At 38.7% G+C, this 72,089-nt stretch overlaps 2 protein-coding genes across 2 annotated transcripts in view; one reads left to right on the top strand and one right to left on the bottom strand.

Moving 5' to 3' along the window:
- LOC140233885 (annexin-B12-like) overlaps positions 1-3,528 on the top strand; it is a 24,861-nt gene extending 21,333 nt beyond the window's left edge. The window contains exons 11-13 of the mRNA XM_072313972.1: positions 767-845; positions 2,749-2,864; positions 3,406-3,528. Of these exons, the coding sequence (XP_072170073.1) occupies positions 767-845; positions 2,749-2,864; positions 3,406-3,528 (318 nt within the window). The remainder of the gene's footprint in view (positions 1-766; positions 846-2,748; positions 2,865-3,405) is intronic.
- Positions 3,529-28,082: 24,554 nt separating this feature from the next.
- LOC140233699 (regulator of MON1-CCZ1 complex-like) lies at positions 28,083-64,672 on the bottom strand. The gene is made up of 19 exons (XM_072313798.1): positions 64,551-64,672; positions 54,789-54,865; positions 53,570-53,654; positions 51,796-51,855; positions 49,982-50,140; positions 49,579-49,647; positions 47,833-47,936; positions 46,871-46,960; positions 46,611-46,680; positions 45,900-45,935; positions 43,697-43,862; positions 41,976-42,088; positions 41,144-41,213; positions 40,501-40,604; positions 39,137-39,256; positions 33,952-34,029; positions 31,903-32,076; positions 30,119-30,344; positions 28,083-29,272 (listed from the first exon to the last, which is right to left on the bottom strand). Exons 1-19 carry the CDS (start codon positions 64,656-64,658, stop codon positions 29,199-29,201), a joined length of 1,983 nt encoding a protein of 660 aa, XP_072169899.1. The 5' UTR covers positions 64,659-64,672; the 3' UTR covers positions 28,083-29,198.
- Positions 64,673-72,089: the final 7,417 nt, after the last annotated feature.

Raw genomic sequence — 72,089 nt, 5'->3', positions numbered from 1 at the left:
GTTTGAGGTACCACGAATGACTCTGAATGAAGTTAGAAAATGGCATTCAGAATAATATAGTTCAACAATGTATTTTGGGGGTCTGTGATTCCGTATGGATGTCCTCTTCCTCTTGTTTTGTTTTGTTTTGTATTTGCTTTCGTGGTTATCTTTTTCCATCTGTCTGTCTGTCTGTCTCTATATAATTTGCTTTATCCCTTTCTGTCCGTCCCTAACCTATACTACCGTTATTGTTGCATATAATCATCATGAGTCCTATGTACGTGTTTTGTTTTGTTTTGTTTTGTTTTTGTCGTCTTCTCTTTCTTCTTACTCATCTCTCCCGCATAGTCTCTTCGCTTTCTCTGCGATAATTGTAAGTTTTCGATTAGCCATGATTCCTATAGCCACGGCTCAGCATTAGCGGTGGTCCGGTGCAACTCAAAATAGATGTCGGGCCACCAAACTGCAAAAAAAAAAAAATAATAATAATGATAATAAAAAATAATAATAACAAAATAAAAATCTCTCGGTTGCTTGATCGGGCAACAAAGATTGAAAATGGATATTTATTCAATATTTTTCTTTGATTTTGGCCACTACATTTCTTTTTTTAACCACCAAAATTTCGATGGTTCGAACAGGCAACACTGACAGAAAAAAAAAAGAGGTTAGTGTGGGGCCTTGCTATAGGATGAAAAAAAAAAATAACAACACGATAGAACAACATCAAAACGACGAAATAACAAACCTAATTAGTGATGTCGTGCTGTTGCTTTGATTACAGGCCGGAGGATGCACCCTCCAGGAATACATCCAGCAGAGTGACCTTGACAATCACACGAAGGAGGGATTCAAGGTCATGGGTGAGTTGAAATAAGGGAATTATCCCTTTAACTTGTAGTTTTCTCTCATTTACCGTATTCGCTGGCGATAAGGCCGCACTGGCGGATAATTCGCATCCCGACATTGGTGATGAAAATCTGAGGAAAAAATCAGAGGGATTTTGTTCTTTTTTACGATATTTTTTTGTAAGAACATTTGTTATTTCTACGTGTTTCCACACGTTTCCTAACAATAACAATAACAATCGGCACATTGCACAGTCCCATACATGATTATGTGTGTCGGTTAGGCAGGTGATTTTCTTTAATTTGCTTGTGCTGGCGTAAATATGCCTCATCCCGACTTTACTGCTTTATTTTTGTTAACAACAGTGCCACCTTATCGTCGGCGAATACGGTATACCTACCAAAGAATCTTATTTCGTATAAAGTTGAATATTAACTGAATCTTCACGAAATGGCTTGTCTGCTTTCGAATATTCACATGTACTTTACTTTATTTCATTTTTCATTGAAAACGAAAATCGAGAAACAAACTGATCTTCTTTATCTTTCTCCCGCCCTGTGGCAAAACGAGTTCTTTGCATTTCACTCTCTGTTCTTTTGTTGTTGTTATTGTTCTTTGCTTTGTTGTCTTTTTTACGGGAAAGACAAAAGACGTAGGCCTATATTTCAAGTGAATGACTTAGTGTATTTCTTAGGATTAAAAAAAAAATCCTTGCATATAGGGACATGCAATGATACGAGTACTAAAAGAAGAGAAAGGCTCATGCAGATAAAGAGTATACACTTTTCTAATGTTGCCGCGTGTTTGTGATTTGAAAAGTGCGATGACTGGCTTTGTAGCATTACTTGTCGTATATTAAATGGTAGGCCTTAATATGCTCAGTATGTGTAAGGATTCACACATGGATGCGTGAACTCCATCCATTCGCAATGCGGCGACAGATGCACACGGATGAATAATTGAATGTTAGTATTTTCAATCTCACTGCAGTCATTTCAGCGCGAAATGACGCCATGATCTCTATAATCGATTGTTAATGATTTTTTTTACACTTTTCGCCCAAATCATTTCATGATGTCCGAAAGCAACTTACTTACGTTTGGTGCATGATATGACATCGTTGATGATTGTTGACAAGCTTTTTGCAAAGATGTCTTTCCGTTTTCCTGAGTTTCGTTTTGAAACACGAAAGTATGTCACTGCTTAATCGCCAGCTTGTAGACTTCAAACATTGCTCGTTTACCAGAAACATTTTGAGAAAGAGACAGAGAGAAAAGAGAAACGATTCATAAACGTCTTTTTCTTATCTTCCCTTACTTTTCTCTTTTTCCCCCTCATTTCTTCATTTTGGTCTAATTCTTATTTCTTTTTTCCTCTCTATACCAGTCTATATTTTCTCTCCCTCTCATTCTTCATACTTTGTCTTTCTTCCTTATCTTGTCTGATTTATCTTCTTTCTTTCTGTCCTGTCCTATCTTTCTCCCAATCTCCAACCTTTTCTCGTATCATTTTATTTTTCTCTGATGTGTGTTTCCTTCGCTGTCTTCTGCCTACTCTTTCTATTGTTCCCTTTTTTATGTCTTCTCCTTTTGTTCATCCTATCTTTCTCCCAATCCACCAATTTTTCCTCCTCATTAATATCTTAATGGTCTCTCGTCTGAAATCTCCATCTTCTTCATCTCCTTTCCTCCTCCTCGTAATCTCCTCCTCCTCCTTCTCCTCCTTCTCCTTCTCTTCCTCCTCCTCCTCCTCCTCCTCCTCTTCCCTCCTCCTCCCTCTGTTCTCCATTTTCTTTTGTTCTCAATGTCCCTTCTTCAACTTCTTCAGAATCTTCTTGCCGTCTCTTTGGTCCCTCTTTCATTCGGTATCGCCTTGTGATAATCATGATGTATTCGTCTTTCGCGTCTCTCCCCGCAGTGAAGAGCGTGTACAACAGGACGGGTTTCTATGCTGACCAGCTCCACATGGCAATAAAGGACATTGGATGCAAGGAGGATAGTAGACTCATGCGAATCGTCATCTCGAGGTCGGAGGTAAAAACGAATCATATGATTCAAAGTTCAAAGTTCAAATTTATTTTCATTTCCATCAATTAAACAGAGAAAATTATACAGCTGTAATTATAGAATGTATAAGCAGAAATATTTGTAATAATTGCAAACACGTAAATTTTTACAAATGTGTTCTGTAAATGTATTGTATATGATTTTCCTGTTTATTCAATGGAAATGGAAATAAAATTTAAATTTAAATTTAGATTTAAATCAACAAAATACATGTGATAATGAGTAATGCAATGAAGTTCAAGTTTATTTCACTCATTCATCACTCCGATGTTTCATTTTTTTTCAGCATTAGGAGTGCAATAAATTACTAATTCTTATACAGTAATCATTTAAGTGGAATGCATTAGAATCAACCCATCAATGCATCGTGTAGCGATTGATATTAATGATTACTTCCTTACGTCCTAATAGCTCAGCATGTGAACACTGCTATAGATCAATTTGGTATAAGTTTTGGAGTAATATAGTAAATGTTTTCGTGATTTTCCCTTCTTTACCTCCTTCATAGATCGATCTGGAGAACATCAAAGACTTTTTCCAGAGTGCGTACAGCCATACTGTCACAGACCTCGTGTACGACGACACGAGCGGAGACTACCGCGATCTTCTACTCCGATTGGTCGGCATGTGAGCGCACGTGACCAGATAACATCGTCCAATCCGAGAGCGTCGAGCGTCGAATCCCAGCCAATGAACAATCAGCAACTAGCCCTGCCACAGAGAAACATTTTCGTGCCAGTGTCGTCAGCGTGCTAAACCTATGCTAGCATAATTATTTCCATTGCCTTCTTACTGCGGACACTGTTATTCGCCATCTTCACGGGAATAAGCTCCATTTTTTTTTTATTGTTTTTTGTCTTTTCTTTTTACGGAACATTCACATTTCCATGGAAATTATCTTTTGGTGTCGAATGGCTCTATAACAGTATCTTTAACAATCACAGATCAAATCACATACTCGTTAAAGCAGCCACACATAAAGAGAGTTACATATTCCTCGCTCAATTTCGAATTTTAATGGTGTCTTACAGACGCCTGAAGAATCACGTCCACTTCGAGATGGAGCCGTGATATGAGGCACATTTTTCTTATCAACAAACAAGGATTCCGATATTGGCTGAGATTCTTCTTTCTCACTCCCAAATGCTCATTACGAGTAATTTATACATTTTTTTTTTATCTGTAGTATCTTGCACGACATTGCCACATGACGGCTACAGAGGGTGGGGTGCGACAATCGCTTTACGCTCTTTATTTTGTAGGTCCTATATCATTTCCTTTTATATCTCTATCTATCTTCCTACTTCTCCTCTTTCGTCTTCTTTTTTTTCATGTTTTCAGGGAGTGTATCTAAATGAAAATATATAAGCACACTTTGTGATATGAATACATCATGCAACGGTACAAAAGCGTATTTCGTTTACAACGTTGATTACATAGTGATTTGCTCGTTTGTGATTTTTTGTTTTTCATGCATGGACTAGAATGATGTAGATTGTTTATAGCTAGAAAGCGAGTATAAGAACAAGACATTATTACGATGATAAATCTGATTTTGGTCAGAAAATAAATGCTTCAAATCATATCTCTCTTAGGTAATTGCTTCCCTAAAGTCTCTTCGGCAGAATATTTCGTGCTTTGCGATATTGCGATATTTGCGGTAATACAATCGCCGGTAGCACACTCTTGTTTGCACAGTGAATACTACACATTTCGAATGAGTTTTTCTACCATCACTGAAAGATGTCATTCTTGCTGCAACCGAGCAAAACCCTTCTGGAAACAGGTGGCGCTCTATCATCCATCTTTTAATCCTATGACTACTTATGGAGCAAAAAATGTCAGCAGTGTCAATAACGACACTTCCTAAAAGTTCATACCTGCATGGCTGGGCGAGAAATACTAGTAATGTAATGCTGTGTGCGTTACCACTTTAGTGTAAACAGGACTATAATAATATAGAGGCACGTGGACAGACCAAATTAGTATTGATAACTCTTGGTTACTGCGAATAATAAATGTTATGAAACCAGTGCGGTCAAGTGAGAAATGTTTCATTATCTGTAACAACTTTCGCAATCAATCATTCATGACTTTGTTCCACAAATTTAAATCAAAAACTTTCACTACATGTAGAACTTCGAGCGATGATGACATACTCTACTCGTATTTTCATGATTTTGTACTTGTATCCGCTAACAGATATCATATGACAAAGCTGAATTTGGACTGTAAGTACAATCCAAAACAACGTTACATCAGACGTATGTGATTTATGAATCTGTCCGGAACCATTACCGTGTACACTCGCAGCTTCCACTTGATTTTGTTTTTCTCCATTCATTCTGACTTCTTCTGCATTAATCTTGTCTTTGTGTGGACACGTGATTACGTGTGTGCGTACGCACATTCACGCGTGCACATGTGCCACTTAATTTCACGACGCATTTTTTTTTCAATAATCACTCACATTGTAATGAGAAGATTCTTTAATAGTGCTAATTATTTGAGCAGTTGAAAGAGAAAAAAATAAATGTACAAACTTTGCATGTCGTAACCACATTTAAGAGGAAAAAAATCATGAGAAAAACATTAAACAGATAAAGATCCTAACTTACGACACAAAATAGAATAAGAGTCTTTCACTTTTGTGTTTATTTACATTTTCATGAATCACTGCAGGGGTAGAGTAGCAATGTGTATAATAACCTCTATACTATATCAAAATGTACCAATATTTACAATCATAATATTTATGTGTAATTTATGTAAGTATTGACAATCATTTTTGGTCATTGTATTTGACCAGAAGCAAGTCAGGATGAAAAAAGGGAATGTGTTTTAATTTGATCGATAGCGACTCCTTTGAACTTGTCAAAATCACCATTTTCGACCAGTGTCGACATTACATTACGCATGCAGCAAATCTATACAATAAACAGAGTAAGAAGGATTAAGAGAGGGACCTTTAAATGTCAAGTTGAGTTTGTTTGGCTTGCGTATGAAATGTTCAAAGAGTCCGTCGAGACAATCACCCCTCCTTTGACGTCAGTCTCTGCATCAGCATGAGGGTTATGTGTTTTATAAACCAGCATGTACACTGTTTAGCCTAAATATTGGCGATGTGTAATACCTGCCCATTGTGCTTTGCTGTAAGTGAAGGCTGTAATAATTGATGAACTTCCACGTGGAAATGCGGGGGGGGGGGGGGGGGGGGAGAGATACATGTTTTACAACCGAATGGCCCACTGAAAGACCAGATGGTGATGAATATACAACGTTCTTAATAGTGTAATGATGTGCAATCGTTTTAGAACCGGACAGACATTCAAGTTATTCATTAGGGCTTAAGCTCCTTTATCCAAGGGAAATGATTTATTCTGCTGGCAGGGAGAAATGTTTTACTGATAGAATTATAATTCTGCCAGCGTAGATGGCACTTTCATATTATCAAAACGACGTTCTTTTTTGCCGACAACGTTAATGGGTAACGCATCAATGCTTCGTTTGTAGTTCGTACGCGTGTAATTATTTTGTACATGTACTGAAATAGAATGATAGTTTGTTGGCTTTCCAGTTTACGTATTTATGTAGTTTTTGCGTGTTTACCAATACCGTTCAATCTTTCTCTCTTCATTTCTGTTCTTTTTGGTGCAATTGACATCTTGTGGGTTCTGAGGGAGCAATGTCAAGTAGACTAGGCCTACAGTAGACGGATAACTTTGATATATTATACCTGCACTTACATTATTAGAAGACGGAAAGACAAAGCAAGCAAAACAGCAAACAGTATACACAGGTGCGTTTGTCAGGTGTGTGCATAGCATACTGGAAATGTTGTGACTTTGACGATTGAACAAAAGTAATTAATAAAGCGCACACTGGAGAGACCTTTTTTTTTTCCTTTCCTTTTTTTTTCCACAATGTAACGATCTACATATAACATAAACACCGACTGGAAAGGATGGCGTTCCATGACAACTGTATCACAAATCGTAAGATTTCACATTGTATGTGAACTTAGCAACTGTAAATTTGTTGGCCGTGTGCAAAAGCAAATGCTTCACGGGAAAGTGCTATGGTATAGGTTGCCTTGATGGGCGGACAGACGACTCATTACATACCATGAAACACGCTGAAAAGATCAATTGTTAACTTTCGGAATGCAACAATGTGTCCCCTTGTCGTGAATGAGTCGAAATTGATTCTTCAACCCTGATATGATTGTTATGTATAACATATATATACTCCAGATAATAGGAGTAAATGTTAAAGGTAATTAAAAAAAAGAGAGAAAACGGAAAAATGATGTTTACACTATGATTACGTTAAAGCGAGTACTTCAGAATGACATTTATTCAAAACTGCATTTGCCTATCAGAATAACAAGATTCGCTATGGTCTGCGGGTATATGTTCACAACGGTCTGAGACATGATTTGATAATTATCATATCTAATCTTACACTTCAGTTTGTATTCTCATCGCAATGTTGAGCCTCCAAACTTATAACAGAGTTTTAACACTGTATTTGTTCATATTGCGGTGACGAATATCAATGTACAATGTAATAGGCGTTCTAACCACAGCGAGATTAAAACGCTTATAACGGTAGAAGTTGAATATGTGTAGAATTGACTTTGTGATCAAACGCGAAGGTATATTGTATAATGTCTCTTGCAGCAGAGATCAAACAAAAAGGGTCCAACATTTTTTTTTTTTTTTTTGTCGGAGACAAAAATTTTATAAAAATCAAGCGATTTCGGCACGCCTCTTTTTCAAACATTCCATATTGAATTTGACAACTTGCCTTCATACATATCCGACAGAACATGTCAACCGTTACAGAAACCCCACGTGACATTTCACATACATGTATGTCCGATCAATATCATACTGTGGCAACGCAAATGATGAAGGAAACCAATTTGAAATAGCATAGATTTATGTTAGAAGTTGTCGATAGAATGTGTAAGTCAGTTTTTATGACACAAGGATAAAACAATTGTATTGTCCTTCTTATGGTTTCTCTGATGGATAGACGGAATCAGTGTTAAAATTATGATTCCTTTGAGAAAAGAGGTAAATAATTATGTGATGGCAATAACATGTGCACTCTTGTTTGAAGCTGATGTGTAAACAGAAACTAAATGAACAAACACACGAACGAACAAACAAGAGGAAAATTATATACGTGGAAATTGATATGGGAATATAATTATCATATCACACTGTTCTCTCTCTCTCTCTTTGGATGAATAATAATCCCCACTTAGAAGGGAGCTATCAATATGTGCACTTACTGTTAACTCAATTTCACGTACATGTATATCTTGGCGTATGAATGACGTATAGATGCTAGGGATGTTGTGTTACCAGCTACTGTTGACTCTGATTGCAAAAAATAAGATCAAACTACATTCCTTGTCCAGTTCTGTGAATTCAGTTACCTTCCGTAGTATAGGTCACTGCTAGGAATACAACAGATGACACGGCGAGATTTTGAGCAATATCGTATTGATGTTTATTCCCTGCCAGTGTAGCTCTCATTTTTAACGTGTTTTTTTTTTTCAATATCTCTTAGATCAAGCATCCAGCTTACACATTTCTTTAATCTACTTCGGTGTAGTCAACATCAAGAGAGCGTGAAAACAGTCATATTTTGCTAGTTATTATTAAACAGAAAATGTCAGAAACAGCCAATGTTAGAGACGTTTTTCTGGAACGTAATTTTCTGTGATTGGAAACACAGTCAATATCAGAGACGTTTTTTTCTGGGACGTTATTTTCTTGGGATTGGAAGCCAACAAGTTCATCTCGGTCACGGCGTGTATAGTGGTATCACAACTAATTTCTCTCTCAGACTGGAAGCGAGGTCAGTGCATATTCATCATGTTAGTAGTATTCAGTGTTTTCACTGGGAGGTGGTATGAACGAGCCATAGCCATATCATTGCGTGAGTTATTGTATAGAAAAGAACGTTAATGGCGGGGGAAAAAAAAAAAAAAAACAAAACAAAACAATATCAGCTCTCCAGCTTCTCAGATTGTGTCTTTGGAATGTGTTGATGTGATGTAGATAATTATACCAACCTGTTGCCTCCCCCCCTCCCACACACACATCAGTTTTTGTGCTCGATATGAAATATTTCTGAATGTCTCCTGTATGATAGACCAATTTCTTGACTGTAGCGGACTGATTCTGTAAAGCATTTTCATCGTTTGTGGTAATAAAAAAGAAGAAGAAACATTTGATATTTCTTGACGAGAAACAACAGTGGTTCCAATCTGTGACTCATTCTGTGTCCTATACATAGCCATCGAGTAAATGCCTCGCAAGTGTCTTAAAGTTTAGATTCCACATTGGACATCTTATTCGAGACTAATGTATCAAACGGCTGGAGTCGGCGACAAATAGGAGTGAAAACGCTATATGGCTCATACCTGTAAATATTATGGAATATCCCTGACCGCATCACAAAATCGTACCAAAGATACTAAAATAAATGAAGAAAAAAATAATTAACCCGTTCCATACGGACCTGGTGGCTTGTGTATTATGTCTAAGGAGATTTCAGAATTCAGTATGGAACAGGTTAAAATCAAAAATGCAGTTTGGCAGAAACAAACAAAAAAAAAGTGAATAGCTGCAGATATCGAGTATGAATTCCTCTACAAACTGCATTTTGCTTGGAAGATGAAAGCTTTTCTCGTGGAATTTGAAGGGACTATAATATAGTCAAATATATTTTGACTATGTTGCATGTACAACATATGTGATATTTTAAGTTAAAAGAACTCGTAGTCTGGCTTTACGAACACTTGGACAGAATTTGAGTTGAAGCCTCCCCCCCCCCCCCCCGCCCCCCCCCCCCCCTTTTATGGATGAAAGGGTATCTCACTGTGTTGTTCAGGTTACCGTAGATGAAACACCTTATTTCTCCCGGCTATTTTACAGATTTTTTTTTTATTTTTTTTTTTTTTATATTTTGAATGTTAACACACGTCTCTATGGGGGAAATATTATTTACCCGTGGGAGCCCTATAGAATGTGTCGTGGCTGACGTCCCTCGGTTGTGCGTTCACCCTTCACCTCGTCATTTCACTCTCCAATGAAACGAGCTAGTCTTGAATAAGTCGCGACAGAAGTTGATGCCCTGCTACCAAAAGTACATTATTTTGTACATGTAACTCTGTCCATCACCCGTGCCTCATCTACGTCGTACTCTCAATATAAAATGTAGGCCTACATGTAATTCCACACAACGTTCAAGTTGTGCAGTCATAGAGGACAGATACCAAGGGCAAAAGAAGGTTCAGCAAAAAAAAAAAAAAAAAAAAAAAAAAAGATAAAATGAAAAAAGGACAAGAAATGGGAACGCTATGAAATTCCAATATCTTTTATTTTTATGAAACAGTGCCATTAGGAAAAACTACGCCCTCAATGCACACGGGATCAGGGGTTGACGTCAATTCAATTTCAATTTCAATTCAAAGTTTATTTCATTTTCTGACAAAACATAAGTTACACTTCTTTTGACAACAGAGAATAAGGTAAACAGAACATTATGTATTGAAAAGGATGTACAACATTGAGGACCTTATAGTAATTATACATTGTTGTAAAAAAAGAAACAGAAGTGATCGAAATGAAGTACATGTATAACTTTGCTTAAAGTGCGAAAAATGGAGAGACCCACTAAAAAGACAGAGCTTGTAGAATGTGGGCCCCTCTGAAAAAATAACATCAGTGGGAAGATTAATTGAAGCATCATAAATACAAAAGAAAAAAAAAGAAAAAAAAAAGAAGAAGAAGTTTGGAAGCCCACTGAGAATTAGATTCACAGATAAATACATTTACTTTCATAGACGCGAACAAACATAGAAAAAGACTAGACAACGAAACAACTACTGAAGAAAAGGTTGTACGGGACAAAACGGAATGGACAAGACTAACAAACAGAAGACAAAATAGCAAACGAAAATGCACAACAGAGACAGCGATCTCCGACAGAAGCATGTCAAGAGAAACAGATGATAGTTGTGGAGAAAAAAAGTGATATTGTAACGCCTGAAAGGAGAAAAGCAAGGAAATGAAGGGACGTATGAACTGGAGTAAGACAGAAATTCAAGTCTTTGACGGTTTGGGCGATAGCGTAGATGGCAGCAGACATCCACTAAAAAGAATACAATTTATTCTTCAAAGAGGAAAAAAGGTAATTAAGTCAGCATGTGAGAAAGAAGGCCAAATGGCTAGTTCAGTACTGTAGAGTCATACGATTGCAATAGAAAGGACTTCAGTCTCCTCTTGAAAGAATATATAGATGGGGCGTTTTTTATATCATGATTCAAAGAATTCCAATAATTTGGGCCTATATAAATAAGTGTATTTTTAGCAAGGATCGTGCGTAAAAGGGGTAAATGAAATTCATTGGAACGCCTAGTGGGATATTCATGAAATGATTGGTTTTTGAGGAACATAGAATCAAAAATAGATGGAAGCAAATTGTTGCAATAATTGTACATAAATTGGCCTAAATTATACAAAAACAGATCTTTAATTTTTAAGAGCTTGCTAGAGGCAAACAACGTGTTTGTATGAGAACGTACAGGGGAATGGCAGATAACGCGGAGGGCTTTCTTTTGCAAGAGGGACACTCTTTCAAGTAAATTCTGATGCGTGTTGCCCCAAACTAAAACTCCATAATTCAAATGAGGCAATATTAACGACGAATATAACATAAGTAATATTTTTTTGTGGAATATAAAATTTCAATCTATTTATAACACCTATATTACGCGATATTATGTTACAAATATTATCAGCATGTAATTTCCAGGAAAGTTTATCATCCACAATGACCCCCAAGAATTTAATATTTGATACTCTTTGTAGATGAGAATCATCTAAAACTATATTTGTGTTTAAATTATCAACAGTATTACTAAAAATCATATATTTTGTTTTTTGAGCATTGAGTGATAACTTGTTGGCTCTGACCCAGTTTGTCACTTTATTCAATTCAATATTGATTTTGTGAACGAGAAAATCAATATCGTTATGGGCGAAAAATACATTTGTATCATCTGCGAAATGAATAAAAGAGAGATCATCAGATACGCGACAAAAAATCATTTATATAGATAATAAACAATAACGGCCCTAAAAGACTTCCCTGTGGGACGCCACATTTAACTTCTCTGATAACTGAATCATTATTTTTAATTGTAACAAATTGTTTTCTATCGACTAAATAACTCTTGAACCACTCCAAGGCCTTCCCACGTACTCCATAATGCGATAATTTATAAAGTAAAATGTCATGATTGATGGTGTCGAAGGCCTTGGAGAAGTCCAAGAAAATACTAACTAAATGAGAATGATTATCAATGGCATGAACTACTCTATCAACGAAATATAAAAGAGCATGCGAAGTACTATGTTTTTCACGAAAACCAAACTGAGAGTTCGTAAAAACTTCATGTACCTTCAAAAAATTGATCATTCTCTTATAAATAAGTTTTTCTAAAACATTAGACAGTGAGGACAATAATGAAATTGGGCGATAATTGCTGACTACAAGTTTATCGCCTTTCTTAAATATTGGTATTACTTTAGCCAATTTCATTTTATTGGGAAACACACCGTTAAAAATTGACAAATTAAATATATGAACAAGTGGATCAGCAATCGAGGAAATAACACCCTTAAGTATAAAATTATCTATCTCATCATAACCAGAACTTCGTTTGTTCTCAAGAGAGGAAACTATATCAATAATTTCAAATCTATTAGTCGGTGTAAAAAATATGGAATCAGAGTTGCGCTGGCCTAAAAAATTCAGACGTCATCATCTCCCTAATGTTCCTTTTTCTAAAAAGGAAAAAAAAAGTTTCATCATATCATTGTAGTCTTGTAATAACTTAGTAACAGTGACATTTAGAGGGAAAGGGGTTGTAGTTACTGATTGTAGACCGAAAACAATGTTCATGATATTATTTCCGTACATACACCACCAATGGGAATGCTGCCACCATCGGCTCTTTTGATTTGCATGGGTGCTCACAATTACACAATTACTACCGATCCAATTCAAGTTGCGCGTGCAACATGGTGTGGATAACATAATTCCACACCAGTTAAGATTTAGTCTGAAAACAAAGACTATCTCTATCGACTCTTCATCAACTGTTTTATGAGAATTAGCGAAACTTCATATTCATATACATATATTTCCTGATTTTTATCTGATTTTTCATCAAATTTTACTTGTTGCGCTTACCAAATTTTTCTCTTTCTTCTCAAACTAATTTTCAGCTGGTCCGGAATAGCCTTATGAAGTGCTCACTGGAGCAATTTCGCTCTGGTGAGGTAGGACAGACACACAAACAAACAAACAAACACACACACATTCACTTTGCTTCCATCTCATGACTTCGGTTTCTTATGAACAATTACGGTAAAACCTCACTATAGGGAAAACCGATGAAACAACATTTTTGTTTCACACAATGTACTTTAATTGGTCCAACAATTCACAATTTCTTATACAATTTTCCTGTTTTCTGCCATTTTGATATAAAAACATCTCGATACTACAACAAAATTCGGATAATGGGCAAAATGCAGTTGAGGATATACATGTACAATCCTAAATACATGATCAGTGACCCACCAGATAAGCTAAAATTGTGCTACATTGGTGGCAACGGTGACAGACCCCGACAATATAAAGGCGATCAAGGAGTGGCCAACACACATCGATGTCTTAAGGATGTCAGAAGCTTTTTAAGCCTGGTCTCCTACTACAGGGATTCAGCGATTTGCCAATATAGCCCAGCCATTTGCATAAACTGACATCCAAAGCGAATTTACTGTTTCAGAGGTCAGATGCCTGTGAAAATACAACACCTCACAATCCACAGTACGTATAATTAGACACAGCTGTGACAGTAACACTGAAATACTGTCCCCAACTAGCAGATAAGGGACAATTATATTCAGCCAGCGAACGAAGACGAAGAACGATCGATTTTTCACCTGACTTCCGTACTCGACTTTCCCAATCCCACAAAGCAAGCGGCGCTGAAAATGGACGCCCTATGCTAGAAATGCTGAAAGAACCTGGGAGCAACATTTTACTGATTACTGAATACTGATATATATATATATATATATATATATATATATATATATATATGTATATATATATATATATATATATATATATATATATATAATGTGAGAAATAGTTCCCTGGTCCCGAACGTACGCGGTGCCGCATTGTTGGATGCATATAGTTGAAAGAAATTGGACTGAGGCGGGACGTTGCTCTCGATCTTAGTCTCCCTCTTATTTGTCATGCTTTCGGCCCGAACCCGAACCCCCTCACTCTCACTTCTGACTCACAGTAAAACACCCGTAGCAGAAAACTTGGCCATGACCAGACAGGACAAAATACAGCCCCATATACAGAATATGAGCACACGGTGCTGGGATGCACGATAACCACACGAGTCCCACGCAGGTCCTGACGAAGGCCCAATGACGGGCCGAAAGCTTGACAAATAAAAGGGAGACTAAGATCGAGAGCAACGTCCAGCCTCAGTCCAATTTCTTTCAACTATATATATATTTTTTTTTTCATTTTTTTTAAACAGTACCAGGCATCATTAGGTATCAAAGTTGAGCTGGAGATTTCATAACAGACTCCAAACAGCAACCCTGAATGAAAATCAACAATTCCGAGACCCATAATCACCTCTGTGTCGGAACCGCGGAGTACTTCCGATTTCTCCAAACTCCCGCTATACCAGAGGTCGCCCATCGGGCCGCCTGCCGCACTCGGTCGCCTAGCCCGCTCCTCTCCCGCACTTTCAGAAACAACGACTGGTGTTTCAGAGGAGGATAGAACTGTTGATTACCGATACAGTCTCTTGGCGGACTTGCAGTTCGATCAGTCAACGAGATCAGCGCTGCTGTGTTGCAGGACAAGGCGCTCAAACACCACATATTATGCTCTCAAAGTGGACTAAAACGTGGCTGGGTCTCTACAAATGCTCCCTAGTGAAGGTTAAGAACAGCTGTTTGCAGACAAAAAATTTTTCAGTCTACTCTTGAAGAGAACATGAGAGAACAAGTCAACGGCAGATAAGACGTTCTACAAGCTCTCTAGCGGCAATAGTCAAGATCACAACCATAGATCTAGACTGAACACCACCCACACCTCTAGGTCATTATACGCTCTACACCAACCAACATCAGAGCGCTCCCACATCAGAGCGCTCCCACAAAAGGGATGGCAAGGGAGCCCCCTGCCGGGGGGGGGGGGGGAGGACTTTTGACTATATTATGATACCACACAACCAGGTTCGGGGGAGGGGGACTAGCTCTCTTCTACAAGGAGGGGGCACACATTAAGACAGACAAACTGAACATCCAATTTGTAAGCTCAGGATACGAACCAAAACTTCTGATCCCTCGTTCTCAAATAAACATCTGTCGCCCCACTCCTCTACCCAAACAGAACAATCTCAGGCTTGCTCTCCAAAGCGAAATACAGTCCCTCCTCGACAAGAAAGCGATTACGCAAGTCGCCTTTTCAAACGACATACTAGTGTCACCAGTATTTCTGACACCCAAGAAATCACGCAGTTTCCGAATGGATTCTCAATGTGAAATAACTAAACAAATTCATTGCATGTAAACAATTTCAGAGGCAGCAGAGCTGTGAAAGAAAGGTAGCATATCTAAAAAAAAAAAAAAAAAAAAAAAAAGAGGAGGAACAAAATCCCATCAACAACTCTTTCCAGACTAACAATGGAAATCCTCGTCTGGACGTCTGGAGCCGATAAAACAACGTCGATATTACAGCTTGGCACATTCCAGGAAAGGAAAATTACATGGCCAACTTTCTGTCCAGGGGAAAATATCTCCCTTCCGAGTGGACACTACATCCCGAAGTCACCGAAGTCACCAATTTTAATAAAAAAAAAAAAAAAAAATCGGCCAACCACAATCAAATCTGGTTGCTTTAGCACTAAACAAACAGCTACCAGTGTACTGCACGAGACACGCAGAACTTCTAGCACTGACATCAGACTCCCTAACAATGTCATGGAAGAGACTTTTGGAATACGCCTTTACCCCGTTCGCATTATTACCACAAGTCATACAGAAAGTGAAAAGGGACCAAGCACTCGTATTCTTAATCGCTCCCTTCTGGTCCCAACGACCGTGGTTCCACGAACTTGTGACACTATTGACGCAGCCACCAAGGTCACTCCCGATCAAAGACCAGTCCTCTTGACGCAGCCAGGAAGACAGACTTACCATCCAGAAATCCAGAACCTCTCACTAACTCTTTGGATGGTCTCCGGAGATCGGCACTTGACGCAGGCCTATCAAACAGAGCGGCAGAAATGTCGGCTCAATACTTACGAGCATCTACAAGGACGACGTATGACTCACGCCTACATCGATTCACGAGATGGTGTGAAAAGGAGGCCATCGATCCGAGTTCTAGCTCTTTAGGCAAGATTGCCGATTACCTCGTGATGTTGTTTGATGAAGGTCTCTCCCTAGCCACAATTAGGGGCCATAGATCTGCCATTCAACTATCCATGAAAGTTTTGAGAATGGTGAATCAATTTCCAATCCATGTTGCTTATTTCGCTTGACTAGCTCATTTTTGTTACAAAGACCTCCTTCACGTAAACTGGGTCCTCGTTGAGACCTCCCCATGCCCCAGAGTCCTGAGAACACTAACACAGTATCCTTTCGAACCCATGCATAAATGTTCATTACTTAACCTCTCCATCAAAACTACCTTCTTACTTGCCATAGCATCAGGAACAAGACGTAGCCTCATTAAATCTCCGAGTATCATCGAAAGACACATCCGTTGGGGAAAAAGATAAAGTCCGACTTATCCAAAGTGCAGAGCTCCTTGCGAGAAATCAAGCAGAGAAATCAAAACCATGTGAAATTATTCTACCATCCTCGACTAAGCTATCCTCAATAACGGAAGATCGCATAAGGTGCGCAGTCAGGGCCTTGAAATGGTACATTGATACGACCAAAGATATCCGACCGTCCTCAATTATTTGTTACTTCTACTGCCCCTCACGGTCCAGTCTCAGCGGATGCTAAATCACACTGGGGAGTGCAGGCTATCAAATCGGGGGAACCGCGGGCCATTCTCTCAGGATCCATCCGAGCACACAAGAGCCATCGCTGCCTCTTGAGCACTTCTCCAAGGAGTGGACTTGGAGGAAATTCTTCACTCTGCCTATTGGGCCCAATCCAATACTTTCACATCTTTTTACCTTAAAGATGTCATTACTCGAGGCACATTTTCCCCGCTTGTCCACTTACTGCCCGTAACTAATCACTTGGCATCAGAAGCTGTTGTAACGTACATTGTATTATACAATGACTGTTTTCGAGGCATCGCTCGAGTTACTAGTATACTGTGCGCATGTTGAACTTAAATGATTAAGAAATCAGATGTTACGAGTCCTTGTAACATTCATGAGATTAATCAACCATGAACGAAAATGTCCTTGCACAGTATAATTATACTTTTCAAGTACTGAATTATGTGTTATTCGCCGCTCAGCACTCATGCTGTAATCTGTAGCAGTGTTACACACTGATACATGTAGGTGAGTATGCTTTGTTCATTAATATCTTGATCTATCCATTGGATTTTAAGACGTTGTACAAAGGGTTTGATGAATGGGTTGATCTTGACGATGACAATGAATCAGTGGAAATGAACACAAAGGTCCTGATCACATCATCAAAACGAGATAGCCTGACTTCGTCTGCTGTCTTATCGAAAGATAATTCCAATTCTTCACGAAGGGAAGTCTGGCTCGAAGTGTACTGAAGCTGAAGCTGATGTGTGCATACGGAAAAAAAAATCACAAGATTACGGTCTTTTTTTCTTTTTTTTTTCTTTTTTTTATAGATCTTGACACTAGTCCTTCCAGTTTTCAGTATGTGGCAGAAAATATAAAACTTCATTTTTTTTTTCTTCTGCTGCGTGGAAATGTTAAAGTAAGAGTTGGTGTTGTCTTGCAAATGGTCATAAATTGCTAGAGTGTAGAGGAGCACATTGAGCGAAAGGCCTGGGTAATCTCAATGTAAATAGATAGATGGCAGTGTAAATAGTAAGGGTGTCATGCTTCTTGCTCGAGTAAAAGACTGTGTGAGTGTAAGTTAGGCTGAAATGCAGCAAGTCCTTATAAGTTACGGACAGATATGTCAAAGATGTGTACATTCTGTGCTATACTTACTAGTATACTGATCCAAGTCTCGTCATGTGTGACATGTTTCAGACCTGGCCGGGTCAAGACTTGTTTATGTTTTGTAGTCGATGTTGCAGTTGTTTATCGTGTATGGCCTTTGTGTTTTACATTCATGGAGAAATTGTTTGACGTAGTATCTTAGACGAAGTGAGCCTGCCATAAAACCAAAACTTAAGTCCGGCTTTAGTATTTCAAAACAGTTCCGAAATGGGAGTTCGGAATAGAAACAACCAGCATAAAGTTAATTGGTGCAATCATTTGGATACAACTGACCTACACATGTGCATCAAATGTGGTAATCCTAACATATTTTGCTCCCTAAGGTAAACAGCACCTTTAAGATTGAATGTACTAGGCCTGCTATGTTGTACAGTTGGAACTCCAGCACAGGGGAGCCTCGGACAACATAGATTGAATTATGGGCAACTTAGCATAGAGAAACTCCGACAGTTATCCGGTCATCTTCGATGGACCCTCATGAACTGAGCGCTCTAACGCGACCAGCCAGCTAACCTGCTGTTAAGTGTTGCAACCGCATTATTTTTGTGTGCATTATTAAATTCGTGCGACTGATTATCCAAGCAAAATTATGTAAGAACCGGTACGTTCTTACATCTGTCCATTATTTGTATAACTATACCTTTTTATCCTTATTTTTTTTTTATGCAAGAAGAGCAAACTGGTTGAAATTCAATAAATCTCAACGCCACGGAGGTCACAATATACATATAATTCAATGTGTACTGCATTTCCCTTGTCCCACATGCCCACACACTCGGATTGATTGACGCTTTGGCAAATTATACCCATACCTTCTGACAGGGTTCTCGCCAGGAATTTCTTCACGCTTGTCGGCATTTATGCGCGCTGTTCTGGGGGGGGGGTGGGTACGGGAGGGGGGTTCCCCCTCCCGCGCGAAGCGCGGAAGCCTTCGCTAATGCTCAATACAACACAGATAAATCGCCGCTAAAATGCCACTAAATGCGACATTCTCACGGAGATGTAATGAACGTTGTGAGGGGCATATTCTCACAGAAACAATGCAGAAACTCCATACCTTATGTTAGCGGCAGTTCCTAAATAATACCGGTAAATGAAAGAGAAGTAGGTGCCGATGGTGGAGGTTCCGATTTCTTTTAGGCCTTTCCTGTTTCACTGTTGCAATAATTCTAGCCGCCTCTGCATCGCAACAACGCGCGCCGTGTTGCTTTCTCTACGTCTGCTCGACCACGTGGTAGGCCTATTGCATGCAGATGCGCGAGAAGCGATCGAGAACTTTCGGGACATCGTTGCACTTTCCTTTCTGGGTATACTGCGGTAGTTTGGCCGTGACATCAAAGAGACATCCTACAATTTTAAATGTAATGATGGTCATTATTCCGAAGGTTTGTTTAATCATAAAATGAAACGATTCATTACTGAGTACTTCGAAGGTTTGTAATCGAAAACAACAACACCAAAGGTCGGTACTACAGATGAATGTTCAAAATAAAACTGATTTCGTTCGAAGATTAACAAGCATTTTTTCTTTATTATTTTCCGATCAACGAACCTTCAGAAAGGAATCTATCATCTATCATCGTTATTGTTTCAGAATAAAAAACCTTCAGAATATATAAGAAAACACCGTTTTGGGGCCGTTGTTGTATTCCGAAATTATACTGGCAGAAGGTGTTCATTCGAAATAACAAAACTGATTTCGTTTGGATATAAACGAATATTTTCTCCTTTATAATTTTTCTATTAACGATCATTCAGAATTAAGAATGTATTATTTTGCCATTATTCTGTCGGAGTAACGAACCCTGAGGGTAAGAAAACTATAACCGTTTTCATTTCTTCTTTATAGTTTTCCGATTAAGAATCTAAAGTATTATCGTTATTCTTTCGCAGTAACGAACCTTCAGAGTAAAAGAAAACTAACAGTTTTGGGGCCGTCGTTTTATTCTGAAATTTCACTGACGGAAACGTTCGAAATAACAAAACTGATTTCGTTGTGAAATGAACGGACATTTTTTAAAATCATTTTTGGATTAACGAACCTTCAGAATAAGGAATATAGCATTGTTTTATCATTAATCTCTCGGAGTAACGAACCCTAAGAGTGAGAAAAGTGCAACTATTTTTTTGGGCAGTTGTTTTATTCCAAATTTCACTGGCAAAACGTTCGAAATGACGCACTGATTTCGTTTTGAAATTTACGGACATTTTTCTTTATTCAATTTTCGGTTAACGAAACTTCAGAATAAAGAATCTACAATTTATTATTTCATCATTACTACTTCTGTCGGAATAACAGACCCTTATAGAGTACGAAAACACGCTGTTTTGTGCCGTCGTTTTATTCCGAAATTTCACTGACAGAAACGTTCGAAATATCAAAACTGATTTCGTTGTGAAATGAACGGACATTTTTTCTTAATCATTTTTTTTTTTTTTTGATTAACGAACCTTCAGAAGAAGGAATCTAGCATTATTTTTTCATTAATCTGTCGGTGTAACGAACCCTCAGAGTAAGAAAACTGCAACCGTTTGGGGGCAGTCGTTTTATTCCAAAATTTCACTGGCAAAACGTTTGAAATGACGCACTGATTTCGTTTTGAAATTTACGGACATTTTTCTTTATTCAATTTTCGGTTAACGAACCTTCAGAATAAAGAATCTACAATTTATTATTTCATCATAACTACTTCTGTCGGAATAACAGACCCTTAGAGTACGAAAACACGCTGTTTTGTGCCGTCGTTTTATTCCGAAATTTCACTGGCAGAACGTTCGAAATAACAAAACTGATTTCGTCGTGAAATGAACGGACATTTTTTCTTAATCATTTTTGGATTAACGAACCTTCAGAATAAAGAATCTAGCATCATTTTATCATTAATCTGTCGGAGTAACGAAAAAAAAAATGAACCTTGGTGGCGATAACTGATGCTGGTGTAGAGAAAAACAAAGACAGCTCGCTCAAAAGATGCTTCTTTCTTTCAGTTTATTTTCTCCCCAGTCATTCTTATCGTTCTCCTCCCATGAACCCCTGCCATGCACGGACGATGAACAAAACAAAATGTTACCGACGCTGCAATGAAAAAAAAAGAAAGAAACACGTCCTCGAAGCAAATTATCTACACTTTTCAAGTTGAAAAAATTGATGTTCGTAATGAAGAATAAAAAAAAAAAAGCACGACCTCAAGCAGTGGGGAAACTTGATATCATGGCTTGTGGAAATTTCCACGAAATTTCCACGAAAGCCAGGTGTCAGATAAAGAATGTCGCGCGTACTGCCACCTTGCTTCAGTAGTCGTAAACAGCGTGTACATAGCATGTAAACCAACTGGGAATATTGATGAATGATCAGCCATTTATTTTCTGCCCATGAATGCCCCCTAACCCACCTTTTAACAAACCAACCCAGAAGCACGTGGAGCATTACGTACGTTGCACTTGAAAGACCATCATGACAGAATTACTATAAATTTCGGCCCGGAGAAGGAAAATGGAATATTCACGAATGACGTTTACAAATCCATGGAAATTGAAAAGGCTAAAATGGAACGCATGGCTTTTTAGATTAAAAAAAAAATAACCCACTGAAACTACCAAAACCTAAATAACAATTTGCATTTGCTTACTCCATCGCACGTTCTTTTTTCTTTTCTTTTTTTAAACGAAAAATGGAGTTAATTTTCTCTCTGCGGCAATGCTTTGAACGCATCTAATTTTGCATCATTGCCGATGGCCAGCTTCCTAAAGAATTGATACGAATCCTTTCAAATATACGAAACAAAGTCTAAAAATCCTGGATTCTGGCGGTGAATTTCGATGGTATTATAAATCCTGCTCACTATCAAAATTTAATCATCAATAGTTCCTTGCGCCATTTTACCAACCAACTGAAACTGTTCCTGAAAATTTCATCCTAATCTGTTCCCAAATTTTGACTTATTTTGCGAATAGAGAGACAGACAGGCAGACAAACTAACAAACAAACCAAAGCAGCAAAAAAAAAAAAAAAAAAAAATACAACCTTTGGCGGAGAGGGTCATGCATTTCATATCGTTTGTTTTTGCGTAACCCGACAACAAGCGTGACAACAAGCGAGCACGTGTCAGCCTTCCTCGACCCTCTCTTTCCGTCCTCTCTCTCCCTCTCACAATACACTGTACCGTTGTACACGCAGGCAGCTGTAAGTGGTGGCCGGCTGGGTGCTTGTGCATGTGTGTGTGGACCCCAAATCAGAGCGCATGTGAGTGAGCAAGTGTGTGATGTGGTGTGTATCAGCTAGTACGTCGCTCTGTTGTGTTGAGCCGCGTTGTTGTGATCGGTGCGGTGACTGCGTAGATAAATTTTTGCGCTATGTAAACTGCTGCTGCTTTCAACATCTAGCTTCTTTTCTAGCCAGATAATAAAGACTGAAAAAGGCGAGAAATTGGTCCGAACTTAGCTCGTCAAGCAAGTTACCCTTGTCGGCAAGTTCACGCGTGGTGTTACCCTTGTCGGCAAGTTTTACCCTTGTCGACAATTGCTTCTTCAAACCGCACGCTTGTCGGGGCCGACAAGGGTGATATACGCTGGCGAGATCCCTGTTCTGATAAAATTATGTATTTGGGGTGGGGATGAACCATCCTGACAAATGACACTTCATCCCATAAACCCCTTACATAAATTGGCGTCAGGAGTGGGATGTCAAGGTTGGTGTTGAGATTTGCACATTTCAAATAACATTTATTCACCTGCACTGTATGTTTGTACGTGTATTATGCCACAAACACTGTGAAGCAATGCATCAAGCAAGGTAAATGTTGGGAGTATTGGTCAATTCACATTTGTACATGGCCATATAAATTGAAACATTGTTCAGGTCAAATCAGTGACAGCCCATTACTGAAAGGCGACAATGTTTTAATGTGGGTATACGTGTTCCATGTAGATGCTTGCTGTGGCACATTTGTTCATTGTTGTTCTAATCATCATCATCCTATGTCCTCACCATAATTGATTATATAATTACATATAATTGGAGAGACAGACGGATTTGAACTATTTGGGACGCATTCAATATTAGGTCATCTGGTGTGTTGTGCTGGGTTATTTTGTGGTGTAAATCTAACAGTAGTTGATAAATTCTTGGAGCTCCTGGAGGGAGGTACCATGACTACATAAACTGATTAATATTGTTGATTGTGAATCGGATATATTTTGTCTTGTGTTAGAGTGGGAATTCAAAGTCAAAATATTTTTAGTATAGTACACATGTCCACGACGGACCAAACAGGCCAAGTAATAGTGCTGCTAACCAAGTCCCATTGCCTAGTCCCAATCAAGTGGGCAACATGTCCACAACGGACCAACCAGACCAAATAGTGCTGTGAACAGAAACGAGAAACAAGTCCCATCGCCAAGTCCTGTAATGCCAGTAAGTTATGCGCCACTTTATATATCGATCCCCAAATTTACTGGGCACAGGGCAAGAGGAGCGAATGTACAGGAGTTTATAGCGAGGGTAGAGGCTGCATTGCAGACATGGCACACACCCGAAGATCAGAAGGTTGGGGTTATCCTGCACCACGTTGCTGGGGACGCAAGAGAGATTTTGGTGCTTCCTCAGGAAGGATGCACGACAGGTGACAAAAGCCAGGGGAGTCAATAAGACAATACGCGCTGGCCTTGCAGGAAATCAGAAGGAGGATACGATCTGTGAAAGCCAGACCTTGTGAAAAATATTGAAGAACTGTTGTGTAGTTGCTTTACTGATGTGCTCTGTCCAGGGCATATAGGGTAGCCGTCTCCCGATATTGGAGGCAGCAGCAACCCATTCCTTTTGTAGACCTAAAGGAGATTCAGGGCGTACAAAAATTTCGGATCCTATAGTACAACTGGTTGACGAAATGAAGGCCCTTCGTGCGATGGTCACCTGACTGAACTGGCCGAGCAAGTGACCCAACATAAAGCTCAGGAAGGTGCGCCGAAAGGAAACCCAAACTGGGATGAATCCGGGCGACCAATATGTTTCACTTGCCGACAGTATGGACACCTGGCACGCAATTGCACTATAGCAGTACCCCGCCAACCATACGTATGGCTGGATCCCCCAACCAATCCATGTCCATCCGTGGCAAGCACCTGGCAACCCGGTACCACACATGCAACCTCCCTACCAGCCTGGTCCTCCTCCCAAGCGCCAAAATAAAATGACCCAGGGACCACATGCCCTTAACCTGGGAAACTACATTGCTCCTGCACCCAGGGTTAGGCGATGGAGACCAAGAAGGAAGACCCTACAGGAGATACCTTGGCATCAGCAGAGAGCACCCAACACGTCATTGGGGGACATCTGTTAGCCACTGCCAGGATTGAAGGTGTCGACATCTCCTGCATTCTCGACACTCGCTCTCAGGTTTCTACAATTGATAAACATTGTTTGGAATCTCTTCAAGTCAAGCAACAAACTGGAACCCTGCCTTGGCTGAAACATCGGGGTGCGAAGGGACTGGAAGTACCCTATATTGGATGTGTTGAAGTGAAGATGGAGGTGCTTGGCCAGGACTTGGGACAGTAAGCATGTTAGTAGTGGACAGAGCACCCTCATTTTCATTCCCCTGCCTACTGGGAATGAATGTCATAGACCAATGCCAAAAATCCCTCTTTAGCCAGCTTGGACAGAGGTTCCTCCAACCTACCCAGGTGCACGATGGCGAAGCATGGAAACGGGTTCTTTCAGTAGGGCAATACATGGATAGCCCAAGCTATGGATTTCGTATACACCCTGCAGCAAAGCGAGTACAGGTGAAGACATGGTTGTGAAGAAGTTGTCTTGGGGGTGTGCCATGCAGTTCAGAACAGAAGGGAATTGGTTTAGTGGAGCCTTGGAGGGATGGAAATCTGCCAAAGGGTATCCTTACCGGCCGTGCAGTGGTGACTGCAAAGAGGGGACTTGTCCCACTGAGAGTTGTAAACCACAGCCCAGGTGATATTTACCTGGACCGATGTACCCAGCTAGCCACACTGCACACCGTGGACCCAGGTGCCATAATTGGATGCGACAGAATTCATGTACGACTGGAGCAGATTAATGCCGACATGCTTCAAGTTTCACTTGGCAAACAGTCCCTCCGCGACGATATATTTGCAGATGTCGACCTTTGTACTGATGGGTTATCGGATACCCAAATCAAGAGGATAGGGCAACTCCTGACACTACATAAACAGGTATTTTCGCAGGGCGAAGGAGATTATGGTCGTACCACCATAAGCATCCATTCCATACCCACTGGGCATGGCCCGCCCCACAAGGAGCAATTCTGGCTCATCCCGCACAGGTCTTTAAAGATGTCAAAGAACACCTCAACAACCTGCTAGAGAGTGACATCAGGGAGAGCTCAAGCCCTTGGGCGTCGTCAATAGTCTATAGTTAAGAAATGTGACAGCAGTCTACGCTTGTGCATTGATTATCGTAAGCTTAATGCCAAGACCAGAAGGGATGCTTTTCCCTTCCCAAGGATTGAGGAGTCCCCGGACGCCCGGGGGGGGGGGGGGGGGGGGGGTGCCTGCTATTTCTCCACCTTGGAAATAGCCAGCGGCTATTGGCAGGTGGAGATGGAAGAAGAAGGTGACAAAGAGAAGACGGCATTCACAACCCCCATGGGTCTCTTCGAATTTAACAAAATGCCCTTTGGCCTCTCCATCGTGCCAGCAACCTTTCAACGAATAATGCAGCACTGTCTCGGGGATCAAAATTATGAAACACTCTTGATTAAACTCGGACGATGTAGTCATCTTCTCACCGGATTTTGGCTCAAACCTGCTGAACCTGGACAGAGTCTTCTATTCTTTTTTTTTTGTCTTTTATTTCAAAAGAAACCGGTATGAATGAGGATTTTTCATCATTTCATTTTATGTTTGGTGTTAATGAAGAAACAAAACATAAAACATGTATCAATTTTCTGTTTTTATGCTTGAAGTATTATATGTGTACAAATTTCAAGATCGCCCTCCAACTTTTGAGGCATTTCTGTTTCATGCAAAAATGAAACAAAATATTGAAAAAAGAATTGCAGAAAAGAAAGACAAATAACCGAACCATTTGAATAAAATGGTCAATCCAACTTAACCCTCCATAATGAAGCTCATACACTGTATCCCTGTTTCACGAGATGATATATTTTGATAGGTGATACGTTTATAGATGTAGCCCTAGTGGCTCCTAGCACATAAAACCAACAACAGCACAGTAATGTTTTCCTAGCTGCCCTGTGAAGCATAAGTACTCAGTTCTATACAGCCCCCTTGAGTATGAAATCCTTTATTTTGCTTCCTGTCAGACCACAACCATCATCACCAAAGCCCCACTCCCGATAAGACAGTGTGACAATGCATCATACACCCTGACTTCCATGAGCATGATGATCCTTTGAATAAGTCCTCCCCCCTTTGCGAGAATTCCCTCTTTTTTTTTTTTAGTATTGTGTCGGGGAGTTGGTCAGACAGGAGTTCCAGAGGTAAATTGAGAGACATGGTGACAATGTGAACACACCTACGGACAAAGACCCCAGGGCATTATGGAGAGTCGCTACATAAAGTTCACCCCGTAGGTATTTTAGTGATCTCTTATCTGGGAAAAGATAGTCCGGAAACAATCGAGTCTTGTGCACTGATTTCAGTGTATCAAAGAAGTAGTTAAAGGAATTAAATGACCGTTGGGGAGAAATGCAGACAATGGCACTTTGTCTCCTGCCCCTGGTCTAATATTTTCACAATGAAGCAGAAATTGAGATGAACCATTACAGCAGATTTTGCACAGAAAATAATGGGAGGAGGTGATGGGATATTTCACCAATGGGATTTAATTTTCCTGCAGACACCATTCCCCAAGATCAGATTTAACCAATGAAATATTTTTAGGAAAAGAAAATGTGAATAGTAAATTAGGTATAAAAGACCATGTTTGAGCTGAGAGGAGAGAGTGGCAAGCACAATGTGAGTGGCTTCACACTATGTAGAGAAGCAAAGGCTGCAGAGTATTTTAGAAGTTTGAGGCAAGCAGATTTTGGAGCTGGACAAAAGACAAGGAAAAAAAAAAAGGAAAGGGAAAGGGTTGCTGAGTATATTGTATTTTGGAAATTGGAGAGTTGTTTGGAGTTTGAGCAGTTGGAAGCAGACTGTTTGTTGGAGACCTCTAAGATAGAGTTTGGAAACCCCTCCCTTGACACATCATGTCCTTTCCAAATTAGTAATTAACCTGCACTGACACTGAGTACCTCATTGACATAGAGCTGTGAGCATGATGAGGATGGTTTTGATCGGACTGTCCACATCATTTAATCGATGAGTGGCGGCACGAGACGAGAAACTGGGCATCACCCCAAACTGGATTTTGGCTCGCCCAAAGTCAGAGTTTAATGAACTCGAGCGAGCAGCAACTAGTTGATTGGCGACATGGTTGGAGCGTCCCATCCGACTGGGCCAAAGTAAAGGGCAAAACCAGTTTCCTCCAACTGGCATCTCCAGTATGCTCTTCCAGCACTCCTTGTCACCCTTAAGAGGATAGGTGATAGGCAACCACTCAAGGAGCCTGAATGCTCAGCCATCTTAGAGGCTATTTGCAGTAGAGTAAAGATTCAAGATATACTTAGTTAAGATACTTTGGTGAAATCCTGTAGGCCTACCTCATCAATTGTAGTTGCCCTTAGTCTTAAATGATATATAATGTTCGCTCTAATGATCGGCATAATGCAGTTTAGGATACACAAGCCTAAACTTTAACAAGATCAGTGACCGAACAATACGCAAAAAATTTCTAATGTGGATTTATGATAAATGGATAAACAATGTATAGAAAAAGCATGTCTTTATTAAAGTGTTTTAATGCTCTTACACTATGTTGACATGTTGTATGGATAAAGGTTCTATTACATCGAAACAATGATTTGCAGCATAATTTCAATACACCATTATATGTTTATTCGTGCCTGAATGCTCTGATACGTTGTACACTCATACGACGTGTGGATACACAATAACTGCATTATGTCTGAAAGAGGCCTTAGTGAGCAGTCACTCAAGATTAAGAATTATGGTATGGCATCTGTGGGCACACAAGAAAATTCTACGTAAAATGTAAACCTTACATTATATTTCTGTGGTTTTGTGCTGTGCTTTCTTTCTCATCTTTACTGTTCACTGTTATTTCATATGGTAAAAAGAAACTTCTATTTCATTTGAGTCCTGTTTTGGACATGATTCATGTCACTGTCTATCTCTGTTGCAGAATTACCAAAAGCCTATAAAACTGCTTCATAATATAGGCCTAACCAATCTTTATATTGGCAACACACTTTAGCAAATCAAAGTTTCTGTCTGAAAAATTGGCAGATTTTGTATATTTCCTTCGATTTTGTGCACATTTTATGAATATCAGCCATCAAGACTCTAAAAAGAAGGTACGTGTATAGTCTGAACTGAACACTTATCTTTTCCAGCAACTCTGTGAATGATGTGTGACAGATTGTGGGAGCCTGGCGCCTTTGGATGTTTCTACAGTTAAATGGCGATATATAAATTCTGTTTCATCATCATCAAGGTATATATGATTTGATGTATCCCTCCATATAAAGTACAGTAATAGTTACATCTTATCTCTCTCGACAACAATTGCACAAATAAATTCTAGGTTTCCTCCACAAAGTGCACCGATACCAGCACTTCCAGCAGTTCCTTTTGCATACAAAATCTGACAAAAGGAAGGCTACAGTTACATGTTCACTGCTGTCAGCCCAAGACTTCACTCCTACAGTACCAACAGCATTCTACATCCCAAGCGAGGCGCCATTGCAGCGACCATCCAACAGCAATATCAGCCACCAAGTAGCATGATCATAATATTGTGAGATCAAAATGGTATCTTCAGGACACACAGTGGGCCCCCCTCTCACAGAGCGAGGGGTGCGCTGCAGGTGAGATTGACCCCTCTACCTTCCAAACTGGGGATCTTGTCATGACACGGGGATGAAGTTCTCCGAGCCAAACTTCTGCTGGAAGAGGTGGACATACTTTTCGCAGTGTTCCCCTGCATCAGTAATATAAGGGTGAAAACAAAGACAACGGCTTTAAAGGAGCGGTACGTGTCCTCTTAATACCTCTTTTTTGCGACTGTTCATAAGAGCATTCCTACAGCTATGTACTCTGCAAACCACTTGCAGACCAAAATAACATTTTACTTATACTGACACAAGTTTGACAATAATTTCAGCAACCTAACATCATACCGGTGGTGTCCGGCACAAATTTTGCATGATAAGGGGAATGTGAATGGTTATATTATACACTCTTTGTGTGGCACGATGTAAACCTTGTCTGTGCCACATTATTACCCCACCAAGGGAGGAGGTTACAATTGTACAGGTATGTCATTACTTACCATTTGTTTGCCGTAGTTGATGTGTGCAAAATAACTCAAGAAGTTATGCACAGATTTGGATGAAACTTGCAGGAAAGTTTGAGAATGACATAAGGAATAGATGATTAAAGTTTGGTAGCAATCCAGAAATTTTAAAGGATTTGATGAAGGATTTTTTATATTTTGACAGGGTAGGGTCAGTGAACTTGGGAATCCAAGCTGCACATTTTTTAGGTTTACATGCACATACTAAAGTGTGTGCTCTAGTTTCTGCCAGAGTATCTGGTGATACGTTGTACGTAAGTGGGGTCTAGGGCAATTACCCCGGAGTCCACACCCTTCCCCTAATCCTAATCCTGAACCTAACCCAAATTCTAACCCTAAAACTTATACTTTACTCTAACCACATCACTAACCATTATTTAGCCGAGGGACAATTGTCCTCAGGAAATAATTGCCCTCATACAGATATGTATGAACGGAGGAGGTTATGGTAGAAGAAAAAAGGAAACCCACCTGGGACAAACAAGGGATTCCCCCGGAGTCTCAGGTTCCTCTGCTCAAAGAACTTGAAGACGGTGAAGAAGAGCATGTCATCGCTGGCATTCATGGCCGCCTCCAGGAACTTCCGGGCGGAGGCGCTGTCCGCCCCACCCACACTGCGAAGGAATCGCAGCGCCGCCAGGATCTGGTTCTTGGAGAGGAGAACCTCAATGATCTCCTCATTGGCTGTGGTTAGCCTCTGGGAGTAGAACCAAAAAAAAAAAAAAATGATACAGACAAAAGCTGATCAGTTCCTTGAGAAGTATGTGTGCTTGTTGCAACAACACCTTGAGGGTTCTGCTGCAATTTGAGTGACAAGAATGCATTTAACAGCCTACAGTTTTGTGTGTTCTGTGTGGCATGGATGTGTGTCTGTATGTGTATGTGTATATATAGTTTTCATTCTCAGAGAAGTTTAACCTATTACATTAAAATTATATCCATTGTATATGTGTGTTTAATAGGGTTTGTCCTCATGTGTACTTGCCATGTTGCACACTTAATGCGTGAACTTGCATGGAATTTTGGTCTGTAGTCTGTGGTCTCAGCAACTGACCCAATTAACCTATTCTGTGGGGAACCTGGTGGCCTGTGTAAGTCTATGGGGATTTCAGAATGCAGTATGGAACGGGTTAATTAATAATCTATTTGATTATGACATATCATTTCCTTGTCACTTGACATCAATGACTATTGCCCATTGTGCCACTACGTCCAAACTTGTGATCTTTACACATGGTCCCACTCACAAGTCTTACTTCTTGAGGGGCCCTAAAATATGTTCGGTTTTGAATAAAGTTGAAGCTGAAGTTAAAGTTAAACTTGTATTGAATGAAAAATAATGAGGAGGAAGGGAAAACAGTCCCCATGACTTGCTAATGTTTGGGCCCCTAGGAAAGAATCACTGTCATGTATGCAAAAAAAAATTGTAATGGAGGGAAAAACACACTGTCTCTTTACAACCTACAAACAACGAAAGTCACAAATCATGGTTTTCAAATCCCCTTTGACATTAAAGTCTCCCCTCTCTGTAAAGTGAGTCAAACTCCTACTGTCAGTTGCTGCTCCACTGTCTGAGCGCAGCGGATTTACTACGGCACAAGCCTTAGATTGAGCATGTCCAGCACAAGGGGACTTGAATACTCTAGCAACACGTTTGAACTTCAGCATGTCCGGTGCAAGAAGACAATCTGACACAAGTCTTGAATACTTTGAGCATGTCCAGCACGAGGGGAGTTACTCTGGCAAAAGCCTTAAGTTACCTTGACCATGTCCACAATGTGGGGAATTACTCTGACAAGTGAGCACATCCAGCACAAGGGGGACTCACGATGTACCATGACGACAGCCTTACTTTGGGTATTTCCGGGGCAATGACAACTGACACAAGCCTTACCTGCACCTTGATGTCCAGTACAAATTTACTCACTGTGACACAAGCCTTACCTTATTCATATCCAAAACAAGACGACTTTACTTTGGCACAAATGTAAACTTGAGCCTTTCCACTGCAAGGAGACTGACGCAAGTCTTACTCTGAGCGTGAACAAGCCTTACGTTATTCATATCCAAAACAAGAGGACTTTACTTTGGCACAAATGTAAACTTGAGCCTTTCCACTGCAAGGAGACTGACGCAAGTCTTACTCTGAGCGTGAACAAGCCTTACCTTATTCATATCCAAAACAAGAGGACTTTACTTTGGCACAAACATAAACTTAAGCATTTCCAATGCAAGGAGACTGAGACAAGTCTGACCTTGAGCATGTCAAGAGCCAGCTGATAGGCAGGAGGGTAGCAGCTCTCCAGTGAAAGGAGCAGGCAAGCGATGGGCTTGGAGTCGCTCAGCACGTGGTACTGCAGGAACTGGTGCAGCTGGTAGAAGCAATTGTGGTGGACCAGTGTGTTGATCACCAGCTCGTAGAGGAAGTGCTGCATGGGTGAATCCAGGATTGGAAATACATTTCACATTATTATGAAGAACTTATGAGCAGTTGAATTTGTGACTGAGAACCACATTGATAGAATCAAACGACAAAGACATGTTTTTGTTCTTTTTGAAGAAAGAAGTTTGGGCTTGTCATCTCGGAACAAGGTTAATTTGTGCTATGAGAGACAATAACAATAACATAATTGTGAATTTTCATGTCTTCAATACTGTTGACTTGTAAAACATGGCAACAAATAAAAATACCAGAATGACACGAGATATCTACCCTCAAAAGATATTTTGATTTCATCATAACAAAGTAACAGCTCATACTCTCATTTAGAAAAAAAAAAAATGTGGAATATACAATGTTAACCTTAGACTACTCACAAATATGTTACCACTCTGCATGAAACATACAAATGAACAATATTAAATGGACAGCAAACCCATATATGTGTGACCCTGCACCACAAAACATACAAAAAGTCGACAGACAAGGATTTTTAGCATGAGGCAAATCTCTCGTTTGAAGGAGTTACACCCCTGTAGACAATGCCAGTGTATATCTTGGCAATCAAGGACTTAAAAACCAAAGATATAAAACACATGTTTCTTGACCCTGGCTTATCTAAGCATCAGTCACCGCCACAGCGGAGGGCCACCCGCGAGAGGAGGAGATTGTTTTGGTTTTGGCATGGGCTATGTAGCTCCATGGTGCGTGTGTGTGTGTACGTGTGTGTGTGTGAGTGTATACATTTTCGTTATTTATGGGTCAAATTTTTTCGTTCGAAATTTAAAACAGATGATCATAGAATTTCTCAATAAAATATAAAATTAAAAACTTTAGAAAGAATAGAGAAAATCAGTTCACTTTGAATGGTCTGCCACAGGCAGATATCCTTATCATGCTCTTACGTAATATGACAGCTGTTGTAGTCATTAAACCCTGGCTTGGCCTCCAGGTTTGCCACGCCCGAGTAGAAAGTTATTTTGCAATGGGTAAATACATATCCTCCCACTTCTCAAACGAGGACTCGTTAGGGGGTATAGCACCCCATCAGCTTCGTTTGCCAATGGGGTCTCGTCTCAAACGGGGGTTTGACAGCATGGGTAAGGTCCAATTCTGAAAGAGCAGACTCTAAAGCTCTAAAATGATATATAACTCAAATCAAATGGACTCTCCTAACCTATCTAAATATTGGAAAGAAAGCACACACTCTGGATAAGTAGGAACTGAGAAAAGAGACTCTGAAGAACAGGGTCTATTCAAGCATTTAGTCTTTACGAAGCCGTGCTAGCTGTGCGATAAATAGAACAAATGACAGGATGATAACCACAAGAGAAAAAACAATGAAGGGATTAATAGATTAAGCTGAAATTGTGCATACATAAACAAACTCTGTTGATGATCAATGCCAACTTTGACTCGCTCTTTCAGAAAATGTGAAAAAGTCAAGATTGGCTAGGTTGACCTATTTCACCTATTTTCAGCTCTCACACAAAATCAGTGCGTGTGACTTTTTGTTTGTTTTTTGATGCATGGTCACATATATAAACATCAATGCAATGGGGTTCAATACAAAAGCTAAAGGATCAATGAAATTTAATTCCATTGTGGTCATGGTGTGAATTACAGTATTTGTGATAACGACAAAGAATAATGGTGATGATGACAGTGATCATTACAAACAACGATAGCACTGCTTATAGTCGGGACATTGGCTTAGATTTGAAAAAGAAAAGAGAAAATGCAGTTAAAATGTTGAAGAATGGAATGCAGTTATATTCATTTCATTTCTCTGAAGTCGGTCCAGAACTGAATTGAAAAAATGGAATAAAAGATAAAAATCCTTGGAAATAAACAAATTGTCTACCTGAACAGGGATTTGATACTGGTTGAGCGAGCGAATGTATTCAACCAAAACTGCCACCAAGAACTTGTGATTCATGTCCTGTAAGGTAGTGACAAGAACAACATGGAAAATAGAAAACATACAATTAGTAATTAAAAGTTGTGTTTACAGCATACAGTAAACAGCTAGTAATCAAAAGTTGTGCTTCCTTCACTTTTGTCCTTTTGTAGTACACATGTACATTTATATCCCCAAGGTATAAAAGAAAAGTGCAAAAGTATGATTCTAAGAATGAAACAAAACGACAACGCTAACAATTATATCATGTCCCTCTGATTTGATTTAATATATTTCATGTCTGATTTACAAGTACAACTGTTGACTAACAGTAAAGAATCAAACAATTTTCTAATCAAGCAGCACAGCACGGTTCCACTGGGGAGGTAGAAAGAGAGGATTCCACCTCCTTGATTCAACTACATCAGAAAAATTTCTGAAGAACTTACTGTACACTACCCGTTGAAAAAAAAAAAAATGTCTACACCATTACTGTAAAAGTGGATATTTTCGTGCAAGTAATCTTTTTTTTTCCCCCTCGGCCAGGTAAGATGAATTTTGTGTGTTTTAATTCCACAGAATCAGGACATTCACTACTGTAACATATGGCTTGCAAAAATACTTGCGTGCTTTTATTTTCGTGCTAGCTTCTGGTTGCGCAAAATGCACAAAAATTTCCACTTTTACAGCATAATGTGTAACATGGCACATTCATCTTAACTCGCCTCAGATGGACAGAATGTTACATTTACGTGTACAAATGTGGTGCATCATCACGTTACCTACAACGTATATAAAGTCAGAGATCACAAACGAAAAATGCGTGTAAAGCCAACTTTGGAAGAATCACCTTTACACTTTCTAACTTTTATTTTTTTTTATACTTTCCTTGCAATGAAGTACAGCATATATATATATATATATATATATATATATATATATAAACATATATAATATATATCATAATATATATCCATTCAAAGCTTAGCATCTGACGAATTAATGTCTGCCAAAAACCAAATAATTTATTTCCCCGACATAATATGGCTTTTGTAATGACGCATCACAAATTATACGACAGCGTGTCGTTTTCTTACAGTCATTATACAATCGCCATCTCTACCCAAATCATTGATCTGTCAGTACTGTATTGCATACATTTGTACACGACTGACTCCATTGCTCACGCAATCTTCTAGCAACCCTGATTATTTTTATAATTTCTTTGTAATTTTTTTTTTTAGTCAACTACTCTTATTCATCTAAAAAAGTCCCCAGATACTTGTCGCACTAGTGGGTTAGCACCACGGCACATAAAGGGTTAAAGTTTAACTGTACAGTTAAGAGCACAGCAAAGCAAAAAAAAAAAATCAAATTTAGTTCCATAAAATGCGTTTTACCACAAGCATTCCCTTGGAAGCATTGAAGGTGGCTTGCACACACCATATCATATGTGAAAGCAGCTGATCAAATGAAAGCAAACACAGCTAAAGAAAAAGAAAAAATAATGTGAATTTCATTTGATTAATTTACACCAGAAGACCAGGAGCATATTGTTCGTTATATATATATTTTTAATTTGCTTGAATCTTTTTCCTCTTTTTTTTTTTTGGGGGGGGGGGGGGAGGGGGAGGGGTGGAGGGGGTAGTTATTAGATACTTTGGCTTGACTTGAACCACCATGATAACTTTGCCTCAATAAGCTTTCCCACAACAAATTAGTTGTTGGGTGAGTATTTTTTTTTCCACTCGATCGGGTACATGATTTTCACATGTTGTTAATTCTACAGAATCAAAACATAAATTTTACTACGAAAAGCCAAAAAACCAAAACAAAACAAAACAAAACAAATGAAAAATTGGTGCCTTTATTTTTGCACTAGTTTCTTGTCGAACAAAATGGGTGAAAATTTGCACTTTTACCAGTACAAGGAACACAGTATAGCTTAGGGAGGGGTTAGCTGGTGATTGGAGGGGGTTGGGAGAGGGTAAGTGAATAACATGGACATCTTCAGAAGAGGAAGGTCAAGTGAGGTGTACAAGCAAGCAGTGCACTTTAAGCCTGCTGCACACTATACGATCGGACCAGTCATACGACCTTAAGACCGAAAGTGTGACGTCACCAGTCTTGCCAGTTTTCAGTTGTACAAATGGGTTTTAGTGCCAGTCGTAGAGATTTGAATTTCCAAGACCGGTCGTGAGCTTTCAGCCAATCACGATACAGTACTATGCAAAGAGCCTAGAAGGACACGCAATGCGCACTGTGTGCACTTCTATACTCATTGGTAACCTACTAAAGCCAGAACGGTCGTAAGCCTAGTTGTAAGGTCAGGTTGTATAGTGTGCGTTGCCAGGTCGTACGACCTGGGCCCCATTTCATAAAGGATGTTATGATAGCAACTCTTGCTGGAATGGCAACTTCCAATAGCAACAGCCAATCAGGAAGCTGGATTCTTGTCGTTACTATGACAATTGCCATTCCAGCAAGAGTTGCTATCATATCAACTCTTTTAATATGAAATAGGGCCCTGGTCTTATGGTCTTAAACCTAAAAAGACTGGGCTTTTTTGGTAGCTCGAAAGAGTGGGGGGGGCCTAAAGGGCCCCCCCTTAGATCTCGGCCGTGGATCGCGCGATCGCCGCGGAAATTTGTACAATGGTAGTGTGCGATGTAATCTACAAGATCGTATATTTAATTTTTACAAAATACTCTTCTTTTATTTCATTTTGATTAATTATGCTAATTTATGCGAGAAATCAGACTCTTTGATCTAAATCAGTAAATAAAGCTCCAAAAGTGCTCATTTTTGGTCTAATTATTCTTTGTGGCATTCTTAGCACATGTACTTGAAAAAAAATTTGGTATCAAAACTAATTTCTTATATATTTTATTGTTTTATGAATTTCTTATGTATTTCCATGTTTTTTCGACCTTTTGTTTTTGTTGTTTTTTTAACAAAATTTGTGGCAGACACTTTTTGAAGCATAATACTCCTAAAACAAATTAATTTCAGCCATTGAGAGTAAAAATAAGCATATTTATATGAACCATGTGAAAAAACTCAATTTGCATTGACTTTGTACACAAAATCACATTTTTGAGCCATTTTCGGCCTCATGTGCATGTACAAAAAGTTATGTAACTTCAGAACCGTACCCCCGGGCGTCACAAATTTGGTGTCAAAATGTGCGGAAAACTCGAAAAAAAAAAGTCATAGAGCATTGTGGCGAGAGCATTGCGTGTTGCAGAGTAGTCGCGCGAAACGTCGAGGGGGGGGGGGGCCTTTTCGCCCCCCCAGTCTTTTTAGGGTTAAGGTCGTATAGTCGTGACTTGTATAGTGTGCGGCGGGCTTAAGGAGAATCAGCGGCAGGACAGATTTTTAATAGTAGGAAAGCAGAAGAAATCACTCACCTTCATCCTTATCTTTGGAAGCCGAACAAATGACAAAGTGTTGAATATGAATAGATACAACAAATATGGGTGATTACAGAGAGATGATGAATAGACCTGCTGTAATCATAGCTTTGCTATGCTGAGTGATTGTCATCATTATCATTTACTTTATTTTTCTTTTACAGTGCACTCCTGCCATATTGAACACGGTTATAACCAAATTCCGGTTACAATGAAGCAAAAATTCAGGCCGCAACATTATCCACTCTATGTATTTTCATTGTTTATTTGTTTGGTTATAACGACATTTCGAAATAATGAACCAAAACTGCCAGTCCCGAGGTCTTCTTTATGACAGGAGTCCACTGTACGTTCTAACTGTTCATACAAAAACAGGAGCTTGTCTACCTAACAATATGATCATAGCTATTTTTGAGGGGGTGGGGTGGGGTTGTGTGATCACATAAACAACCATACCTTTCTATACTCTCCATTTACATTGACACATTTCTTAATTGGTCAATTCCAACATGCAATATAAATATGATAATGTATTATCAGGTAATTCACAGCACAGGCTGGCTCCCCTTTTCAACATCGCTATCAATACAGAAAAACAAGAAAGAAAAGAGAGGAACAGTCTGAAGTAATCCATGTAATATCTTTATAATATTGAATCCTCTTTTAATGCCCCCCCCCCCTCCACTTTCCCTGTCACCCTTTTGGAGAAAGAATGGTGTCTAGCTCTCTTTCTGACTTACACCTGTGTATGGCAATTTGTTAGCGGTGTCCCTACATTTGTATATCAAGGTGGGGGGGGGGGGGAGGAGGATATAACTTTGCAGAATGTCAAAACCAGTAGTGATATGGAGAAGGAAATTGTGAATAATACTGTAGGGAAAACTGAACCTTTATGAGCTCATGACATAAAGTGTAGCATTGGTTGAGAATTTTAAAATGTGCTAATGGTGTCAAAAGCATTAGTACATGGATAGGATATCGAATACAGTACAGGTGGCATGGGGTAGGTGTGATGATGGTAAGAGATTGTGGCATAAAATAACATATCTGTGCTTTGAGTATCTTATGACATGGAGTTAGCATTACTTTGTCAGTCCTCATTATTATTATTGAATAAATGATTATTTACATTATCATCAGTAATATACAGTCGACCTTGCATAAGTCGAATAGCTGTCTATCCTGAAGGTGTTTTCATGTACTCTTCTCTTCTTTATATTCGAGGCAAGGTTGACTGCACTTGCAGGACTTAGAAGTAATGTCATTCATGCAATTATCATACCTATTATTGACATATGTACCATTCAACTGTGATGATTTTAAGAAAGTTGAATATGCATAGTACAAATTATTGTTTGAAAGAGCAACCTGGGAACATCCTAAAAAAAAAAAAAAAAAAAAAAATGAGGCATTTTCACCCTAAAGGCCTTAAAAAAACTATCTATGTTGGAGCAGATCATGAAGCTGCAATAGTAAAATAGACGCCACTTTATGTATTTCTGCACTTGCATGATGATGTTGGAGAAATGATATAGCATATGCACTAACCAGGTCAAAAGATTCCCAACCCGGTCCTCATTCTGTCTTTGCAAAATTGCTGTAAGTGAACTTGGAATGGCGTGGCATTGTGTATTTTCGACAGACATGAAATATTTCTTCCGTTTTAATAATTTTCTTTGATTGAGGAGCAAAGATGATTTTTAAGTCAGCAGGAGGCAGCTAATATGTAAACTCACCTTCCGTTCAGCCACTGGGGTGAGGACATGAGTGTACATGTCTGATTGGTCGATGACGACCCTCAAGCTGGCCGGAACTCTGGCAGAGGGCTGGTTCCTCTGTGATGCAGCTTCTTCACCCTAGAACAGGATGACATGAGTCAAAGATTACGCGTATGAATAAGAAGTAGATGTGTAGGGTTTCTGTGTATTCCAGAAAATATGAATTCATGGCCAACAAACATGAAACTCTACCTAATCATCTCCAAGCAGGCTTTTTTTGGAAATGTAAAAAAAAAAAAGTATGATACTGACCCCCCCTCCCCCCCCCCCCAAAAAAAAAAATACAAAAACAAAAACAAATTGATATCAGGTGCCCTTCCCACAACTAAGACAAGTAATGTAAGTGTAAAATTAAAAATACTGAAAAGAACAACACTAATGACAGGAAAAAACTAAAGTTATTAAAATATCAATGCAGAGAAACAAAAAAAGAAAACAAAAAGAAACAAAAAAAAAATGTTTGGAAATTATCAATATAAAAGCAAAGTACATGTGTGAGATACTAGAGTGTGTTTCACAAACTTTTACGGAAGAAAATCATTGAAAAGCCTCAATTGTTCATTCATCATGGAAAAGAATTCTTACTTCCAGCCCTATTTTTCAACATTAGCATTGACCTTTCATAGTCTGCATAGAAACAAGTTGTTGGAATGTTGCAAGTCATCCAATCAAAGTAGAATGTAGCCATAATTCTCATATTTCAACTATTCAAATTTAAATTCAGACTGAATTCTAAGTCTGGGTCTCAAAATTACACGCATATTATCACGATCAAAATGGTTTTTACTGCACCTTGAAGTCTGATGAATGTAGTGCAATGTTGAATTTCATAGGGCCTTGTGTGAAAACTTATGACCTATTGTTCCCATTCCAATTGAATTTCACACTGAAACCAGGCCAAATGGTAACAGACTGAGGGCTATTGACACTTTACATACACTGTAAATATTTCACAAGCATAATACTTTCCAAATTGCGATTTGAAATACAATTTTGCGAGTAGTTAACATTACAATTAAGAACCAAAATGGAAGGAGAAAAAAAAGTAACATTCCTTTACAAGAAGCAAAGTTTGCAAATTCCAAATTTTGAGGTGAAATGTACGATGTACATTATTTGTGATGAAGGACTAGATGACGAGGTTATATTTTGGTACGTTGATCATTGATTAAAAGTACTGTATAAGCATCTCAACATATTCATATACCCATGCAAAATACAATGTATTATGTAATCTTTCACGAATATTATGTAATCTTTCAAGAATGTGTGTGAGAGGGTGCCCTACAATTAGTGTAGATGTGGGTGGCTTGCCCTTTTACCTGCATTCCATGGTGTTCAGCCAGGTACGCTCGGTACACCTCATTGAGTTTGTTGAAAATCTTGGCGATGGTGGAGAGGGGACAGTGTTGGCCTGGTACCAAAGCTGTTTCAAAGCAAGAAGGAGACATGATGATTTGGTCACATAAGAGAAACTGATGTCTCCATGGTACAGAAACAGCAGAATCAACATCAAATTAAGTCAGGCACCAAATTAAGCTCGATGGTTTAGTAAATAAGATGCCTGTGCTAAGATCAGGATGTCTTTAGTTTGAATCCTACCCGAGAATCTACATGTATGGCCACTACTTCTTTTATCACGGCTACTGCTCAAATACTGATTGATTCAGTGCTTGTCAACATTGATGGAGAGAAATTTGTCAATCAGTTGCAATAGAAACTGATATTGTCACAAAGGAAGCACATGTACGTAACATTAAAGCTTAATGGCTACATATTCAAAGGTACACAACTGACATTGCAACTGGCTACACATCTCGGGTGAATAGCTAAATAATTGAAAATGTACAATACATTTTCTACAAGCTTGCTTTCTCATCATCAATTCTCTTGTGACACAAAAAGAGACCATCTTGTGACAAGTTTCTACTTTGTATTGTGGTGATATCTATGATGCATCTCTACCTGTCTGCAGGACATTCAGGATGACCTTCTTGCTGTCCTTCCTGAGAAGAAGGAAGTCTATCAGACGGCACTGTGAGATCATTTAAAACAATGGTAAAGACAACTTTGAGATTCAGTTAATAAAGTGCACTCAGCAAAATCATAAGCACTTATACAGAGAGCAAGTGATCACAAATGTGGTAGTATGAGATTTGACACAAGGTGAAAGGTGACATAAACTCTGTTGCAAGATTGAGTTAACCTGTTCCTTGCAGGAACCTGGTATACCAGGGCCCGCATCCGGGACCTAAATTCATGTGTATTTCTATTACACTTTCCAGAAAAATGACTGACAAAGAGACTACAGTTTCTTCTATCATATATATGTCTTCTTTCTGTATGAAAACTGCATGTATCACAGTATTATTTACTCCCTTTTTTTCAATGTAATGTGTGCATGTTTTGCTGTTCAATTCATATGAAGATACACCTAGCAATCAAGGGTGAGCAAAACAGAATTTCAGTTTCACTGACCCCACTCAGAGGTCTCGTTTTGTGAATTACAGAACAGTTGGTGAGCCAATCAAAGCACAATCTATTCCTATCGTTGATGGCACATGTAGAATGTTTTTGACCATGGAAGGGGATTACACATACTGCTTGACTGTTTCCACACATGCGGATTACCAACCAGTCAATGTTAGCATGGAGTCCAAGAATAGCAATGCTACTTTTTGGGCAATGTCATACAATGTGCAGTCACCCAATCCATTGGGTAGCAAAAATGTTTTGTTTTGGGGTTTTTTTTTTGAGCTGTATACATTCTATCAGATTAATCAGAGCTGAAGCCCACCTTGTCAGGGATCATGGGCACTAAGGCATCCAGTCTCAGGCTTATGTGCCACAGACAGCCCAGCTTGGCATCAATGACAATGTTGGGCTGGAACACTACCCAGTTTGGAGAGTCTGGTAACCAGGACAACATTAAGGAAATCAAATCTTCTATTGTAATAGAAAACAAAATGTTAATAAATATATAAGGGAGAGAGACTTTAAAAAAAAGAAGAAAATTCATCATATTATTGTCGGTGGTGCACTATGAAATATCATCGACTGAGAACCAGATAGCTGTTATCGCAATTTTTGGGGGTATTGAATTATTGGCATCACATTGTAGAGCTCAATCTCCTTTACATTATGACGTAAATCTTGAATTGTCTTCATTTTCAGTAAAATGTTAAAAATCAAAATCACAAGGGTGCTATATGATATCTAAAACAATGCTATGCCTTATAAGTCTACCTACTTTTGATTCATAAACTTTTTATTTCAGGAAAATTGAGTGTTTTGTTTTAATTTACGTTCAAATTGTAGAACCCAATAGTGGCCTTCTGGTTCTCAGCCAATGATATTTAGGCTGCTGGTGCAACTTGGGCTGGTCCTAAGCCTACGTGAGGAAGGATAATTGGTGCAACAAAATAAACAAACCAACAAGCAAAACAAAACAATCCCAGTGCTAATAAATCAGTGACAAGGAATTAAACTCTGCCAAGTGGAGATCCAATGTACTGCCTAAAGAACCATAAAAATCAGAGGACGACCTGCATGAACAAGTGATTAATGGCACAGCATGAATAGTGGTTGGCTAATCAAGGTGTTGATGTTGATACTATTAGTTACCCCCTGCTTGTTCACGAAATACGGGCAAATATCTACGGTCTGGTGCCATATTCCATGAGGCCGGAGGCTGAATGGAATATGGCACCAGACCGTAGATATTTCCCGTATTTCGTAAGAACTAGCAGGGGGTAAAGATTTTATCTTTTTAAGTGTAAGTGCTAACCGTCTTCTCGCTGATTTCCTCTCATGAATAATGTTGAAATCGCCGGCTGTCAGCCATGTTGACTTATGTCTCGCCAGCTGAGTATGCGCGCATTCGAACACGCCATAAAATAGTAGCCAGATAACATCTTCAAAGACAGCGCGTCTCAGGCAAAGACGCACATCACCTGAGACGCACTGTCTTTGAAGTTGTTGTGGTTGTTTATCAAGTGTCTTTGACTGGTCTCAGGTGATGTGCGTAATACGCTTGAGGACCACGCACTGTCCATTTGTTTTGAACAGGAATAGTGCATACTTTCATATCTTTTCAGTTAAGCGTCTTTGGTACATGCGCAGCTAGCTGTGTATTATCATGTCATATCACGGAATACGGAAAATATTCAGTGGCGGATCTAGCGCATGCGCACAATATGACCTTATTCACGGAATACGGGAAATACTCAGTGGTTGCTTGACCAATGAGATTACAGAATTCACGATCACTGAAAGATAAAAACTAATATTTCAACTTGGTCGGGTTAAAATATTATCTTGCTAATGACGAGTCAAAAATTATAACAGTACGCTGTATGTTGAAATCCAACCAGAAGACATTCAAAGGGTTCCTTGAACAAAAAAGGAAAGCATTACAGCACCTTTTTGAAATCATTTCATAAAAGCAGTGAATGTGGGATAAAAAGACTCAGATAGATCACTTTTTCATCTATCACATCGAAGGGAAGACAAGGATACAGAGCTCCACACCGACTTCCCTCATCTCCAGTCCCGTCTGCGTCGGTATCCCGGCAACCTTGAGCTTGACCGGTCTGATGGGGAGAGGTGCCAGAACTGGGTGGTGGTAGTTGCAGTTGTTGTCAGTCTCACCTGGCGTCAACCCAATGTCAAAGATCATTGATGTCTGAAGAAAAGAGGGGGAGACATGAACACAGTTTACCTTCTTTATCTACAGTGGCAGATCCAGAGGGGGGTGCACCTGGTGCACGCCACCTTTTCATTTTTTTGGTAAAACAAGAGAAATAAAAAGAGAAAATATGGAGGGGGTGCCTGTGCCCCCTTCGTAAAAGGCGCCACCCCTTTACAGAATTCCTGGAACCGCCCCTGATCTATATATCTAAATACATATATCCCCATCCTTCAGCAGTAGCTTCCTGACAAAAAAATAAAAATAAAAAAGAGAAATGTTCATCCAGCAATTACCGTCTTTTAGACATGATAACACAGTTGCCGAAACACAATCTCATATTGCCATTAATTCAACAAGAACAAGGCATTGAGAAAAGCATGGTTGGATACCATAACATCTGTGACACGCCACAGCAGAAGGATCTGAAAGTCGCCTACGGCTGAAGCGAGAAAATGAAATTTGAAGTCAGGTAATCAATATTGGTCAAAACCATGGAATTTCTGTTTTTGATATAATTTTGTAGTCTGACGTTTTATCTATCATCTACGGAAATTTCGAAGCTAAATGATCAAAGGAAAGGCAAGAAAATAGCGTTTTTCTGGGCCATGATTTTCCAACTTTCAATGGAACAGAAACTTGTCCGAAGATTTGGATTTAGCGCCGCAGCTAGACTCCGCCCCTAGTAACGAGGATGTGATCTCATTGGTCAGTGCGTGGCATCCTGGGTACTGATTGGTTGTGCGTAGACCGCTGCACTAAGCTTGAATGAGTATCGAGGAGGTTGCTAGGAGCGTACCTTCTATTGTCAAACGGTGAAAACTGTCTTGCTTCCCCGTGATCCTGATAGCATCGGGAGGAAAACTTTGAAGGCAGTTTTGTCGAAACGCTGATTTCCTAAACCACTCGACATGCGCTAATAAAATCATCAATATCTCCGCAATCGAGTACTTTTATGAGTCATGCTCTATATGACATTAAAGTGGAAGAGTAAGCGAATAATGGCATGTCATTTTCAGAAAATTGTCCTCCACTGACTTTCAGATCCTTTTGTTGCAGTGGGTCACATATATCCCCATCCTTCAGCAGTAGCTTCCCGATGTGAAAAAAAAAACACAAAGGAGAAATGTTCATCCAGCAATTACCCTCTTTTAGGCATTATAATATAGTTGCCGAAACACAATCTCATATTGCTATTAATTAAACCAGAACAAGGCATTGAGAAAAACATGGCTTGGATACCATAACATTTGTGACCCGCCCCAACAGAAGGATCTGAAAGTCGCCCACGGCTGAAGCGAGAAAATTGAGATTGAAGTCATATCATCAAAACCGTCAAATTTCTGATTTTGACACAATTTGTAATCTGATGTTTTGTCTATCATCTGCTGAAAATTTGAAGCTAAATGATCAAAGGAAAAGCAAGAAATAAGTATTTCTCTGAGCTATGATTTTCTGACTTTCAACAGAACAGAAACATGTCCAAAGACTTAGATTTAGCGCCGCAGATAGACTCCGCCCCTAGCAATGAGGGAGTGATCTTACTGGTCAGTGCGTTGTATCCTGATTAGTAATTGGTCGTGCATGGACCGCTGGCACTAAGCTTGAATGAACATCATGGAGGTTGCTACACTGTTACGAGCATACCTTCTATTGCCAAGAGGTGAAACTGTCTTACCTCCCCTTAATCATGACAGCGTTGGAAGGAAATCTTTGAAGGTGGTTTTCTCGAAACGCTGATTTCCTAGACAACTGGACATGCTCTCATAAAATTGATATGTCTACAACCCAGTACTTTTATGAGTCGTTTTATATATGAAATTAATACGGAAGAGGGAGGGAATAATGCCATGTCATTTTCAGAAAACTGACCTCCCAAGACTTTCGGATCCTGTTGTTGTAGCTAGTCACATTTAATCAAGGAAGCACAGTAAAAGAATAAGTGCAGATCATGAAGTAGTAGTAGTAGTAGTAGAAGAAGATGATGACGATGATATCATACCACAGCCTCTGTAAAATATCAATTTCTCTTACCTTTGATGCCTGATGATGAACAACTACGAGATTGTCCTGTGCATAAAAAGTGAATTTTGTTTATTTGTTACTAAAATATAGATGAGTATGAGTACAGACATTGAACAAGCATTCATGTGAATTAATAAATCAATCACACTGTTGTTCCCATTTTTTTTTTGTAATCATTACTTCTTGGTCTATTCTTCATTCATATTTCATATGTCAACATGAGAAGTTGCCTAAAATTTCATTATAATGTATTCGCTTAGTAGCCTCAATAACCCCCTCCCTTCCACTATTAAAGCTATGTAACAGTTGGTGTGAAGGAAAATCTGCCTACGTGTAACTCTAGGATTTGACCTACGACTTCAATATATCCCCATTGCTAAGTATATCAACAAGAGTAACAAGGAAGAAAGAAATGCAAAAAATTTCCTTTAACTGGAACCATTAGTTAACTCTCTTAACCCTTAACATAGATTTGCATAATTAATCAAAAATAGGAAATCAATATTTTCTCTTGTATAACCATATAATCTTGTAGTTGACATCCTGCTCTATGTTCAGGCAAATTTCTTGCAGCGATTGCCCAATTGGGGGCCCCGAGAATTGAAGAGGGGGTAAAATTGCCCCCCCCCCCCCCCCAGTAAGAATAGGATCAAAGCACACACAAATTAATCATATCACATACTTCAGGGGCATTGAGACACATTTAGTCAGACTTCTTACCACGACATTGACGGCAAACCTCCCACTCATATTCAGTCGCAGGACATCTGTTTTCTTGGCTGGAGATTCCCTGTAAAATAACATATTGGAAGAAATTGAGAAGTTCTTATTTCTACATATTTGCTCAGGTTAGGGTGTCAAGATACTAAGGAGATCAATTTGTATTATCAAGGGTATGTGTTTTGTTGTTTTTTTCCTGCGACTTAATTATTTTTTTTTTCTTTTTCATAACAGCTAGTAAAAAAAATTCTGAAGCTCACCTTTGAAGCTGGTACAGGACAATCTCAGCACCTTTGTTGGACGGCCCCCTGGGTTGATGGCGAAGTACCACGACATAGATCACACTGTATCTGAAGAGTTATGGGGCAGAATAATAGCCATCAGTATTTTTATTTCACTGTTGTTTTCTGTTTTGCTTTGCTTAATTGTGCCTTCTTTTCTACGCTTCTCTAAATTTCTCTTTGTTTTTCTTTTTGTTTCAATCCTATCTTTTCTTTTAAACCCACTGAGGACGGTTTGACTTTGCTACAACAAGCATTTCCTATAGACACCTGCCTGAGTGTACTCAGGACTATTCCTCAATGGGATAAGCACCTGAAGAAGAATCAAGGCAAGTTTTTCAAAGCACGCACTCAAAAGTGTATTAACCCGTTCCTTCCGCAATTCTCTGAGTGCCTTTAATGCCCCAAAACAAGATTTTTTTCGCCCATCAACAGAGAATGGACAGGTTGGTCATCCACTTGCGCAAAAGCAGTCAAGCAGTACAAGTATCCCCTTTCCATGGTCAACTACATGTGCCATCGAACAGTGAAAATAATGACCGGGTGCAAGGTATGAATAGAGCTTGCCCTGATGGGCTCCTCACAGCCTCTTTTGTTCTACACAAAACAAGGCACCTGAATGGGATGACTGGGGTCAGCGAACACAGAAATCTACTGAGCTCATCTTCGATCACTATGCACATGTTTATACGAGTTTTATAGCAGAACAAGCGTAAACGAAATCAGGAAAGAAAAGGTAAATAATACTGTGAAATATGCATCTTCCCAACAGAAAAAGAAGGAATACTGATTGAATAAACTCTTATCTTTTTATCAAACCTATTTTCCTGATCAATTCAACACAAAGAAACATTACGAAAGCAGGCATTTGTGTCTTCAGTTGCTCCCAAGGGAACCTGGTATACCAGGTTCCCGTAATGAATAGGTGAAATGTCACTCACAGGATTGCGATGGTGACATCCCTCTCAAGGAGAGTGAGTTTGGGAGGCTTTGGCACGGCCGGGAGGTCCACCTCAAACTTGGGCAGCTTCATGATGTTTCCGGGCTGTTGAAGGATAACAAACAAACTGCAAGTTTTGCAAGTGATTGACAAATTGCCCTACATCGATGTAAGTAAGCATTGAATTGACTTTTCAATTCAGTAGGCCCTCCCTGCTGTCGGGCGGAAGCTCAGTGGTCTAGTGGAGATGACGCCTGTCTGGAGATCAGGAGGTCGTAGGTTCGAATCCTGCTCAAGTAAGTACGCCCATGATTTTTTTATCATGGCTACTACTAAAACACTGATCAATTCAGTGCTTATTTAACGTCGATGTAGGGCAATTTGTCAATCAGTTGCAATGAAAACACCTCGACCGAAGAATTTCTTGAATTTGAAAAACTGCAAGTTTGTAAAAGAATAAACAAACAAATTTGTACCTTTGCCCAGATGGTAAACTACACAGGCCTATTGCCTTGTATTTCTTTTCTTTTTTTTTGAAAGCTGTCATCTGTGTCATCACAGTATATATGCATGCCTTCCTACTTTTCTAAGTTTTTATCGTCATTGCTTTTTCAAGTGATCCCCCTCCCCCCCCCTCCGTAATATTCCTAAATAAATCTCAACTCCCAAAATTTGCATAAATACAAATGCCCACAAAATATATGGTAATTACAACATTTGATTTAAACTCATGCCTAAAAAGTAGTGGCATCATTGTCTACGCAAACAAAGGAATAAGGTGGGGTAGATGAAATTTAGTCTGTAAATTATAAAAATCTTGAGTTTGGGAATACGCATACTTCACACACTGAATGTACACCAACAGATATTCAATAAAGTTTTGCTCCAATTGTAGTCCACAGACCTTCGTGAATTAACCCTAAAAAGACTGGGGGGGGGGGGGGGCCTAAAAGGCCCCCCCTCGACATTTCGCGGGATTACTCAGCAACACGCAATGCTCTCGCCGCGATGCTCTGTGACTTTTTTCTTTCGAGTTTCCCGCACATTTTGACACCAAATTTGTGACGCCCGGGGGTACGGTTCTGAAGTTACATAACTTTTTGTACATGCACGTGAGACCGAAAATGGCTCAAAAATGCGATTTTGTGTACAAAGTCAATACAAATTGAGTTTTATCACATGGTTCATATAAATATGCTTATTTTTACTCTCAATGGCTAAAATCAATTTGTTTCAGTATTATTATCCTTCAAAAAGGGTCTGCCACAAATTTTGCTGAAAAAAACAACAAAAACAAAAGGTCGAAAAAACAAGGAAATACATAAGAAATTCATAAAACAATAAAATAAATAAGAAATTAATTTTGATACCGATTTTTTTTTTCAAGTACATTTGCTAAGAGTGCTACAAAAAATATCTAGACCAAAAATGAGCACTTTTGGAGCTTTATTTACTGATTTAGATAAAAAAGTCTGATTTCTCGCATAAATTAGCATAATTAATTAAAATAAAATAAAAGAAGACTATTTTGGAAAATTTAAATATACGATCTTGTAAATTACATCGCACACTACCATTGTGCAAATTTCCGCGGCGATCGCGCGATCCACGGCCGAGATTTTAAGGGGGGGCCCTTTAGGCCCCCCCCAGTCTTTCGAGCTACCAAAATAGCCCAGTGTTTTTAGGGTTAAGGCCATTGCGTCTAACACTTCTCAAAAAGGTGAAATGAGAAACGGGAGAAGCTTACCCTGAAGTGAAAGGGAGTGAGCGTGTTGCCAAGAGTTGATGAAGACACAAGGAGCAAGGAGCTGTCCACCTGTGGATACACAGAGAGCCATGCCAACAAAACATCTCAATTTGATATCTGTCCATGTCTCACATCACTACCCAACCATTGCTTGTAGCAACAAAAATTTACAGAAGAAATCCACCACAAAAATAAACTCTTTAAAGGAACTCTTAAGCCGTTCGTAACTTTAAGAACAGCTTTATGAAACAACCCCCGAGTCTATAAAGTGTCTAGTGGCTGAAAAGTCAATCATAATCTGTATGTACTCTATAACTCAAGAGGCTACATTAACATACCCATCATGGCGTACACTAAACACATTTCTACAATATCAATTGGTCATCAGGTACACCCCACCTACCATGAAGGTGAACCAGTTGATGCTGATATTGACAGTCTTTAGCGCCCTCAACATCCTCTTCTCTGCCGTCACCTGATACAGCTCCAGACCATGATCAGTGATGAAGATGATTTCCGTGGCGTTGATCCAGTTGAAGCCTATGATCTTCGTACTCTTTCCCTGGTCACAGTGAAAACGTAAATTGTTGATACAGTGTGAGAAACAAAAGCAAAAACAAAGATAACTCACTTTTGTTAAACTATATTGTTCACTTTTTTATGAATATGTGACTTACTGATATTTAGTGTACATGATGGACTTCTGTACAAGGGCATTTTATCAAAACATCAGCAAATTTGGGTTTTCAGTTTGAGTCTAGTCAGGTATTACTATATAACTAGATATATCGCTACGGCGACTGATATGCCTCCGCCATAATGCATGGTTCTCCTAATAGGTCTATAGTACAATGTCTTGACAATGTGTGATGACAGTTTCACACAATTGGCAAAATATTAAAATGACAGGTTTGCCACAAATGTGCTGAATGTTCAATTTCCTAGAACTAGGTTTAATTGGATGAATGATTAAAATGTCAGAGTGCAGGTATTTGGGGAACTGATGATTTTTACTTGACTTTTGACCCTTTTATAAGTTTATGCATTGAGTAATTTTCAAGGTATTGAGAAAAAGTATAATTTCAGTATCAAATGGGAAAATAGCATTATCTAAACCTGGCCTTTGACCTTTGACCTCACAGTTCCAAAGAGAATCACTGTTAGGTTGAACATGCATAAATATGTAAGTTTCATGATGATACATTGAGTTACTTTTGAGATATGGAGGAAAAAGTGCAATTCAGGACTTTCACTTGACCTTTGACCTTTTGACCTTTGACCTTTTGGCAAGAAACTTCCAACAGAATATATATTGGGTAATACATGCATACATCAAGTTAAAACAAAAACAAAAACCTTCAGGCATATTGCATTTTAAGGAAAGTAGTGATATTTTAAGGAGTTGACCTTGACCTTTGACCCCCTCCCCCTGACCTTTGACCCATGACCCCAACTTCCCTAGATAATCACTGCCCATCGGTACAAGCATATATACCGGTACTAAGTTCCATGAAGATACCTTAAACCATTTGCGAGATATGGAGAAAAACATGAAATTTCAATTTTTTTTTCCACAAAATAACCTGTGACCTTTGACCTTTGACCCTGTGACCCTAAAATCCACACAAAGTATTATCCCCCAAGGATAAACCCTCATACCAAGTTTGATGTAAAACCACCACATGGTTCTTGAGATATCGACAAAAACAAAACGGTACGGACGGACGTACGGACGGACGTACGTACGTACGTACGGACGGACGGACGGACGGACGGACGGACAGACGGACGACCCGAAAACATAATGCCTCCGGCCACTTCGTTGCGGAGGCATAAAAATCTCGATGAATATAACTCAATTCCAAGTGAAAGTTCACAGCATTACTGGGAAAAAAAAAAATGTCTTATAATGATACTGAGTTTTGTTAAAATATTTTGATGTTAGATAGAACTAGACTTCAAAGACTACTTGGCATTTAAAGTGCAAGACATACAAAACATGTGTTCTCTCTTTCAAAACATGCACAGTGATACACATCAAATCGTGGAATATTTTGAGAACAGCAACTAGCAACTTTGATTTTAATCAGCATAATAAATGTATCCCATTGTATACAAATCTTAATTTAAAGAAAAGGGGGAGGGGGAGACAAGCTACTAGTGACTACTGGAAAGTGAGAAAGGCAATGCTATCATTACATACTGAGCAATACCAACCTTGCATGTCTGTGAGTACTCCACTGCATCTGCATTGCCCGAGTTGAAATTGATGAATTCCTGTGTAGTGATGTGTATACAAAACAGTGGTCATGACAGACATGTTGTAAATCACATAAAGTGCACAGAAAGAGCAAGTGCTATTGGGCATACATAAAGAACTGTTGAATACCAAGTTGTTAACAACACATAAAGTGTTTTTTCAATTCTTTAAGATTTGACAAATGATTTGTCAAATGATTCGTCAAATCTTGATGAATCTTATCAAATCTTAATGAATAGAGATTACCTAATCCTCGAATCCCTTTATGTAACAGATGGAGGTACATACTCTACATGGAATGGCCGCAATGGAAATCTCTCATATCATACAGCAATGTTTACCATGTCTTGTAGTACATGAATGTACATTTTTGTAGCTGAATGCAAACCATGGTACAAGAATTAAGATAACACATGAGCATTGTAATTGCTGCATATGAGAGCACGAATATCTCAATCACTTGCAGTCATTAGAATTTGTCTGTTAGGTAGGACAAATGTGACCCGCTACAACAAAAGGATCCGAAAGTCGGGGGAGGACAATTTTCTAAAAATGGCATGATATTATTCCTGTACTCTTCTACTTTAATTTCATATATAGCACAACTCATGAAAGTACTCAGTTGCGGAGATATCAATGATTTTATCAGCGCATGTCAAGTGGTTGAGGAAATCAGAGTTTCGAGAAAAACGCCTTAAAAAAAATCCTTTTTGCTTTCATGGTCATGGGGAGGCGAGACAGTTTTCACCGCTTGACAATAGAAGGCACGCTCCTAGCGACCTCCGCCATGTTCAGTCAAGCTTAGCGGCAGCGGTCTACACACGACCAATCGCTAATCAGGATGCCACGCACAAACCAATAAGATCACTCCCTCGTTGCTAGGGGTGGAGTCTAGCTGCGGCGCTAAATCCAAATCTTCGGCCACGTTTCTCTTACATTGAAAGTTGGAGAATCATGGCCCAGAAAAATGTTTATTTGTTGCCTTTCCTTTGATCATTTAGCTTCGAAATTTCGGCAGATGATGGACAAAACATTTTTAGACTACAAAATTATGCCAAAAACAGAAATCTGATTGTTTTGACCAATTTTGATGATGTGACTTTAAACTCGATTTTCTCGGCTCGGCCGTCAGCGACTTTAGGATCCTTTTGTTGTAGCGGGTCACACATGCTTTAATTCGGATGCTGATATCAGAGCATTCACACATCAAAATCCTCACAAGTGCAGCACACTGATTTTAATCATATCAAAATTATGCACTGTATTAAAGGGATATAGTTTTGCTTGAGACCGAACTGCAGGTTTCTAACAAATTTTTTTAAGTGAGATAATGAGAAACCTCTTATGAAATATGAGCATGTATGAGGCACCATGTAATTCCAAGAAGGATTCAACTAAATCATACTTTTCTTGATTATAACTTGTTTTGAATTGGCTGAGATATTCAAAATCGAGAAATTTCAATAAAAGGTGGGACCCACCTTTTATTAGGATTGCTTTGTTTTACTTTGTTGTTTATTTGTTTGTTGTGGTTTTTTTATGTCTCAGTCATGCCAAAATCGATTTTCATCTAACAAATTTAGAATTCTTCTTAAAATGGAGTGCTCTGTATAATTTCATAAGTGGTTTCTTGGCATCTTGCAAAAAAAAGAAAAAAATGAACGCCCAATCCTCATCTGCACCAATACTATACCATCCCTTTCAACGTGTTTGAAGGGAGCGTCCACTCACCACCGTCCTCTGAGATCTCTGGACAGCAAGGATCTTTAGGTCAGCAGAAAACTTGATGGAAACCACAGGACCTTTGTCCTCCATTCTAATCACCACAAGATGATAAATATTAAAGGACAAAAAACAACAACTCACATACATAAATTTATCAAAACTATGCATCTATCAGTATGAATTTATAATGAGGCTATCGATATTTTAAATAGCACATGTACGAGCTTCATCCTGACTGTAGCTTTTTGGTTGCCTGTTGCAAGTCACTGAAGTTCTTATTTATCGTCCACAATGGCACATCTATTGCACTTAAAATGGTTGCATCATCAGGCAAGCTGCAAGCAGGCATGTAGTTTTTCAATGATGATTTCGCTTACACACATACAACAAATCACTGTTGTTACTGTTTTGTAGTCTTTGAAGATATGTTACAAGGAAGAGTGTATGTGTATATGGAAGAAGTAAAGGCAAAAGGGTCCCTCACCACCAGCACAAAGTACCGGTAACAAATGAATCTAGATAATGAGCTTGGTCTCGATTGAATGTTTGCAAAAATCCTATTTCTTTTCATGATTACAGATGAGATACATCCTGAACTCTACATATTTCTCCAAGAGATCATCTTTCAAAAATAACCAGATTTCTATACTGCACCATATCTCAGTCCCAAAAAAAAAAAAAAGATAGTAGACTAGGGTGACGAGTGACAATGTAAGACACTAAAGGCGTGGTCAGACTGGCAAAAGATCAAGAAGTTTAAGATCGCAATCTTTAACCCGTTGAGGATGGTTTGATTTTGCTACAACACGCATTTCCCATAGACACCTGCCCGAGTATACTCGGGACTCGTCCTCAGCGGGTTAAGATCTCGAAGTTTTGCCAGTGTGACCGCAAACTTCCCACAAAACTTCTCAATCTGTTTGCGGGCAGTGCTATCGAAATGCAGAGCCATTGTCATGTACAGATGTGCACTGTTACGTCACAATCACTAGCCAACGGACGGCGCACTCTTGCTTGCGCGTGTACCAATGGCCCAAACTTCTCGATCTTTTGTCAGTCTGACAGTGCCTTATGAGACTCCATGTTTTTTTTTTCCTAACGCAACCCATCTGAGGTACAGTATTCAGTAATTTGTGCTTATTCCATAAATTACTTGCTACATTGCAACTGCATAACTAACGAATAACCATGCATTCATGTTGCCAGTATACAGCTGGCTAATCACCTGAAAGTTGTGCTTGTTTTTTCATCCGTTCCTCGCACTACAACTCCAAATGCTCCTCCTGAGCGGACTGCAAAAACCTAGAAAACAAAAAGAAAAAGACACAAGAGGTATGATCAAGAGGAAATACTGAAAAAAAAAAAGTATGAAATAAAGAGTTGCTATGGCTATAATATTTACATCCCACAGGAAATGGTCTTCTGTAGATAAAAGTCTACCATGGTTGATAAATTTCTCCAAAATACTTCATTGGTGAGAACTTTCATCTGTAATTAATTATGAAATAGTGAGTGATTTGTTAAGGGAGCAGAATGTTGATCAGTTGGCCAAGAAAGGGAATATATTGCATGAATATGATGGTGATAGATATGTGCAGCTGGACAGCAACAATAATGTATTTTAAGTCCACAGTCCCATGCACACAAATATAACAAGTAATAGGGTTTTTTCCCCCTCCCAGAAAAAAAAAAAAAAAATCTCTTAAAGTCTTTAATAATTTTTGTTCACATCATTCTCCCTTCCCTGAAGTTTACAGTTTGAATCAAGTGATTATTCTAGTGAAAACAAAAAAGTCTAGCTGTCAAGCCCCTGTCAAGCTCTTCATGATTGATGATTTTGAATTTACCTTTCACAAGAACCTTCCAGTTCATTTTACAAATATGGTCATTTTGTCCATCATCATCATCTGGGTATGAGGAGAGGTAGAACCTGTAGTCCTCGCTCAATTTTTCAGGATACAACTTGCAAGGTCAATACTACATGACATGCAAGGAAGTGGTTGGGACGTTAAGGACATTTTAATCAAGGAAGGCTAAAGCCATCGGGCCACCAGTGATCATTCAGAATTAGTTTAAACATATTATCAATGGAGGTAGAATCAATTACTCATCAAGCAAGGCTGTTCCAATTGACACCACTTGATTGCTGAAAAAAAACCCGAAACAAACCAACATTTCCCTCGATCATGAAGAGACCATTCCTTAAAAGTCTTAAGGGAATGTCCATGAGAATGTATTTGACAGGGTAAAGGAATGACTGGGTCCAAGTTTCAGTATTCCTTTCATTTTCAGGATCTTAAAGCCAAAACATAGCTCTGGTATGCCTGCAAAAGTTCTCAAATTTTGCTCCCAAATGTGCACATATGCCTAAGAAATATGTGGAATAACACTGTAATAACAAGATATTCGATGGGTAACGATGAAAATGTGAAATGTTAACCAAAAAAGTTCGCCGGCGTCACAGTCTCAGAACTTACTCGATCGGGTCAGGATAAACTCGGACTCGGGGACAACTCGGCCTCGCTTTGACGGCGGGACTGAGTTGTCCCTCTGGATTGTACAGTGTTGTACTACAGTGTATGGGAGCGGCCTGTAGCGCTTCGCGTTCTGGCTAGTCGCAGTTATGGTCTGAGTTGATACAATGCGCGCATCAAAGCATCTCTTTGGTGCGCATGCAAAATTAACCTGTTCCTTACGGGAACCTGGTATACCATTACCAGGTCCCCGTGGGAGCAACTGATATACGGGAACCTGGTATACCTGGTTCCCAAAATGAAGGCAAGAGTGCCTGCTTTCGTGGCCTAAATTCATGTTTCTTTGTGCTAAAATGCCAAGAAAAGTGGGTTTGATAAAAAGATCAGAGTTTATTCTATCAGCATTTGTTCTCCTTCTAATTGAAAAATGCATACCGGCATGTCACGGTATTATTTATCCTTTTCTTGATTTAGTTTTCGCTTGTTCTGCTGTAAACTCGTACGAATATAGCGATCAAGGCTGAGATCAGTTAACTAGATTTCTGCATGCGCTGACCCCAGTCACCCCATTCAGGTGCCTGGTTTTGTGTAGAACAAAAGATTCTGTGAGCTCTCAGCGCACGCTCTATTCATACTTCGCACCTTATCGATATTTTCATTGTTCACTGACACACGTAGTTGACCGTGGAAAGGGGGATATAAATTATAATGTACCGCTTGACTGCCTTCACACAGGTGGATTACCAACCTGTCTGCCTCTTGAGTCTCTGTCGACGGGCAAAGAGAATCTCATTTTGGGGCATTAAAGGCAATCAGAGAATTGCGGAAGGAACGGGTTAATGTGCACCCATCAATCAGTATTAGAAAATGGGGAAATATGTACCCCCCCCCCCATAACGTAGGACTCCAGGGTCTGTGTTACCCTAGGAGTAGGACTGACTTTAGGACACCCAAATCAATCATCAATGTTACCCTAACCCTAACCCAACCCTAAACTCCTACTAATAACCCAAACCCTAAAGCCACCTAAATTTAATCATTTTACGTAAATATCATTATACGTATCACTTTTTTCAGTTTTATGAGGGGTACATATGGAACTCTAACGTTATTAGTCTTGCCGAAAATGGCAATCACGAACTGCGTGCAAATTGTCTGAAATAGGGGCCCATAGGGCCGAGTTTTTCCTAAGACAAAGTTAGTCTGGCTCCTTCTGGAATAAAAGTCGTTATACCAACTCTTTACTCAATTTTTGATCTCAAAATACTCCAAAACTACTATACTAATCATCCCGGCAAATCGCGTCGGCCAGATAAGTTTCTTGGTAGGCCCTAGACTCTTTAGATAGGCTCTAACGTTATAGCCAATATTGAATATAGCCTATAGACTTAGGCCTATGGCCCGTTTCACGGTTAGGCGCCACTTTTTGTCAACCTAGGGGTCAAAATTTCAAGTTCTCTATAAGAGATGGAATGTATTGATTTTTTATTCCCAAGAATGTGAATTTAATGGAAAATGTAATGCCAGAGCTTAATTATTATTACAATATCTGATATTATGAATGGTTCTATAGGAGATGAAGGTAATTTTGCTGAAAGATAACACTATGATACCATGGACAGAGCTGACACACTATGGCCCGAATTCACGAAAGTGGTACAAATGAAACCATGGTTTAAACCATGGACAAAAACCATGGAATGCCAAGTCTCGCATGGGATATTTCGCTACGAAATCAGTAATTTCGTCGATGAAATGATTATTTTGTAGAGAAATGACAACATTTTGTAACTAAATGAACATTTCGTCCATGAAATGATAATTTCGTTAACGAAACAGTCATTTTGTCGACGAAATGACAAATTTCGTAACGAAATATTCCGTGTGACACTTGGCGCTCCATGGTTTTTGTCCTTGGTTTAGACCATGGTTTCATTTGTACCACCTTCGTGAATTCGGGCCTATGTGTCCAACAGGTAATTTGATACTGTAACATTATTAAGTGATATTTAAGCAAACTTCGTGCCAGATTTTTTGTTCTTATTTGGATTTATTGGAAAATTGTACTGCTTTGAAGGAAAAATATGGTGTGAAATAGAGTAAATGACTTCAAAAAGTTTCTCTTGTTTTACACTTCCTCATTCAGGATGTGTAATGTTTCATGGAGATAATGATTATGTTGGGGGACATACACACACCTAATATTAACATTGTGAGTGTCCAACTGTTACATTTAAAATTTCAGCTGGAGGATGTGGTGGATGCGACAAAAACAGATGTGAACGGACATTTTACACCTTGAGCAATAAACAAGAGAAATAAGCCAAGTGATTACCCAATGAACAGTCAGCACAAGTCAGTTTACAGTAAGAAACAAATTATGTTTCACAAGAAAGCTTTTTTTTTTTTTTCGTCAGCATAAATGATATCAGTAATATCCAACACGGTGGATTTGACATGTGAACGGAACACCAATTTCCTTATTTTTTTTTCCTGCACACCTTGCATTGCAACCAATGATTATAATGCATGCAGTACCATCAAGAATGCTGTATTCAAAGTACAAGTCACTGCTGACAAGGTTCCATGTCCTGTAAAAGTTATGAATGCCTGAAATTCCTTATAAGTGGTGGATGTGACGGATTGGAGATGTGAACGGACATTTTTACACTTCTTCAATTTATAGTTAATAGTAATAGTTGAAATCATTACTAACATTTCTATTGACTCACATGCACTGAATGACCAAAGTATTTTTTTTTCTTTTTGCAGACATACATGTACACTGTTAATTGTACAGTTCACTTAATTCTCTTAGAGTAAATTGGATCCAACGCAGGGCATGTGATGCCATAATTGTGAACAGAATTCCGAATTTTAATCTTTCTTTATCATAAACTGGTAACAGTAATCCTACTTGGAAGAACCACATAGAAAAACCACATTTTAGAATGCAAATCACTGCTCACAAGGGTCCACATACAGTTGTATTCTCAAGTTTCAATGTATGAATGCCTGAAACTCCTTGGTGCAGATGTGACAAAATCAAATGTGAACAGACATTTTTTTACCTTCAATTTATGTGAACTGCATATGAATAAAACAATAAATTCATCAACATAATAATGACATCCTTACTCTTTAACCAATGAAGTCATACATAATGTTTCTGATTATACATAATGTTTCTGATACATAATGTTTCTGATAGAGCAATTATGCACTCAATTTTTCTCACAGTAAATGATATCCAACATGGTGAATGTGACATTTTTATTGTGATGAAAATCCCCAATGTGCAGTTACGTTGCAAGTGTTTTCCCAGGGTATCGAAAAGAAAAGGTACTAGTAATGTGAGTCTTAATCTTACCTTAACCTGTCCTACCTATAGTTTCTGCCTATGACAAACTTTAAAAGTGAAAACCTGGTGTAAAGACCAATCCTCAATAGTAATAACAAAAAATGCAGATTATGTGGTCATGACCCTGTGTGCATTATGCATTGTAAATCTATAGCACAGGCAATAGCTACAAAAACTCTCGCATATGTCACCTACCAGGATTCCATCCATAAACTTTATCATGTCAGTTAAAAATCACATTTCTAATTTGCCATAGTTTGTTGATATTGAAGCACCACTGTTAGTATGTTAATGCACAGGGTATACATAGGCCCTACATATTGACAAAATGAAATCTTTATTTGTATAGTTTGTGTTCTGTAAAAAGAAGAATTTTCTCCTCCTCATCCATATACATGTACCACCCTTCCACCTCTCCTACATCATCACCAGGATAAGCCATTCTTTGTCAATTGAAGACCATTTTTTTTTTTTTTTGGTGGAAATAACAAACTTTATTTCCTTTTTTTGCTTTATGAGTATCATTATGTATTCAGATTAAAAAATAATAATTCAGGGTTAACAAAACTTGTTACACCTTCAGATGAACAAACCTTCAGAATAACATGCCTTATTTCATATTTGGATTCATGAACCTTTGGAATAATGACCTTTATCTAATTCTTGGATTTACAAAGCCTCAGAAAAATAAACCCTCTCTCATTTTTTTTTGCTGAACGAACCTGCAAGTTAAGGGAATTTGTGTGTTTCAGAATAACAAACATTGGGAATAATGAACAACCCTAATGAGCGTTTGATAGCTGGCTATAACATGTAATCTTGTGAAGTACATACAGCAAGTGTATTTTTTTTTTTTTTTTTTAATCATGGCTAATACTGAATAATGCTAATTTTTGTCAACGGGCAATTTGTCAGTCAGTTGCAATAAAAACAACTTGATACAAGGGTTTATTTATTTGCATAAATATTGACTTACCCTCTGCTAAAAAGAATGGAAGGAGCACTGGTTGACTGTTGGGGTTGAGGCAGTTTAGTGGATATGAATTACAATGCCTGCCTAATATTCAGGAGCTTGTTGGTTCCAGAGTTGTATGCCCATGATTTTTTATTAGGACTACAACTATAAACACTGAATAATTGGTGCTTATTGTACATCGACAAGGGGCAATTTGTCAATCAGCTCCACTTAAAAACAACTTGATGTAAGAATTCATTTATTTGAATACCAGGTAAATACACAGTATCTCCTGCACAGGATCACATACATGTACATTGTAGAACTAGCACAGGCTCTGTAGCGGAAGCTTGGTAGTCTAGTGGATATGACGCCAGTCTGGTAATCAGAAGATGGTCGATTTAAATCCAGCTTGAGTATCATATGGCCATGATTTTTTCATCACACATTTGGTTATACTCCTAAAACACTGAATAACTATGCAAGAATTCCTTTCTTTCTAAAAATGCATTGGAAAGTGGGGTTAAACGGACCCCATCAGTGAGATGGACCCATACCATTATCTCTGTGAATCACCTTCACTGTACCTTCACTGGAAACTAAACATCAGGAGATAGCTGGTTTAAATCTGACCCAAGTTGAATGCCCATTATTTTTTGTCATGGCTACTACTAGAACACTGCATAACCGGTGCTTACTTATGTTGAAGGGCAATTTTCAATCAGTTGCAGTAAAGTGATATATAAATCAATTTAACTTTTTTTTTTCACCCCTCAATCTAAGTTAACCATTCCAATGGTTGTGGATCATTTCACACTGTGTTCAAGTCTTGATGCTGCGTGAAGCATTGGGAACTAATGCTGAAAAATGCTGTGCATTGGGGAGATATACTGTGTGTCCGTTCACACCCCAAAATGTCACATCCACCACATATTCAATCATTTTTAAACTTATTAAATACAGTATACAGGACAGGTCTAATCAATGTAATTAAATAACATTTATATTCTTTTGCCTTTTTGAGATTAATTATCTGGAAAATTGATTAGAATATGTAGAACATCAGTTTTCACAGTCACAGTGACAAAATCATACTCCATCCTCACTGTGAACAAGTATTCTAATGTAAAATTATAGTGAATGTGGTATAAAAGTGGGTGTCTGATATCTAGATATCTTGGAAAAGACATGTTTTTTAAATCTAAACATATTTTGTCCCCCCCAAAATAAGTTGTCCCTAGATTTTACGTGATATTCATGGAAATGTCCGTTCACATCTTAAAATGTCACATCCACCAGGGCATTTCACATATTTTTTAAGTTTTTCAAATTTTTAGTTTCATAGTAATCTCAAAATCAGTGGCATTTATAAGGTTACTAAAGAGTCTAAAATGTGTTGAGATTTAAAGTTAATTGGACCAGTATTTACTGAGATGCACACCAAAATGTGTTTCTGATAAGAAAGGCTGGTGGATGTGACATGTGTGAACGGACACCATGTTTTGTGAAATAAAAAAAGCATTTGAATTTCAAATCCTAAATTGTTTCAGAGGGATAGCCACCCAACTGTGTATCATTGATTTATGCAAAACTTTTAGAAATAATCTAAACCATTAAAAAGTTGTAGATTTATAAAATCTTGGTGGATGTGACAAAAATGTGAACGGACATTTAAATTTTGTTTTCAAATTACTGTCATTTCATCAGATGGAACTGAAGCACAAACAGACTTTCAACAGTCACTCATACAAAGCTATACTTTACTTTTACATTATTTTCCTGAGACTTGCCTTTGTTTTCTTACTTACCAAACCCATATAAGCAGATGATTAAATGTGAACGGACAATGTCACATCCACCACGAGAATTTTGGGGTGGAAAAAATGTAACAAAAAGGAGTTCAAACTTTTTAACTCTGATATGATTCATTATGGCTACTCATACACTTAACATAGATATGTTCACTTAACTCATAGCTAGATATGATATAGAATGGCAAAGTTTGCAAAAAAGGGATGTTTGCCAGGTTGACACACAGTGGGTCCGATTTGGGCACATCTTGCCTCACTGTGAGCAAATGCTTTGGAGTTCAATTTTCCTTATGCTATGGGAGGTAGACCCCATGGGGGTCTAACATATGCATATCAAAACATTTCATGAAATCTACTCTTATTCTGTGTAGTAGACTGAAAACTGAAAAAAAATGAAAAGTGGCGCCTAACCGTGAAACGGGCCCTATTGCAAGCAAATATGAAAAGTAAATGGTGCCAGACGGCCTCTCAATCCCTTACCAAAACTATGTAATGTTTTCACTGTGATGATATCACCTCTCCTATCCGGTAATCATGTAGAAATGCACACCATGCACACCTACCATTTCCTTCCTTAATTTGTCAATGAAAACTTCTTGTGGCTATCAGAAATGTCAAGATGGACCATATCTGACGGTTTCATGAAATTTCATAGTCAATTACAGAAGAAAAGTAGCTAATTTTGACTGAAAAGTACGCCGATCGACGGCTGTGTCAGCGTAGCACGATGGATGATCGATTATGTGGAAAAGCGATATAACGATGATAATCGATCGTTGTAGTCTGTGTTACAGCCGCTTGTTTGGTGTTTAACCAAAATAATTACGTCGGCTCCACAGTAAAATGTGGAAGAAAGAAAGTGATCTTGATGCGTGTGTTTTTTATCGTTTTAGTTCATTTTCTCCTGCGTGTGACTGTATATCTGTCAGCATTTTTTGCTGACTAAATGATGGACGGATAATATGTGTAACGTTACAAAACAGTAAAATTTTATTATGAAAAAATGGGAATTAAAATATCCATCATGAATATTGCACAATAAAATGAATTTTTAATACAAAACAAAAGCAAATACTGGGGTTGCAGTTTTTGCGATGTATACATAATTCTAAAAAAAATGAAATGGAAAAATGAATACTATCATTAAAACAATTACTTTCTACTATAAAGTTGAACTATCAATTTCAATATTCAATATTTCAATATTCCGTTTCTTTTTATGAGAATTAAGTCCACAATATTAATACATGATTGTATAACATACGCTTTTTGTAATACTATTCTCATTAATTTATTAAATTAGGCCTATAAATTATGTAGATTACTGGAAACAAATCTCCTTTGAATTCAACTTCCTTCTCATCTTCTTTTCTCTCTTTCTCTCTCCCTCCTAATATAGCCTAACCTTTTTCTTCCACTTTTCCTTCAACCTCATTCTATTCCCTTCGACACTATTCAAATTAAATTATTATTATCAACTTTTGTCATGATAAAATCAATACTTGCCACAATTTTTATATTTGAATAGTGATAATCATGATAGTGGCAATGAGAACAAAGAACTATCACAATAGCTCACTTGAGCCTTCGACTCAGGTGAGCTAACAAAATGAAATAAAAAATATGAAAAAGAAAGTAGGGGCTACACGTATTGCACGAGTCAAGTTCGATATTGTTAGTAAGCGGCTAATTAGAGACTACCAGAATCGATTATAATCGTTGACATCGTTCTCTGCGAATCGGCGGTGCACTAGAGTGTCTACATTACGTCGGAGACTATGTTCGCGACCGACGTATTTTCAATTCCGATTTCTCATTTTTCTTACCTTTTCGGCTTTCTAATTCCATGAAAACTCTCTGATATGGTTCAATTTAGCATCTCCAATAGCTGCACAAAATTTGATTGACAAACGGCGAAGCGAACGGTAGGTGTGCATTTCTACATGATTACCACCTCTCCTTCTCTGATAGTTGCAATGAACAAGCACTGTTCTTTGTGCAGACACATCACTGGTCGATGGTCACCACTGCACTGGTCACTGGTCACTGCACTGCAGTGAATACTCAACAAAAGCTGCTCAAAATACAAATTAAATAGTGAGGCCAGACTCCGTGGCCCTGCCCTAAGGAAAGTTTCCTCATTATTTTGCTTCACCACATTCTACCTGACACGGAATAACCAAGTCTGAAGTTAGAACTTTACATGTTATGCCCTAGATATACAAACTGTAGACCTGCGGAATTAACACTTTGTTTACAGTGTGGAACGGCTCGTGCGGCTCACGGTCGCTGAGTACGGGGCGCCTCGGGGGCAGCATACGCCCATCTATTGCTTCAACCGTGCTACTTTCTACGTGCTGGCGCAGGCTCTACCGGTCTAACTTACCTGACGTTTCACTTCATCGTAAAAGACATTCGTCTGCCGACTTATCGGTTCAAATTTTATAGGGTTGCCCGATAGTTCAATGTAGTGAGATTGGTCATCTGCCATCATAGACAAAATAGGAAACTAAACAATGGTTTAATAGAGAAGCAGGTTCACTGTTTACGGCCAGCTAGGGTGTCATTCGTTAGTGCGTGCTCTTTATCATAAATACAGTAGATCGGCTATTATATCTACGCTACGCTCAACCTTTGACCATGGATGGTAGCTCCATGGAGAGCTCCAGCAGAGATCACAGTCGCTGGTGAAACGGAAATGGCTGCCGCCCTCTAGCGTTGAGCGGGTAAAAGAAACAATTTACTAGTAGCCTGATTGTACTGTAATACACTGCTGCACTGAAGGATCAAACAATCAACTAGACTTGGAATTTGTCAACACTGACAAATTAGGTGATCCGATCTCTTCGGAAATCAATGATTTTAGTCCCGATCCCAATAGGCATGACGAAACAGGTTTCATCTGTGTGAATAGGGACATTGGCCGTGTGATGTTTGGATTCTCATTTTGAAACGGGAGTCAGACCTGCTATCGATGGTACACAACACTAAGATACAGAATGAAGTATATTTGATCTTTGACCCCACTTTGCACAGACAAGACAGCATCTGAGCAAAAAGTGGTTATTTTGCGAAATGATCCCTGTAATATGGTCTTTACGTGTGCAAAATATGGGAAAGAAAGGACATGTATTCACCAAGATACAGGATGAACCATTTATGACCTTTGACCCTAATTTACATACCCAAGATGGCGTCTGATCAAGTAGTTGTTATTTTATGAAATAATGTACGTGACATGAACTAAACATGTGCAAAATATGGGGGTGATAGGGGCTGTTTTGAGTCAATTGCAAAGAAAGTTGCAGAAAGAAATATCTGAATATATCGAAGATAAGCTTTAATCTCAGCCAAAATTTTTAACGTGATCCCGACATCGTATGAAAAAACCAAAGGGAACACATGCGATAGCGCAAAGTCTCGGCTACAACATATTAAAATCAAGGAGAAAATCACTGAATGGTGAGTGAGCTAGTGCTCGATAAAGACAATCATGTCAATTTTCACATCTAGAAAAATTCCCTCCCATAGAGATAACACGTCATAACGAAGATACACAAAGAAGTGCATATGACCTTTGACCCCGCTTTGCACAGACAAGATGGCATCTGAGCAAAAAGTGGTTATTTTGTGAAATGATTCTTGTAACATGGTCTTTGCGTGTGCAAAATGATGGAAGAGGTAGGACATGTATTCACCAAGATGCAGGATGAAACATTTATGACCTTTGACCCTAATTTACATACCCAAGATGGTGTCTGATGAAGTAATTGATATTTTATGAAATAATGCACGTGACATGAACTAAATATGTGCAAAATATGGGGATGATAGGGGATGTTTTTCTTGAGTTATTGCAAAAAAAAAAAGTTGCAGAAAAAGAGCAAAATCTCAATACATCGAAGATGGGCTTTAATTTCCACCAAGTTTTTTTGATGTGATCCCGACATCGTATGACAAATCGAAGGGAACACATACAATAGCGCAAAGTCTCAGCTACAACATATTAAAATCTAGGAAAAAATCACCGAATGGTGAGTGAGCTAGTGCTCGATAAAGACAATCCTGTCAATTTTCACATACAGAAAAATTTCCTCCCATAGAGATAACATGTCATAACGAAGATACAGAAAGAAGTACATATGACGTTTGACCCCACTTTGCACAGACAAGATGGCATCTGATCAAAAAGTGGTTATTTTGTGAAATGATTCTTGTAACAGGGTCTTTGCGTGTGCAAAATATGGGAAAGGTAGGACCTGACTGTATTGACCAAGGTACAGGACGAAACATTTATGACCTTTGACCCTAATTTACATACCCAAGATGGTGTCCGATCAAGTAGTTGTTATTTTATGAAATAATGTACGTGACATGATCTAAACATGTGCAAAATATGAGGTTGATAGCCAATTTGTTGTTGATCTATTGCACAGAAAGTAGAAGAAAGAAAGAAAAACAAAGAAAAACTTAAGTTATTGTATAGAAATTTGAAGGAGAAGCATAAAAAACCCAGAAAAAGATAAACTTAGGAAGGGAGATTAAGACTAACTAAAGAAAAAGAAGAAAAAAAAGTGTTAAAAAAATCAAAAAAATATTGGTAGGGGTGAGCCTCGAACCAGGGACCTTATGATTACGAGTCGGATGCGCTATGCACTGACCTATTTCATGCTCCATAGGCCCTGTGTATTAAGCAAAATGACGCTGCATCGAAGCCACGTGCCATTTTCAACCAAGTTTTTTGACGTGATGCCGACGTCGTATGAAAAAACGGAGGGCACATTTACGATAGCACAAAGTCTCAGCTACAACATATTAAAATCTCGGAAAAATTCACCGAAGCATAAGTGAGCTAGTGCTCGAAAATGATAGTCATGTCAATTTTCACTTCCAGAAAAACTGCTCTCCCATAGAGATAACACGTAAACTGATCAAATTTTACAAGGATACATTCAATCCATTTTTATGAGGTGATGACGTCATCCAATCAAAATTTTCTAATTATAAATATGAAAGTACATTTAATAAGCTACAACATACTGAAAGCTGGGTGAAAATTGGCCAAGGATAAGTGAGATACGCTCGAGTGAACTTGAAATTTGATGACGTCATTTTGAAAATTTACTTTTTTTACTTTATTAAGAAATTTGATATCTTTTAATCATTTTTTCAGTATCGCCAACCCATGAAATGATATGTACAACTCATCAGCTTTCAAAATATGTAAAGAAAGTGTGGGGTCACCGTCCATCCTGACGAGTAAAATCGGATTTAAAATTGGCGGTTTTTTGGCATTGTTGCACTGTATATCGCCATTGACGCGCGCGCGGAATTTCAACTTTGACGGGCCCGTATGACGTCATATTGAGTCGGATTGACTTGAAACTTGGTAGAAATATTCCTTGACTTTTCAGGCATCCGATCAAAGTGAAAAAACGTGAAATTTCTATTGCACATGAGCTGTGCGTGCGTATATGTGCGCGCGCGTACGCGTCCGTCCGATTTTTTCAATTTTTCAAAAAATGCTCTAAATGGTCTGAAACGTGTGCAAAAAGATTTTGAGCTCAATTGGAGCATACAAATATTTCAACGCGCGCGTACGCGCACGTTTTAATAATAAATATGAATTTTGATAATATGAGTAGAATGCGCTTAATTTGAAATATATGTGACATAAATTTCATTGAAAATTTCCATTCCATTAATGAGATATGAATGAAAATGTGTTTTCATATAATGACGTCATCGTGACGTCACGGTCGACTGATCATTATGATACATTAGATCTGTCATTTTTGTGACATGATACATACATGGTATAATTTTGAAATTGATAGGCAGAGGACTTTCTGAGCTAACCTCTGCACAACTTTTGAGGAGAAATAAAGAAACAAACTAGACTTGGAATTTGTCAAGACTGACAAATTAGGTGATCCGATCTTTTGAAAATCAGTGGTTTGAGTTTTGATCCCAATATAGGCATGACTATACAGGTTTCATCTGTGTTTAGGGATATTGGCTGTGTGATGTTTGGATACTGATTTTGAAAAGGGAGTCAGGTCTGCCATCTATGGTACCAAATTCCGTTCACAATATAACGAGGATACAGAATGAAGTATATTTGATCATTGAGCCCACTTTGCACAGCCAAGATGGCATCTGAACAAAAAGTGATTACTTGGTGAAATGATCGATGTGACATGGTCTTTGCGTGTGCAACATATGGGAGAGATAGTATTGACTAAAATACAGGATGAAACATTTATGATCTTTGACCCTTATTTACATGTCAAGATGGTGTTTGATCAAGTGGTTGTTATTTTATGAAATAATGTACGTACCATGAACTAAACATGTGCAAAATATGGGGGTGATAGGGGCTATTCTTCTTGAGTTATTGCAAAGAAAATTGGAGAAAGAAAGAAATATGAAAATACATCGAAGATAACCTTTAATTTTAACCACGTTTTTGGACGTGATCCCGACACCGTATGAAAAACTAAGGGGACACGTACGATAGCGCAAAGTCTAAGCTATAACATATTAAAATCTGGGAGAAATTCACCGAAGGGTAAGTGAGCTAGTACTCTTTTCGAAAATCAATGATTTGAGTCCTGATCCCAATAGGCATGACCGTAAAGGTTTCATCTGTGGTTATGGGCATTGGCCATGTGATATTTGGATTCTCATTCAGAAAAGAGAGTCAGGTCTGCCATTTTGTGAAATGATTCTTGTAACATGGTCTTTGCTTGTGCAAAATATGGGAAAGATAGGACATGTATTCACCAAGATACAGGATGAAACATTTATGACCTTTGACCCTAATTTACATACCCAAGATGGTGTCTGATCAAGTAGTTGTTATTTTATGAAATAATGTACGTGACATGAGCTAAACATGTGCAAAATATGGGGATGATAGGGGCTGTTTTTCTTGAGTTATTGCAAAGAAAGTTGCAGAGAGAAAGAAATATCTCAATACATCGAAGATAAGTTTGATTTCAACCAAGTTTTTTGACGTGATCTCGGCGTCGTATGAAAAACTGGAGCGAACATTGACGATAGCCCAAAGTCTCAGCTACAACATATTAAAATCTGGGAGAAATTCACCGAAGAGTAAGTGAACTAGTGCTCAATAAAGACCGTCATGTCAATTTTCATTTCCAGAAAAATTCCCTCCCATAGAGATAACACGTAAACTGGTTAAATTTGACAAGGTAACATTATATCCATTTCCACGAGGTGAAGACATCATCCGATTAAAATTTTGATTGAACAAAACTTAAAGGGTATTGAATTGGCTACAACATACTAAAATCTGGAAGAAATTCACCGAAGGGTAAGTGAGCTAGTCGTCGATAAAGACAATCATGTCAATTTTCACATCTAGAAAAATTCCCTCCCATAGAGATAAGACGTCATAACGAAGATACAGGAAGAAGTACATATGACCTTTGACCCCACTTTGCACAGACAAGATGGCCTCTGAGCCAAAACAGGTTATTTTGTGAAATGATCCTTGTAACATGGTCTTTACGTGTGCAAAATATGGGAAAGATAGGACATGTATTCACCAAGATACAGGATAAATCATTTATGACCTTTGACCCTAATTTACATACCCAAGATGGTGTCCGATCAAGTAGTTGTTATTTTATGAAATAATGTACGTGACATATACTAAACATGTGCAAAATGTGGAATTGGTAGCCATTGTTGTTGTTCATCTATTGCACAGAAAGTAGTAGAAAGAAAGAAAAATAAAGAAAAAATTATGTTATTTTATAGAAATTTGAAGGAGAAGCATAAAAAAAATCAGAAAAAGATAAAGTAAGGAAAGGGAGATTAAGATTAACTAAAGAAAAAGAAGAAAAAAGTGTTTAAAAAATTAAAACAATATTGGCAGGGGTGAGCCTCGAACCAGGGACCTTAGGATTACGAGTCGGATGCGCTACGCAATGACCTATTTCATTCTCCATAGGCCCTGTGTATTAAGCAAAATGACGCTGCATCGAAGCCTCGTGCCATTTTCAACGAAGTTTTTCGACGTGATGCCGACGTCGTATGAAAAAATGGAGGTCACACTTACGATAGCCCAACGTCTCAGCTACAACATACTAAAATCTGGGAGAAATTCACCGAAGCATAAGTGAGCTAGTGCTCGAAAAAGAGAGTCATGTCAATTTTCACTGCCAGAAAAACTGCCCTCCCATAGAGATAACACGTAAACTGGTCAAATTTGACAATATTACATTCAATCCATTTTTACGAGGTGATGCCGTCATCCAATCAAAATGTTGTAATTATATTAATGAAAGACCATTTTATAAGCTACAACATACCGAAATCAGGGTGTAAATTGGCAAAGGATAAGTGAGATACGCTCGAGTGAACTTGACATTTAATGACGTCATTTTGAAAATTTATTTTTTTTACTTTATCAAGAAATTTGATATCTTTTAATCATTTTGCCAGCATCGCCAACCCATGAAATAACATGTTCAACTCATCAGCTTTCAGAATATGTAAAGAAAATGGGGGGTCACCGTCCATCCTGACGAGTAAAATCGGATTTAAAATTGGCAGTTTTTTGGCATTGTTGCACTGTATATCGCCATTGACGCGCGCGCGGAATTTCAACTTTGACGGGCCTGTATGACGTCATATTGAGTCGGATTGACTTGAAACTTGGTAGAAATATTTCTTGACATTTTAGGCATCCGATAAATGTAAAAAAACGGGAAATTTCCATTGCATATGAGCTGTGCGTGCGAATATGTGCGCGCGCGTACGCGTCCGTCCAATTTTTTCAATTTTTCAAAAAATGCTCCAAATGGTCTGAAACGTGTGCAAAAAAAATTTGAGCTCGATTTGAGTATACAAATATTTCAACGCGCGCGTACGCGCACGTCTTAAGGTATAGATGAATTTTGAGAATATGAGTAGAATGCGCTTGACTTGAAATATATGTGACGTAAATTTCATTGAAAAATTCCATTCCATTAATGAGATATGATTGAGAATGTGTTTTCATATAATGACGTCATAGTGACGTCACGGTCGACTGATCACTTTGATTTTAGTTCGATTGCCGTCTTTGGGAGACGATACATGTCTGGTATAAGTTTGAAATTGATAGGAAGAAGACTTTCGGAGCTAATCGATGCACAACTTTTGGGGAGAAATAAAAAGAAGAAAGAATCCGTACAGAAACAGAAGGTGATCCGAGAGGATGCTCGGATCACCTAACTAGACTTGGAATTTGTCAAGACTGACAAATTAGGTGATCCGATTTGTTTTAATCGATGATTCGAGTCCTGATCGCAATAGGCATGACCATATAGGTTTCATCTGTGTTTAGAGACATTGGCCGTGTGATGTTTGGATTCCCATTTAGAAAAGAGAGTCAGGTCTGCCATCTTTGGTACCAAATTCGGTATACACTATAACGAAGATACAGAATGAAGTATATTTGACCATTGACCCAACTTTGCACAGCCAAGATGGCATCTGAGCAAAAAGTGGTTAATTAGGTGATCCGAGTATCCTCTCGGATCACCTTCTGTATCTGTACTGATTCTTAGGTGATCCGAATATCCTCTCGGATCACCTTCTGTATCTGTACGGATTCTTTGTTTTTTTTATTAGGTGATCCGAGTATCCTCTCGGATCACCTTCTGTATCTGTACTGATTCTTTAGGTGATCCGAGTATCCTCTCGGATCACCTTTTGTATCTGTACGGATTCTTAGGTGATCCGAGTATCCTCTCGGATCACCTTCTGTATCTGTACTGATTCTTTGTTCTTCATATTTTTATTAGGTGATCCGAGTATCCTCTCGGATCACCTTCTGTATCTGTACTGATTCTTTGTTCTTCATATTTTTTTTATTAGGTGATCCGAGTATCCTCTCGGATCACCTTCT

The sequence above is a fragment of the Diadema setosum genome, chromosome 10 (genome assembly GCF_964275005.1).
Source record: "Diadema setosum chromosome 10, eeDiaSeto1, whole genome shotgun sequence".
In the NCBI taxonomy this organism is placed as follows: domain Eukaryota; kingdom Metazoa; phylum Echinodermata; class Echinoidea; order Diadematoida; family Diadematidae; genus Diadema; species Diadema setosum.
Note: the sequence above shows the minus strand (reverse complement) of the source record. Positions and strands in the feature narration are given on the sequence as shown.

Excerpts from the sequence above, each read along its gene's own strand:
- LOC140233699 (XM_072313798.1), bottom strand. The coding sequence starts at position 64,658 with ATGATGGCAGATGACCAATCTCACTACATTGAACTATCGGGCAACCCT. Across the intron at positions 51,856-53,569 it reads AGAGATCTCAGAGGACGGTG|GAATTCATCAATTTCAACTC; the intron begins GTGAGTGGACGC and ends ATCACTACACAG. Across the intron at positions 42,089-43,696 it reads GGAAGTCGGTGTGGAGCTCT|ACTCTCCAAACTGGGTAGTG; the intron begins GTATCCTTGTCT and ends CCTGGTTACCAG.